The following is a 71,857-nucleotide window of genomic DNA, read 5'->3' on the forward strand; positions in this document are numbered from 1 at the left end:
GGCTGAGGCAGGTGGATCACTTGAGCTCAGGAGTTCGAGACCAGCCTGGGCAACATTATGAAACTCCATCTCTACAAAAAATTCAAAAATTAGCTGGGTGTGTTGGCATATGCTTGTAGTTCCAGCTACTGGAGAGGCTGAGGCAGGAGGATCGCTGGAGCCCAAGAGGGAGAGGTTGCAGCGAGCCGAGATTGTACCAGTATACCCCAGCCTGGGCAACAGAGCCAGGTCCTGTCTCAAAAAAAAACATGAAAAAAATACGTATATATATCCTTCGTAAGTAGTAGTTGTCATGATCATGCTTTTCCCACACACAGGAAGCTGCTGGGAAGGGCATTCCTGGCAGAAGGATCAGTGTGGGCAAATGCTGGGAGCTAGGAGTGAGAAGTGGAAGGGAGTTCTCGCTTTGGAAAGTGCTGGAAAGTGACTGGGTCCACAGTAAGCCCCCACATTTGAGCTCATACATCTTCTTTCTGCCTACAGCTTCTCATGCAAATCATATGCAAATCTCTCCCCTCCCATCAGCCCCGCAGCACTCAGAGGAGTGGGAAATATTCTCGATTGGGCCCTTCCCTTCATTAATTTCCAGGTCGTAGTACATTACTCACAGATAATTAAGAGTGAGCTATTAAGACAACATTTAATATTCAAGTGCAGCGAGGAGGAGAGAACTGTAAGTCACAGAATCCAATACAACAAGAGATTGAGGTTTAGCGATGATATATATATAGATAGATATGCATTTTTTTTTTTTTTTTTGCCTTCCAGATGCTCAGGACTATTTTTCGCTGAAATGTGGACCTGAGAACGTCATGTATTGATAGAACACGAATACACGTTAAATCACCAGCAAACCCATTTGCAGGCCCCAGGAGATACGGCTGGACGACAACTACACCCAGAAGTGTAACCGTCCCATGGAGCATGTCCAGAGTGAGGAGGCGGCCTGCCTGTGCCTTGGCTGGCTGGGTACTGGTGTGGGGGAGGTTGGGCAGAGGCAGAGACAAAGAAGGCAACGTGGAAATGTGATGGTTCCTGTCCACACCTGAGGTGGGAGGTGGGGTGGGGGATGGAACAGCTGGATTCTGGTCATCCCCAAACTCCCGTTCATTCTGGCTGGAGGTTAAGGCAGCCTGGACTATCCTGAAACCCTTCCTGTATGACCTTGAAAATAAGGACTCGGCCAGGTGCGGTGGCTCACGTCTGTAATTTCAGCACTTCGGGAGGCCCAGGTGGGCAGATCACCTGAGAGTGAGAGTTGGAGACCAGCCTGGCCAACGTGGTGAAACCCCATCTGTACTAAAACTACCAAAATTAGCTGGGCACGGTGGCACACACCTGAATTCCAGCTACTTGGGAGGCTGAGACAGGAGAATTGCTTGAACCCAGGAGGTGGAGGTTGCAATGAACTGAGATCGAGCCATTGCACTCCAGCCTGGGTGACAAGAGGGAAACTTCCTCTAAAAAAGAAAAAAAAGAAGAAAGAAAGAAGAAAGAAAGAAAGAAAGAAAAGGAAAGAAAGAAAGAAAGAAAGAGAAAGGAAGGAAGGAAGGAAGGAAGGAAGGAAGGAAGGAAAGAAGGAAGGAAGGAAGGACTCTGTGTGTCTCAGCTTCACTGATCTTCAGAAAAAGAGCTCAGTAAATATGGAGTGATGGAGTCGAACCTCTCTGAGCATCTTGGGGGCCTCAGTTTCCAAAGCCATAAAATGGACTCTCCGTGGAATAATCATGAAGGGCCAGCGCCCAGCTTCCTCTGCCTAGAGGGAGCAAGTACATGGGATGTGGGAGCGTCACCTAGATGCCAGCAGCCATTTGTCACAGAGGCTGCTTTGTGTGTGTGTGGCTGGCAGACCTGGGTCACATCTTCGGGCTGCAGCTCACTGGCTGTGTGTCCCGTCCTTTCAATCACACTTGGGATCCACCTCCTGATCTGCAAAGCGGGGATAGGGTTGTCTCCAGGCCATTCACACTTAATGCACGGACAGGGCTTCCCACATCCTGAGCACTCGGTCGGTAAGTGGTACCTGTGGCTGGTATATGTGGTTCTGTTGTTTTGACAGTGGCTTTGGCTGTGGGCTGATTGAGTGGCTGTGGGCTGATTGAGTGGCCCATGGGATGGTCTGGGGACGGAGGTGGGCCTGCAGGCAGAGGTGTGGAGCAGGAAGGAAAGCCTACTCTTCACCAGGCATGAGCTGGGCACGCCCATGCTATGTTAACTGGATGGTCTAACACTCAAAACCAACCTGCAAGGCCTCATCATGTTGCTTCGTTTTACAGGTGAGCCTGGGGAGGCCCAGAGATGTCAAGGCACTTGCCCGAAGGCACCCAGCAGAGCCTGGCTCTCCTGGAATCTCTGTCTCCAAGGCCTGTGCTGTGAAGTCTTGCTTGAGACTCATGGGAATGCCAGCTGGAGAGGCAGGAATACGGTGGCAGCTAGCTAAGGCTGAGAGTTAGATTGGCCTGAGTTTGAGTTCCACCTTAGCCCTGTGTGATCCTGGGGATGTCATTCCTCACCCCATCACCTGGGCCTCTCATCTTGAAGTGGGAATAATGGAATCAGCACCAACCTGCACGGGCCATTCTGCAAGGCAAACAGTTCGGTGTCCCCTAGGCTGTTGCTGGGCCCATAGGAGTTGGTCAAAATACATCTTACCATTGGGGATTACCCAGTGAATCAATCTCCAGTGAATTAGTGTCCATCTGTGCCCATGTCACAGATGAGAAAACAGGTTCGCAGAAGAAAAGCAACCTCCAAGGTCATAAATAAAGAATTGTCTGAATCCAAAGTGAGCCTTACTACATCCCAGCCATAATTGTATTAGTTGGTAATATAATAATAACAAAAATAATATTCTTATTAATTTATTCTCCTACTGACCCTTCCCTAGCACACCCAGAATTTGTGGATGTTGTGCCTCCAGGATCTCTCCAGGGGAGGAAGCCCAGAAAGGGACTGTGTCCAAGGTCACATAAGAGCCAGACATAGTGAGAAAGAGGTGATAGCTCTGAAATATACCAGGGACCATATTTATGATTTCCTCTGAATTCTGGGTCTGGCGAGGTAATCGCTTCCCTTAATTCATTAATTCATCAGAAACTCACAGGTCACCTACCCATCTCCTGCATGTTGGATACTGAGGCAGCTGAGATAAGTTTGCCAGAGCCCTTGCACTCTGGGAGTGCACCATCTATTAGGGAACCCAGATTCATACACTAGTGTGGCTGTGGGCTTAACACCCACAGGGCCCAGACTCTCACACATGGCAAGCGTGTTACATCTTACACAGCCTGTGTGTTTCCTTTGTCTCATTTGAACATCTGACATGCAGTGCCTTGGAGCTGGCCTTACGATGTACATTTTGCAGATGAGGAGATTGAGTTTAACTCAGAGAGGACACAGCCTTGCCTAAGACCATGCAGTGAACCAGTGGCAAAGGCTGCATGCATTACAATAGCAGCTACTTACTCTTAATAAGTTAACAGGGAGTTTTATCTCCTAATTCATCGAATGCTCACAGTGACTGTAGGAGGCAGGGGCTGTCATGATCCTTATTTTACAGATGCGGAGATGACAGATTAAAAGAAGGTGTCATTGCTTGAGGTCACATCGTCATCCACACAGCCTGGATCTCCAGGCGGGACTGTTTGACCCTGAAGCCAGACTCTTCTCTGCTAGACCCTCTCCTGGGGGAAAGTCAAGGTCTTCTGTGAGCTTTGTGAACACCGGGAACATGCCTGTCTCCTTCCTTGTTGTAGCCTGGCTTCAGAAAGGCTTATTGAATGAATGGAAGAATAAAGGAAAGATGTTAGGTTTCCCCATTCACCTGTCAACCTATGGACTGAAGGTGCGTGTCCTCCTAAATTAATATGTTGAAGCCCTAATCTTCTGTGTAGCTATATTTAAAGGTGGGATCTCTAAGGAAGTAGTTAAAGTTAAATTAGGTCATCGGAGTGGGGCCCTGATCTGATAGGATTAGTGTCCTTATAGAAAGAGACACCAGAACTCTTCCTCTCTCTGTGTCTCTGGGCACACAAAGAGGAAAGGTCATGTGAGTACACCGTGAGAAGGCAGTTGTCTTCAAGCCAGGAAGAGAGTCCTCACCAGAAACCGATCATCTGGAATCTTGATCTTGACTTCTACCCTCAAGAACTGTGAGAAAATAACTTTCTGTTGTTTAAACCACTCAGTCTTAGGTATTTTATTATGTCAGCCTGTATTAGTCAGTTGGGGTGCTATAAAAATGATTATACACTGGGTGGCTTAAACAATAGAAATCTATTTCTCATAGTCTGAAATCAAGGTGCCAGCATGGTTGAGTTCTGGTGGGGGCCCTCTATCTGGTTTGCAGATGGCTGTTTTCTTGCCAAGTTCTTGCATGGCAGAGAGCAGAGAGAGAGAAAGCAAGTACTCTCCTGTCTCCTCTTATAAGGGCACTAATCCCATAATGAGGGTTCCATCCTCATGACTTAATTACTTCCCCAACTCCCCACCTTCTAAAGGCTTCCCACTGGGGAGTGGGGTTTCAACATATGAATTTTGTGGGACACACAAATATGTAGTGCATAATACAGCCTGAGTAAGTTAATACACCTTCTACTCCCCTTCTCCCTTCCTTCCTTCCATCCACCCATCCATCCATTCATCCATCCATCCCCCCATCCATCCACATCAATCCATCACTCAACTCTTCCTCCCTCCCTTTTTTCCTTCCTTTTTGCCGTCCTTCCTCGCTTTCTTCCTCCTACCCATCCTTTCATCTATCCATCTATCCATCCATCCACATCCACCCATCATCATTCAGTCCTTCTTCCCTCTGTCTCTCCCTTCCTCCATTCCATACTTTCATCTTTCAATCCTTTCATCCATCTATCCATCCATTAATTAATTCTCCCTCCCTACCCTCATCTACCTGTCCGTCTAGTACACACTTCCTCCCATCCATCCATCATCCATCCATTATTCAACTCTTCCTCTCTTTCTCCCTCCCTCTCTTCCCCGCTCCCTTCTCCTTCCTTCCTTCCTCCTACCCATCCTTTCATCCTTTCATCTGTCCATCCATCCATCCATATCCATCCATCATCATTTATCCCTTCTTTCCTCCCTCCCTCTCTCCCTCCCTTCCTCCATTCCATCCTTTCATCCTTCAATCATTTAATCCATCTATCCATTCACATTTTAATCCTCCTTCCCCTCATCCATCTGTCCCTCTAGTATACCGTTCCTCCTAGCCATCCTTCCTTCCTCCTGTCCATCCATCCATCCATCCATCCATCCATCCATCCATCCATCCTTCAACTCTTTCTCCCTCTCTCCCTCCCTCTTTTCCCCACTCCCTTCTCCTTCCTTCCTCTCTTCCTTCCTTTCTCCTACCCATCCTTTCATCCTTTCATCTATCCATCCACCCATCCATATCCATCCATCATCATTCAACTCTTCTTGCCTCCCTCTCTCTCTCCCTCTCTTCTTCCCTTCCATCCTTCCATGCTTCAATCCTTTCATCCATCTATCCATCTATTGGCTAATCCTCCCTGCCTCCCCTCATCTACCCGTTCTTCTACTACACCCTTCCTCCTACCCACCATCCTCCATCCCACCCATACACTGTAGCTAGAATCACTGCCACCCTCACCCTCAGACTGCACTCTGTGCCAAAGTATTACCCAAAGGGCACCAAAGTCTGCTCTTGGGACTCAGCCCGGGGCTCAGTGGGATTCCTCTGTGTATTTTCCATCCATGGCACCTTATGAAGGTGGTCTGTCTCACTCAACTGTCACACAGGAAAACCTTGTTAAGTCACACTATCCCAAACTAACCCCCCAAATCTGGTTTAAAAGAATTCCAACCAGCCATCTGTTTGCACAATGAGGTAACAAACAGAAAATTAATTTTATGTACACAGATAGAAATGATGAAATCCCAACAGCTGCCCAGATATTTCATGCTGCAGAGGCCAGAGAAGGAGGCCTTCTCAAAGGAAGGTTGGCCTGGAGAAGCCAGGTACCTGGTGGAAGGTTGAGAAAACTCCCAACAGCCTTCCCCACCTGCTCCACCTCGGCCCCGCCCAGGCTGGCTCTGTGCAAATCACCCAGAAGCCTCATTTGCATTCACGACAGCTCATTTCCATACCCTCCAGCTCTGGGTGGCGCGGCTGCCACTGGGCTTGGGGGACGGCAGTCCCTTTTGTTTTCCCATGCCATCTAGGGAGTTGCTCCTTCATCCTTCGAATATGGAAAAAAAAAAAGAAAAGAAAAGAAAAGAAAGAAAGCAATTGAGAAAAAAGAAAATAAAAGATAGAAAGCAAGTGAGAAAAAAGAAAAGGAAAGGGGAAAAACCCTCAAGACAAAGAGACAGGCACCATCTGGGCAACAGGAAGGGAAGAAAATGCCACTGTCTGGAGTTTGGACCCTGGGGAAGCAGGCGACAGAGGGACGGGGCCTCGGGGCTGGCTGGAGTAGAGGATCTTGGAATTGTCAGAACTGGCTCAAGTCCCAGCCTCGTCGTTTACTTGACTTTGGGATCTCGGGCAGGTGACTGGGAGGCTCATGCCTCTGTTTCCCCATCTGGGACATGGCACTCTCATACCAGTGGCCTGAGGCTGTTTGGAGAACTCACAGGAGTCTGTGTGGACATTCCCTGGCATGCAGTGGCCCCTCAGTGCCTGCTCCCCTGATCATTCCTGCTGCAGACCTCAGATGGCAAAGGGACTGCCACGTCTGAGCTGCTGGCACTCCCTGGCACGCCCCCTTCTGCAGGACCAGCTGTATCCACCCTGACTCTGCCCTGCCCCTTTCCCTCCCTGGGCCTCAGTTTCCCCAAGGTGGTGGAATTCTAGCTCCAAAGGCTGGTGCCCTTTAGTCCTCCCCTCTTACTCCTGTGTTTAGCAAATTGCCACAAAGCCAAGGTATAGTGATGATAATGATAATGAGGATGATGATAATAACATGATCATGTTTTTTAATTTTTATTTTTTGTGGGTACACAGTAGGTATGTATACTTATGGAGTACATGAGCTATTTTGACACAGGCATGCAATGCCTAATGATCACATCAGGGTAAATGGAGTATCCATCCCCTCAAGCATTTATCCTTTATGTTACAAACTATGCAATTATACTTTTATTTATTTATTTATTTATTTATTTTTTTGAGACGGAGTCTCGCTCTGTCACCTGGGCTGGAGTGCAGTGGCCTGATCTCAGCTCACTGCAAGCTCCGCCTCCCAAGTTTATGCCATTCTCCTGCCTCAGCCTCCCGAGTAGCTGGGACTACAGGCTCCCGCCACCTCGCCCAGCTAGTTTTTTGTATTTTTTAGTAGAGACGGGGTTTCACCATGTTAGCCAGGATGGTCTCGATCTCCTGATCTCGTGATCTGCCCGTCTCGGCCTCCCAAAGTGCTGGGATTACAGGCATGAGCCACCGCGCCTGGCCTACTTTTAGTTAAAGTGTACAATTAAATTATTACTGACTATAGTCACCCAGTTGTGCTAGCAAATACTAGGTCTATTTATTCTTTCTAACTACTTTTCTGTACTCGTTAACAATTCCCTATTCCCCCACACCCCTCAATTACCCTTCCCAGCCTCTGGTAACCAACCTTCTACTCTCTGTCTCCATGGGTTCAATTGTTTTCATTTTTGGCTGGCTCAAATAAGTGAGACACAGGAAGTTTATCTTTCTGGGCCTTGCTTATTTCACTTAACATAATGACCCTCAGTTCCATCTATGTTGCTGTTAATGCCTGGGTCTCATTCTTTTTTATGGCTGAATAGTACTTTATCATGTATAAGTACCATATTTCTGTATTCATTCACCTGTTGATGGACACTTAGGTTGCTGCCAGATCTTGGCTATTGAGAATAGAGCTGCAATAAACATGAGAGTGCATGTATCTCTTGGATAGACTGATTTCCAGTCTTTTGAGTGATAGTATGAATATTCACAGAGTATGTAAGGGAGAACCTTGCACTGGGCTAAGCCCTGAATCCCTCCTTTCTCATTTTGTTCTTACAACCACCCTGTGGCTCATGTTTTAGTGTGATCTCCACTTTACAATCAGGCACAGAGAGGCTCAAATCCAGGCCTTTGCCTCTGCTTTCTGCAGGCTTTGGAGAGGCAAAGCTCTCATGTCCTAGAGAACTTTGCCCGTGGCCCCTGCCTATTTGCCTCCCCACCAGGGAGGACTCAAGCCCTACCCATGCCTATAGAGCAGCCCCCAGACCCCCTAAAGCAGTGCATTAGTGGGAGGGGGCAGCTCTCTGGCAGGGCCAAGGACCAAGGGCCAGGGCACTAGTCCCTGCCATATCTCAGCAGGGATGTGTCTTGCCTAGCAGTCTTGGTTCAGGCAGGGTAGGCCTGGGCTTGGTGGGTAAGAAGTCGAGGTGCTTTAGAGGTGGGAGAAGGACATAAATGTTTGGTCCTGCACCTTGTTCCTGACACTTTGACCCTTCAATCCCTGGTCCTGACCTCTCCCCTGAGTCCCTGGGTCTGTATACTCCCCCTTTCTCACTATGCTCCTAAATTTCTCACATGCTCCAGGTTCCTGGATGAGTGAATGTGGTGCAAAGGCCCTGTGGTCCACGCAGCCTGGGGTCCTTCTCCCTTCTATTCTCACATGTTGGTTGCTCTGTGTGTGTGTGTGTCTGTCCTGCAATCAGGAAAAACATGCTTCAGTGCCTGTTTGCTTGTGTTCATGTGTGTGCAAGGGCCCTTGTGTCTTCACGGTGCTGAAGAACATGAATGCTGCTGCCAGCCTGCCGTGGGTTCAAATTCCAGCTCTGTTAGTTACCAGATATGTGACTTCAGGCAAATCACGTAACCTCTCAGCTTCAGCTCAGACAACCTCTCTGAGTGTCATCCATAACATGAGGATGATAACAGCACTTAGCCTTGTAAGAACTGAATGAATAACACAGACAAACTGTTGAGAAGAGCATTTGGCCCACGGTAAACTTTTATAAGGGATAGCACTGGTGAGAATGGTTTGTGGGTGTGGGAGTGTGTACATGTAAGTGTGTGTTTCTATGAGTGGATGTGGCAAGTTGGGTCTAGAATCTTATGTGAGCAGATTCATCTATTACACTTGTGTTTTATATACCTGTGTGAACTGCATGTGAGCTGTACGTGTGTGATGAGTAGATCAGACCTGGTAGACAAGAGACTCTTGTAAGGAGTGGATCTGTGCTTGCTTAAACAGTTCATATCATTGTTCATTCACTTGATTAACAATTCTACTCTTTGTGTAGAAGAGTTTGTAGGAAAATATAACTTGCTGTTTCTGCGGAAGTAGTAGGATCTGCCTGAATACCCACTAGAAAGAGGGACTTCTCTTTCCCCTTCCAGCTTGGAATCAGGGACACTGCCCCCTAGGCAGGAACTAGGGAATGCTCACGTGCCCAGGGTGGGCTGGTAAGGCCTTTTGCTTGGGCTGGTAACTCCCCTGCTATCTGCAAGGCTGGCTTCAGGAGCCTTTCCCTGGGTGCACTGGGGAACCACCTCCCTCTGGTGTACTAAGAAGGCCAGGGGAGGTGTTGGCCCCAGTCCTTCCCCCTGAGTGTTTTTATTCTGTCCTGAGGTTCACATTTCAGTTTTAAATTTAGCCACATGCGAAGCCTTGCGTAACTCTGGCCGATTCGTCTTTCCAACTCTGGCTCCTGTGTGGCAACTGGGGCCCTCTCTAGCCTTTTTTTTTGAAAGGGAGAGAATCCAAATGATCAGGAGAGGAAACAGAGGGGCCAAGAGACCCTAAAAGTCCCCCTCAGTCTCCCCCTGAGACACATCCCATTTCTCAATCATTTCTCTCTTTTCGAGAGCCTCTATGGCACCTGGCCACTTCCCTCCTTTTTTTGGTCACGTGAAGCCAGGATATTTAACTGGAAGTCTTAAGATGCAGGTTTGAGACCTGACTCACCTCGGGGTCTCTACATGACCTGGGGCAAGACGCTTCAGCTCCAGGGACCTCAATTTGCCTACTTATCCATGGAGGCTTCAGTTCCTCCCCCACTCCCCCCTGGTTGCCCCTGAGGGCACCTAATGGATTCAATAGATGCGAGAGTGTTTGCGATCTGTGATTCACTTACGTCTTGTCTTGAGTCTCCCAGAAGCCCTGGCTCTAGAAATCTTTGTTGATTAATTTGTTGCTGGGAAGGGGAGTATGAGGTATGTTCAGGGAGCTCTGAAGGGGGCTTAACTTTTGTTCCCTCAGAGCCTGGCAGGCACATAGAAGGTGCCAAGCAGTTGGTGGCTGAATGGATGACACCCTCCTGGGGTGATCATTTTTGGAATGTGGCCCACCCAAGGTCACACAGCCGGTGAGGACCAGCTGGTAGCTATTCTCTCTGCTGTGAGGGCATGGACCCTGGCGGGTGACACCAGTCGCCATTGTGCATGTACTGTGTGTGCGTGTCCAGGAGGCAGGGGGTGGGAGATTAGCACTAAGGGGGCACATGGCCACTAGAGAAGGCTGCCTGGTCCCCACTGGGAGGCCAGACATTGCAGCCATTGGGCCAGCTTGTCTCGGGAGGGGCAAGAACCTGACACCCCCAAACACTTGGTCCTGTCACTCCTGGGGGATTTGGTGAGCTGGTGGGTAACTTGGTCGGGTACATGCTGTGCTGGGTGGCTGGGAGGTGGGGAAGTTGGTACATTCCTTGTGAGTCCAGCATTGCAGGACGGTAGGACATGGCGCATAGTAGGTGTTTCATAAATATTTTTGTAAGAATAAATAATCAAAAAAGTCTTGATCTCATTGCCTAAAACCTCAACCAGACTTCTGTAACTCAATATATATGTTCCTCCCATGATCTCAAAACCTAAATTCAGAAACCTGGGAGTCATGCTTGCTTTCCCACAATGGTTCATCTCCACAACCCACCCATTTCCAAGACCTGAAAATTCTCCCTCCAAAATGTACCCCGGCATCTCTCACTTGGATGCCTGCGGCTGCCTCTGCATGAATCTCATTTCTTCTTCTCTCACTCCCACCACCTCCTTCTCCACCAGGTGATCTTGGCAAAGTGTGAGTGGTTCTGCCCGTCCTCTGTCTAAAACCTGTGGCTTTTGGCTGGGTGCGGTCGCTCACACCTGTAATCCCAGCACTTTGGGAAGCCGAGGCGGGCGGGTCCTCTGAGGTCAGGAGTTCGAGACCAGCCTGGCCAACATGGTGAAACCTTGTCTCTATTAAAAATACCAAAAGATTCTGGGCATGGTGGCACATGGTAGTAATCCCAGCTACTTGGGAGGCTGAGGTAGGAAAATTGCTTGAACCTGGGAAGTGGAGGTTGCATTGAGCCGAGATCGCACAACTGCACTCCAGCCTGGGCAACAGGATGAGACTCCCTCTCAAAAAACAAAAAACAAAACAAAACCAAAACCTGTGGCTTTTGAGATAAAATTCACACTCTGCCTGGGTGCCTCCCTCTTCTCCTTACTCATGAGGCCTCAGCCACTGCTCTCAGTTGCGCTCCTGAACCATGCCAAGCATGGCCAGGTTCCCACTTCAGACCCATCTTCATGTTCTTAGGACTGCTTTTTCTTGTCTGGTAGGCTCCTCATATTTGAAGCTTTGTTCTTATCTTCCTTTTTTTTTTTGCAGTCATTATTCTTGATGTTAAGTTATAGGGACATGTCTGGGACAGGATTGCAATGAAGAAGGTAGAGGATGGTTGGAATGATTTGGGAGGCGTGGAGAGGGGTACTTCACCAGGATGGGCTGTTTGTCATGTAGTCACCCACTGAACTATACTCCCTCTTTCTTTCCACCATCCATCCATCCATCCATCCATCCATCCATCCATCCATCCATCCATCCATCTACCCATCCATCCAGCCTACCCTCTCACTCATCCATCTATTCAACTACTAATCTCTATATCCATTCATCCATTCATCCACCCACCCAGTCATATACCCATTTTTCCATCCACCCACCCACTCACCCATCTATCCATCCATCCATCCGTCCATTCATCCATCCACTTATCTATCATCCATTCATCCATCTATCTATCCATCCATCAATCTATCCACTTATCTATCATCCATCCATCGATTCATTCACCTATGCATCCATCCTTTCCCCTACCCACCCATCCATCCATCCTTTCATTCGTCAATCCATTTACCCATCCACCCACTTATTCACCCATCCATCAACTCACTCATCTACACACTCACCCATACACCTATCTATCTATCCATCCATCCATCCATCCATCCATCCATCCATCCATCCATCCCTTCATCCAATCTTTATTGAGCTCTTTTTACTTGATCTGGCCAAAGTATGTAATCTTGCTGTACCTCAGTTATCTTTTCTTTAGAATGAGGCAACCCTACTTACCTTATGGGACTGCTGTGAGGGTCACAGGAGATGATGTGTGCACAGTTTCTAAGAGCGTGCCTGGCATGGAGGAAAGGCTCAGCTAACATTTCTCTCAGAAGCAACTGGATTTGGGACACAGACACATGCCTGCTCCTCTAGCCTTTGTACTCTTTAAGCTTCCACCTCCTCTTCCCCCAGCGAGTTGCTTCCTAGAGGGCTCAGTCACATCACACCACTCTGTGGAAGAAGGAGAGGAGCTGCTGCCCAGATGACCTACAACCCAAGGGAGGAGGTGGGCATTGGACAGCCTGTCCCCTTGCCCTGTGAAGGACAGGGGAGAAAATCATGAGGGACCAGGATGTGTATGTAAATGTAAATGTAGGCACTTCTCTCTTTTTCTCTGGAGATCTACCTGCTTCTCTTTCTTTTCTTCTCTCCCCCTCATCCCCATCTCTCTCCCCTTCCCTTTCATTCCCTTCTCTTCAATTCACTTCTTTCTCTCCCCAACTCTCACTCTTTATCTTGTTTTCCTCTCTCTTTTCTTGTATTTATCTCACTGCCTCCTCTTCCTTCTCTTCCTTTTCTCCTTCTCCTTCCCCTCTTTCTTTCCTTTCTCTTGCTTTTCCCCCTCCTCCTTCTTCTCCTTCTTGTTTGCTCAGCACTAGATGGAGGACGTGATTCTGCAGTCTTGGTTGGTCCTGGCTTCCCAGAAAATAACATCATTACCCCACATTCTTAGAATCTTAGAGTGCCCGTATATGGCATGTGAGCTGCAGAGGGCCTCTGAAACAGAGAAGAATGGAATCAGAGGACCACAGTGTCAGGAATTCTGAGAGCTAAGCTCTCTAGAACTTTAAAATGAAGGCTTATCGAATCTTGGAAAACAATAGAATGTCTGGAGAGTAGGAGTTCAGAATCACAGACTTCCTTGGAGCTGGCTCTGCAAGTTTTCAATATCCCATTCTTAGATTGCCACCACCTTCATTTAACAACTCTTTACTGTTGCAAAGCACCTGCTTTGTGCCAGGGACTGTTTTAGGCTACTTGGGATAAACCCAGGAACTAAGTAGGCAAAAATTCCCTCTTTCTGGACTTTGCCCCAGGGAGGAGGCAGGGCCTGAGACTAACACGTAATGAACTGATGAGACAGGTGAGAGGTGAGGTGCTATGGATGTTTTGGCATAAATAAGTACTGCCTATGTTCTTTACTTAACATTTTTTTTTCAAGTAGACTCACTTTAAAACACACAAATATATTTTTAAACGGAAGCTATATATTGCTGAAAATAATGAGAAACCAATATCGGTGTCCGCCAGCAGAAAGTGTCTTAAAAAATGAATATAATGGGCCAGGCGCGGTGGCTCATGCCTATAATCCCAGCACTTTGGGAGGCCGAAGCAGGTGGATCACTTGAGGTCAGGAGTTCAAGACCAGCCTGGTGACATGGTGAAACCCCATCTCTACTAAAAATACAAAAATTAGTTGGATGTGGTGGCGGGCTCCTGTAATACCGGCCACTTGGGAGGCTGAGGCAGGGGAATCGTTCGAACCTGGGAGGCAGAGGTTTCAGTGAGTCACGATCATGCCATGTACACCAGCTTGGGTGACAGGGACCTCATCTCAAAAAAAAAAAAAAAATGAGGACAATGGGTGTATGCCTGTAGTCCCAGCTACTCTGGGAGGATTGCTTGGGCCCAGGAATTCGAGGCCAGCCCAAGTAACATAGCAAGACACCATCCCTAATTTAAAAACCAACCAAAAAAGGGCTGGGTGCAGTGGCTCATACCTGTAACCCCAGCATTTTGGGAGGCTGAGGCTAGTGGATCGCTTGAGGCCTGGAGTTAGAGACCAGACTGACCAACATGGCAAAACCCCATCTCTACTAAAAATACAACAATTAGCTGGGCATGGTGGCTCCTGCCTGTAATCCCAGCTTCTTGGGAGGCTGAGGCAGGAGAATCACATGAACCCGGGAGGCAGAGGTTGCAGTGAGCTGAGATCATGCCATTGCACTCCAGCCTGGGCAACAGAACAAGACTCCGTCTCAAAAAAAAAAACCCTAAAATAAATAAATAAATACAAACAACCAAACAACCCCCCCCCCGCAAAAAAAAGAAAGCAGCAGCACAGTGGAAATAAAATGCTGTAATGAGAAACCTGGCTTGATGCTGTTCCTTGTCTCTTTGGGAGCATGAGGACTGCATGCCCCACTCTTTGTTGTGAAGAATTGGCAAGTGTTGGAGCCACCAAAGACAGGTAGGCTATAAAGAAGATAAAAAAAAAAAAAAAGAAATGATTTAAATATCCTCCATGTACCACTGAAATCCTCGGGCCTGGCCTCAGCCTGCCGCTCCAGGGCCCAAGCAGGGAGGGCCTGTGTGACGTTGGGGCAAATCACCTTACCTCTTTAAGCCTCAGTTTCTCCATCTGGAAATAAGGGGATGATGAAGGGACCTTTCTCCTGGCACTCTTGTAGGGATTGATGAAAGTAAGTGCTTCAGGTGAACTGAAGGATTTGCAGGGTTAGAAATTTCTCCCTCCCACTTCCTTCCAAGCCTACAAGGACAATCATTCCAGGCTGCTGGGGGAGGGTCCCTAGGCCCAGCCTAGCACCTCCCTGGCCACCTACACCTTCACACCTTCTTCTCCACCTCCTTCACCTGGCCCCGGTGGGAGCTGGAAGGGTCGCCTCATCTAGGCTGAGCCCTTTGGAGCAATTTATGGGCCTATAGTCCCATCCTTCCTAGTTTCTCCCAGCTGGGAGACTCTCATCTGCCCGCCAACCCCCAACACCTCTGTGTTTCATGCCCATCGAGATTTAGGGTTCCACCATTTTCCTGAAGGCAAATTGGGCCGAGGGGAATTTTAATGCAGCTTTATCGGCTATATCACGCTCACTTTACTTGGCAGGGAAATTGCCGGTGGGGGGTTGGACAAATGCTTGGAACAGGCAATAAACTCCCAACATCTTTATTCCCTGCAAGAAGGGGCTGCGGGCCCTGAAGACCCCGGGGAAGCCTTGAGTTCAGATGGCTTGAAACTCCCTATCATCCACATCTAAACCTTCCAAAGGATCCAGAACTTCTCCAGGTAGAAAACTCATTCATTCATTCAGTTATTCATTTATGTAACTCATTCATTCATTCATTCATTCATTCATTCATTTGTATGTTCCTTCAACAGGTATTTAACCAGTGCCTGCCCTAGGCCAAGCCCTGGGGGTCTAGTTATAAAAAGAACATTGCTCCTGCCCTCTTGGAGCTCACATTCCTAAGGGCAACAGGATTCCCTTGTCTCAGGAAGCCCAGGAGGCTGTGAGAGCTGGAAGAAGCGGTTGGCCCCACCAGGGAAGTCCCAGAAGGCTGCCTGGTGTTGGTGGTGGATCATGGTGGTGGGCATGTAAGTGAGCAGCTGAAGGCCAAGAAGGAGCATCTAAGTCCAGGAAGGCTTCCTGGTGGTGGTGATGATGCTGGTGGTGGTGGGGAATATAAGCTGAGTGACTGAAGGACAAGAAGGAACACCCAAGGCTTTGGATGACGGTAAGAACTGTGTTCTAAGGGTGGTGGGGAGTCATTAAGGAAGTGGAAAGGAAGTCAGCTGTGAGGAGGGAGGGGTCAGAGTGGACACAGGGAGGTAAGTGAGGAGGCCGCTGCCCTGTCCAGGAGACAAGAGAGGACTGGGAATGGAGTGAAGTGGTCACACTTGGAAAATTTAAGGGGTGGTATCCACAGGACCTGGACTGGGGCAGAGGGTTTGTGGCTTGGTGGGTGTCAGTAGGGTGGGGGTCCTGGACCTCAGACCATCGGGGATGGTAAAGAACAGTTGTGCTGGGCACACTCTTACTGCATTTGTTTTTCTTTGGCTACCCTGAGTCAGAGGTGAAAAATCTCTTGTATATCAGATAGGTGGCCTTGGTGTGCCCTGGGGTGGACCCCAGCTCCCAGTGAGATGGGTTCCCTTGCAGCAAAAGCCCCACCCTCCCACTCCAGGCAGAGGGCTGGGGGCATGGGAGTCCATGACCTGGGGTGGGGCAGCAGAGCCCTTGGGGGCAGAGGTGAGGGAGGGGTGACCTGTCTTCTGTCTGTCAGCCCAGCCCTCTGGTTTGATCTGGGGCCCTCTGTGTGTTCTTTTGTATAAGGAAGGCCTTGAGTTTCTCTCTGCAATGCTCACTCCCTCCTTCCCGCCCTCCTTCCGTCCATCCACTCAATCCTGATTTTTGGAGAGCCCACTATGTTACAGGCACGGTTTTAGGCACTGGGGATACAGCACAGGATGAATCAGGCGAAAATCCCGGCCCTGACCTCATGGAGCTTACACTAGAGCAGAAGGATGACAAAGGATGAACAGAGCAGACTAAAATATATAATATGCCAGAATAACAGTTAAAATAAGGAAGAGGCAGCAAAAGAGAGCATTGGGGTAGTCAGTGCCCCCACTGAACTGAGATCCTGAATTACTTCATACCATTTCCACACCTGCCCTGTACTTTACGGATACACTACCTACGCGTGTATCCATAAAAGGTATACGGTGTGGCTTGGCGTGTTTTAAAACTTTCTATAAATGCAAGCATCCCATATGCATATTCTGTGATTGCTTTTTTGGCTCGACATCCTATTTTGAGACTGATCCTTGTTGATACGTGACGCTCCAGTTGACACACTGTCACCGCGATAGACTATTCCGCAGTATGAATATGTCACTACTCATTGAGTCATCTTTCCGGTGATGGACACTTAGGTTGTTTCCAATTTTTTTTTTCTCTTACCACCCAAGCTGTAGGAACTTTCTTGTACCAGTCGACACCCCTGGACTCCAGTGTTTTCTAAAAGAAAAGCACCTGGTGACGGAAAGCCAATAATATCTGTCAAATTGCCCAACATGGTCTACAATGACAATGATGATGATGATGAAAAAAAAAAAGCTCCCGGGGACTGAGGGCTTCCTTCATGTAGGATAATTCCAGTCACATTAGCTCACCACCTCCTTTCCATCCTCACGCGCTAAAAGGTAGACTCCAGGGTTGTTCTCATGTAGCAGACATAGGCCCGGAGAACAGCGAGGTTAAACAGGTTCCCTAAGGCCACTCGACTAGGAAGGGACAGCCGGAATGCCAACCTGGACCCTCTGAGTGTAGCCACTGCACTGCCTGGTCTCCCTCCACAGCTCTGCTCCATCAGCGTGGTCTCATTATACCCCTTAAACACCCTCAGCATGGTCCTGCCTCTCAGCATTCGCACCAGCTGTTCCCTCTGTCCAGAATGCTTTTCCAGTCTCATCTCCAAGGCTGCCTCTCAGACCCTTCCTGGTTCCTTTCCTCTTTTCTTTTCTTTTCTTTTCTCTTTCTTTTTTTTTTTTTTTTTTTTTTTTTTTTTTTTTTGAGATAGGGTCTTGCTCTGTCTCTCAGTGTAGTGGTGATCACAGCTCAATACAGCTTCGACCTCCCTGGGCTCAAGCGATTGTCCCATCTCAGCTCCTGAATAGCCAGGACTGCAGGCATGCACCACCATGCTTGGCCAATTTTTTGATTTTTTGTAGAGACCGGGTTTCACCATGTTGCCCAGGCTGGTCTTCAACGCCTAGGCTCAAGTGATCCACCCGCCTCAGCCTCCCAAAGTGCTGGGATGACAGGTGTGAGCCACTGTGTCCCACCTCTGGGCAGTTTCTTGATCTCGTTTATGTCTGTAACCTAGCCTAGCATGGCACAGGCTATTGTAGATACTCAGTAAGTGATGCTTTGACAGAGTATTTGCACCAGGCCAGGCTCTGGGCTGAGTGCTTTGTAGATACAAGCTCATTTCACCTTCACAATGATCCCTTGAAGTGGGGAGATGGCTTTCATTATACCCCAAGGAGGAAGAGGAGGAAGAGGTGCGGCAGAGGCATTAAGTAACTTGCCCAGCGTACGCAACAAGGGAAAGCAGAGGCTGGATTTGGAGCCAGGACTTGAGCATCGCAGAACTCACACATCAGAGTTTGGTGATGACGCCTTTATTTCACAAGAGGGGAAACTGAGGCTCAGAGAGGGACCAGGACTTGCCCAGGATCACCCAGCGAGTTGGTAGCAGATAAGGTCAAGCTCTTGTAATCTCCTGGACTCCCCAGGCCACTGTGACCTTGGCCACGCTGGCTTGGTATCCACGGCCCCATCAGAAGGAGGGTGACATGTGCCGCATCTCTCTGTCCACATTAGGGGCCGGTGGCCAAGGATGTGGCTGAGAAGGTAAAGTGAGAAGCGTGGATCAGAGATGTGTCTGTCACTGTGACGGGACGCTCAAGGCAGATCCATTATTCAGGTCATCAGGCTGGAGCCACCAGGCAGGCGAGGGAGGCCTGCTGCAGCCGGACGGTCAGCTGGCAGGGCCGAGGGGGGGCTGCAGGTCCCCGGGAGCTGTCACCGCTGACTGATGGATGGGGACAGCTTCCAGTCGCCGGCCATCCCCGCCACGAGCCCCGTGGCCATCTCTGCGGCCGCCCACGCTGGCCTCCCGCCCGGCGCCTTGCTTTGAACGTCCACAAGGCCTTTTGTTCCCGCAGCAGGAGCTGGGCAGGCAGCGTTGAGGGGCCCCTTACAGAGGAAGGAGCCGCCTGCTGGGGCTTCCCCCTGCCCTCCACCCCTGCTGTGTTCCTCTAATTACCTGTGGGCAGGAGGGGGCCGGCTGAGGGGTCCAGCTGAGCCCTGAGGAATCTGCTGGGGGAGGGGGTGGTGACCGTGGCGAGGCCAGAGAGCCCTCAAATTCCAACCCGAAGAGACGATGGGGACACGCTCCTCCCGATCACAGATTGGAAACTGAGGCCCAGAGAGGGCAACTGCCTTGCTTGAGGTCACACAGCGAGTTAGAAGTAGGGCTTGGTCTGGACCCAGGGGCGTTTTGACTCCCCAAGGTAAGAAGTGGGAAGAGAACTGGTGCTTAATAATTTTGAACACCTACTTGACACCTGCTGTCTTATTGAATCAGGTCCTTCACTTCCCAGCTCTGGGTCCTCAGGCAGGTCAATTTCCTCTCTCAGCCCTGGTTTCTTCATCTGTGCAACACGCTTATTTACCAAGGACCTCTTCTATTCAAGACCATGAAGAGACATAAATTAGACATAGTCCCTAGCCTCAAGGAGCCCACCAATAGAGGGAGTCTGCAGATGGCTTGGCACATGTGGTAAGTGCTGAGGTGCACGGGCAGAGATGGCTGTGGAGCCTCAGAGGGGACAGGAGGGGCCCACGGAGGGCACAGTGCCTGAGGATTTTATCCAGGGAGCAATGGGGAGCTGTGCATGACTTTGAAGAGCTGCAGATGATCTCCTGGCTGTGAGGAGCCATTGGAGGAGCTGAGGCAGAGGCAGGGGGTAGCCAGGAGTCTACTGCAAAGGTTCAGGCGAGAGGTGATGAGGGCTAGGTCAAGCAGCAGTCCCTGAACCTTCACACAGGCTGGACTTTGAGCCAGTGGGCCTTGGACTCTTGGTGTAGCTGCTTTTTGGCGGTTCCTTAAAATGCTAAACATAGATTTGCCATATGACCCAGCAATACCACTCCTGGGAATATGCCCAAAGGAATTGTAAACAGAGGCTTGAACAGATACTTGTACACCCATGCTTGTAGCTGCATTATTCATAGTAGGCAAGCTGTGGAAACAGCCCAGGTGCCTATCTACGGATAAATGGATAAACAAAATGTGGCATATCCATACAATGGAATCTTGTTCAGCCATATAAAGGAATGAAGTTCTGATACATGCTACAACATGAATGTACCTTGAAAACATTATGCTAAGTGAAATAAGCCAGACACAGAAGGACAAATATTGCATGATTCCACTCATGTGAAATATCTACAATAGGCAAATTCATACAGACAGAAAGTGGTTAATAGGGGGCAGGGGGAGGGGGAAATAGGAGAGTTACTGCTTAACAGGTACAGAGTTTCTTTTTGGGGTGATAAAAAAGTTTTAGAAATAGATAGTTGTGGCTGGGCACGGTGGCTCATGCCTGTAATCCCTGTACTTCGGGAGGCAGAGGCAGGTGGATCACATGAGCCCAGGAGTTCGAGATCAGCCTGGGCAACATGGCAAAACCCTGTCTCTAAAAAAAAAATACAAAAATTAGCTGGGCATGGTGGTGTGTGCCTGTATCCCAGCTACTTGGTAAGCTGACGTGGGAGTATTGCTTTAGCCTGGGAGGCGGAGGTTGCACTGAGCTGAGATCACGCCACTGCACTCTAGCCTGGCTAACAGAGTGAGACCCTGTGTCCAAAAAAAAAAAAAAAAAAGAGATTGTGGTGATGGTTGTATGACATTATGAATATGAATGTTCTTAATGCCACTGAATTGTTCATTGTATAATGCATTGAAATTGATTTAATGCATTGCATTTAAATAGGTGAGTTGTGTGCTATGTGAATCATATCTCAATGAAGCTAAATTTAAAAAACAGGGCCGGGCATTACGACTCAATCCTGTAATACCAGCACTTTGGGAGGCCAAGGCAGGTGAATCGCTTGAGCTCATGAGTTCGAGACTAGCCTGAGCAACATGGCAAAACCCCATCTCTACAAAAAATACAAAAATTAGCCAGATTTGGTGGCACACACCTGTAGTCCCAGCTACTTGGGAGGCTGAGGCAAGAGGATTGCTTGAACCTGGGAGGTGGAGGTTGCAGTGAGCCCAGTGAGCCTGGGCGATAGAGCCAGACCTTGTCTCAAAAGAAGAAAAACAAAAACAAAACAAAACAAAACACCGAATGAGTGGAGTTCATGGGTCAGAGTCCTGAGGCCCTCAGTAAAATCGGAAGAAGGGAAAGTCACCTTAGGGGAGATGAAGGCCACGGTGCATCTGATTTTGCAAATCATGACTGGCTGCCCATGTCCCTTCCCTGTGAACATTTTCCCTTTTGGGAGATTTGAGCCCCACTCCTAGGCTGACTAGCTGTGTGCCCTTTGGTGAGCTGCACAACCTCTCTGAGCCTCAGTTGTCTCATCTATATATCAATCTATTTGCTTCAGGCTAACCATTTGCTGGGCACAGGTTGCTGGGACATTTGCTCTGAATCTTTCTTTCAGTCCTCGCCCTATTTGAAAGGAGAACACAGGGGCCCAGGGAGGGTGGGAGCCTTGCCAGAAGCTCCTAGAGAGAGTGGCTGAGACAACCTGAGAGCCTGACCTGAGGCTGGCCCAGGGTTTGCCTCAGCCCTCATCTCCCATTGGCCCTGAGAACTCCTTGCCCAGCCCCGCTCCCCTCCCCTTTGCGTCCGTTTGGGGCTGGTCACGGATTTTGTTCCTTCTGCAAATGATCTCCATGTGTCAGGGATTGGGTTTCCCCTCGTCTGGCCTTGTCCCTCTTGGGACCCCAGGCCCCCCACGGGCTGAGGCAGCCGGACGGGGCCTCCCCAGCAGCTCCATGGCTCATTCTGACCCTGCGATGGGGCCCAGGCAGGATGGGGCCTGGGCATCTGGTTTAACCATCAGAGCTGGGGCTTGTTTCGGTTTTAATGACCCATGGATCCCTCGGGAGAGGGAGAGGGAGCTGACTGGCAAACGGGGTGCAGAGACGCAGCAGGGCCGATGGGAGAGCGGAACTGAACAAACAAATACCGGAGCGTTAATGGGGGACTCTGCGGCCGAGAAATCACACTCACACCCATGCATGTGTGTAAGCACACACACGCACACACGCTGATGGCAAAGCCACCTTTCACACACCTACTTGCAGACATTCCCGCCCCCTTTGCTCCAGCCATCTAAACGTCATGCTGGTCTCCGCACATTCTCAGTGCCGTTCACCCCTCGGCCTTTGCCTAGGCCAGCTCCTCCACCTGGAATGCCATCCCTGCAAATGCCAGTCCTGAGGTTTGCAATGCCCGTGCTTCAGGAACCCTTCCCTGATCCCACCTCCCGACCAGCGGAGGCGGGGCCCCTCGCCCTGAGGCCTGTGGCTGGGGGAGAAGCTGCAGACAAGCTTCTGTTCGGCTGTGCGGGTGCCCTGCGGTCTTGGGCAAGTCCCTTCCCCTCCTCGGAGCCTGAGTTTCCAGTGCTCCACCTGGAAAAAAGCAACTCTACACCTCCTGCCTTCCTGGGTTCTCGCAACCGCCTTACTGTGATTGTCCCCATTTCGAGGCTGAGAAAAGAGAGGTTCAGAGAGGTTTAGTAAGTAGTCCAAGGTCACCCAGCTGGTTAGTAGACTGGGTGAAACCCCAGTACCTATGCCTTCCCCCACTTCCATTGCTGAGAACGGTCAGGTCAGCCCAGGAGTCAGACAGACCTGTGCCGACTGCCCCTCGGGCAGAGTCAACTGGGCCCTCATCGCAGAGTCAACTGGGCCCACGTTGTTTCTCGGCTCCCTCTTCATTGCTATTCTGACAGGGGCATGTGATTTACAAGAGCTAGTTTGCTCCCGGGCCGGCCAGGAGGCCGTGAGTACTTGCCAAGCCCTCTCCGGGCCTCAGCCTCCTCATCTGCAGGTGGAGAACAGTGTTCCTGCTCTCTTGACCCTGCCTGCCATGCTGGGTGGAAGCTGGGGTGGGAATAGGTGCTTTCAGTTCTCAGCAGAGGAAACTGAGGCTCAGGAAGGCCAGGGCAGGGCTGGGATTCAAACCCATGCTTTGGACTTCATGCCTGGCTTTGCCCATTGACCCCAGACTGCCTACTGCCTCTAACTGGCAGGTGCAAACCAAGCCTGGGGGGTGCCATCCACCTCGTTAACCCCCTTACTGATCCGGGCTTTGCATGGTTTATCAGAAGAAGCATGAGGGCTGGGAGGGTTTGGAGAGGTGGTCTGGGGAGGGAAAGACTCACTGGGGACCTGGGGCTCCATGAATCTTTCTGCGCAGCTCCCAAGTTCATTTCATCTGTCAAATGGGCATACTATTAGTGCCTGCTTTTGTAGGTGTTGGTGAGGATAAAGAGGAGTTAGTGGTAAAATACGCCCAGTGCTGAGAATGGTGCCTGGCCTATCCACGCTCCATGTAAGTGCTGACTCGTTGCCAGCATCAACTGTTAGCCTTATTTATTAATCATTGGCTTGGAAGGGCGTCTGTTAGGTACCGGGGTTGCCTTTTTGGCAAAGACTTAGTTCATTGTTACAAGGACTTGGGGTTGAGTCAGGGTAGGGCAATGGCCTTGGCCTCCCCACGCCTCAGTTCCTGCATCTGTGAAATGAAGATGATATCCCCAGTCTCCCTCACCCATCTTTTGCAAACGTAGTCTCGAGCTGTTCCAAGCTGCCGCATGCCAGGTCTGTTCAGAGGCCCACACAGGTTTCTTAGCTCATCTCTGACAGCGAGTCTCCACCCCAGGGCCCAGGGAGGCCCAGCAGGCCCAGGAGGCCAGCTTTTCCAGGGTGGGGGGTGGGTACTATTAGACTTCAATGCCTGGTTTCTCTACCTGCAGGGCTGGCTATGGCCAGGCTGATCCTCCATCTAGACTGAAAATACCCGTGCAAATCCCTCTTGTAAAATCCTCAGTCCCCTCCCATGGGGCCTCCTGGGGACATGCCAGAGGCTAAAATAAGACCTGAAGTCAGCAGAGGCCTGTCCCTGGCTGCCACCTGATTCTACCAGTCCCTCAGGGACTTGGTTCTCCTGGCACAGACGGATTCTGAAATGACTGTCAACAGGCAAGTGCAAGGCTGAGCTATCTCCAATCCCCGAGGAGTTTTAGGATGCAGATTCCCTGGCCTGACTCCGTGAGGTAGAGCCAGTGGTTTGCGGTGGGGCCCAGGGAATCTGTGTTTTACAAAGTTCCTAGGGGGTTGTGCTGACAGCTAGTGTTGGATGTCCATGTTCCATTGCCCTTCATATTGACTTATGCTTGCTTATGCATGCTTCTGTCTTCCTTTCAGTGGTGCTGGGAGCCTCTGAGGGCAGGGCTGGGTTTTCTATCTGTCTGAGCAAATGCTGGGTGAAATGATGAATGAATGAATGAATGAATGAATGAATGAATGAATGAATGGACAAACGAATGAGTGGATAACCGGCTCCCTGGAGAATTTTGGACCTTCCTTGCCACTAATGGGGGTGAGAGCTTTGGGGCTGATATTCCCCTGGATACCTGAGCTCAGTTTAGAGGCAGGAAGAGGCATTTTTTCAGATTTCTTGGAGCCCCCTCCTCCAGGCAGTCTTCCCTGATGTCTTCCCCATTTGCTGTGTCCCACATCCCCTACTTCCTCACCCATCTCATGCCCTTCCCTTGTTTGTTTCCCTCTCCCCAGGACCCACCTTATGCCTGACTCAGACTGCTATCAGTAACTGCTGAATGACCAAGCAGATGAATGGATGAAGTATCCATAAGACCAAATCTCTCCCTGGCTTTGCCTTCCAATGAAAGGAAGTCTTGGAAGAAGATGCCCCTCTCTTGCCACACACACTCTGCCTCCCCCACCTTTGTTTTCAATCCAGTACTGCTGCGTTTTTCAAGTTCTCTCCATTTTCTCTGGCCACCAAGCCTTTGCATGTGCTGTTCCTTCTACCTGAAACTCCCTCTGCCCTTGCTAATTCCTCCTTCTCCACGTCTTTGCTTCAATATTTTGGCTGTGAGTTGCCCTGATTGCTCCCCAAAGCCCCATGTTCTCGCCTAAGCCACCACCTTCCTTCCTACTTGAAGTGTGAGCTCCTTGATGCAGAGGCCGTATCAACTTCATTTCTGCTTCTCCAGCACCCAAGCCGGGAACGTTTGTTGAATGAATACATAACCTGTTAAAAAGCCTCAGCTGTGCTTTCTAAAAATATTGGTTCTAAATCCCAGTGTGGCTGGGGGACCCAGGCTGAGGATCCCGGAGACGGGTGAGGCGTGGAGGATGCAAATGTGTCTCTAGGGCGGGGCCTTTGACAGGTCGTGCCAGGCCTGGAAATGCTGGCCCATCGCCCAAGACCAGAGACCACTTTTCCACTGAGCAGTGGCTCTCTGGCCTGAGGCTGCACTGACATTCCCAGCGCCAAGCTGTCCATCTCTCCCAGAGTTCAGAGCGGAACTGAACTGGCTGGAAGTCAGGTAGTGAGGGGTGGAAAAGCAGAGGACGAGCCTGCTCTATGAAGCTCCAAAGGGAGGCTGGAGAGAGAGAGAGTTCTGGGCTGGGCCCCCACCTGCCCTTGAAACCTGGAGGAGCAGCACCCAGGAAAAGCTCTTGGTAACTTCTCAGGCCCATGTGAATGTCAGGGGTTATGATTATCATCAGGTGACCAGTTCTCACGGCCTGACCATCTTTCTGAATGATGACGATGATGGTGGTATCTCCATTGATTGACAGCTCATGAGTGTCTAGTCTAGGGCTGAATGTTGGGGAGATGCAGAAAAAGAATAACACACTGACCACACTGATTGAGCATCTTGAACGTGCTGGGCACTCTTAATTGCACTTTCTATATGACCTCATTTAAACCTCTTGAGAACCCAGTATACTGATGAGGCAACTGAGGCCAAGAGAGACTAAGAGAGTCTCTTAAGGTCACAGAGCTGGGAACAGACAGAGGTGGGATTTGTCTCAGGGCCTCTGTGCCTCTAACCACGATAATATGTGTTGTCTAGGTTGGTCACAGCCCCTGCATCGAGGGGGCCGGGCACTCCCACACTAAACTCTTAAGATCCTGCAGCTCTTTCATTCCAACAGGTGCATGTACGCCTTCATGTCTTCTCTCACACTTATTCAATCAACAAACATTTGTTTAGTACCTACTATAAGCCAGGACTGTTCTTGGCATTGGGGTATGGACAAAAGCAGCCCAAGCAGAGAAGATGACTTTTGAGGTTAGTTATACTCTGGTACGTGCCTGACGGCAAAGACCAGGTAAATGCACTCACCGTGTGTGTGTGTGTGTGAGTGTGTGTGTGTGTACTTGTGCAAAATCAGGGAAGGCTTCCTGGAGGAAGGGAAGTTGAAATAGGGACCTGAAGGAGGAATGGGAGAGAAAGGGAGCTGGTGAGGGTGCAGCGGCAGGGGGACAGGAGAAGCTTCCATGGGCCGGATGATTGGGTTCGTCCCACCCCCAGGTCTTCGCTTGGTTTGTTCCTCTGTCTGTGACACTTTTCCCTCTTCTTGGTATCACTCCTGCTTCCTTTCCAAGTCTCAGCTGAGACATTGCCTCCTCCAGGAAGCCTTCCTGATGGTCCCTCAACTGGGTCAGAGACATCCTCTAGGTCCCTACAACTCCCTGTGCCACCTGAATTGCTTACTAGGCTGTGAGTTCCCAGAGGGCATGGTCGGGTCTGGCTCCTGTCAGTGCAAAGGGGGTGCCCAGTGAGTAAGTGAATAAATGAGGGAGTGGGTGAAGCTGCTCCCCACCCTGCTGTGCTGAGGGTGAAGGCTACAGACCCTGGTGCCTGCCCAAGGGATCCACAGATGCAACTCCCTTCTGCCCCCAAATGGCCCCACCCAGGGAATTCCCTCAGACCCAGCTGATGATCCCATGTGGACCCACATAGGACCAGGCAGGGGAATCGATCCCATCTTTCAGGGCCAGGCTGCATCCAGTGTGCCAACTGCTTTTGATCTGATCTTCTCTTTGGCTGTTTAAAACTTCTGCCAGGATACGCACATATGTTCCCACAAAGACACACCCAGACACAGACACGTGCACAGGTAAACACACCCACAGACATGGACACACACACAGGCACATGCACCCACAGACGCGGACACACACACAGGCACACGCACCCACAGACGCGGACACACACACAGGCACACGCACCCACAGACGCGGACACACACACAGGCACACGCACCCACAGACGCGGACACACACACAGGCACACGCACCCACAGACGCGGACACACACACAGGCACACGCACCCACAGACGCGGACACACACACAGGCACACGCACCCACAGACGCGGACACGTGCACAGGTACCCCTACCACAGACGCGGACACGCGCACAGGTACCCCTACCACAGACGCGGACACGCGCACAGGTACCCCTACCACAGACGCGGACACGTGCACAGGCACACAACCCCATACAGACGTGGACACACATGAACACATATTCAGACAAATACACATGACACACACCCAGAGACACACATGTGGCCATGCACACTGACACATATGGATGTATATATATGGAAACACACAGACACGCACAGACACACATGGGCACACACACAGCACACACACACAAATACACACATTTATGAGCTCTCAAGCAGGAGGGCCACCAATATGTCTTCCCCAAGGTTATTGTGAGGATTAAATGAGCCAAAGTGGTGAAAGTCCAGCTTCACGCAGGCTCTGAGTAGGTGCTCAAGGCCGGTGTCATGGGCATGGGACCCCTGCAGTCATGCAGGACCTTGAGCCCAGAAGGGCCCACGCTTGGTTTAATGCTCTCCTGTCACCATGTTGAAATTCTTAATATTTGAACAAGAGGCTCCGCATTGTTATTGTGCAAGTCCTGTGAGTTAGGAGTTGGCGTTGTGTGTGTTCCTAGTTTAACTGGCAGCCTGGAAACACCGAGGGAGAGTCCATATGAACCCTGGCTTTTGTAGGGTTGTTTGAAAGGCAATGAGGCCAGCCAGGAAGGGTGCAGAACGCCAGGCTTGGAGGCTGGGGCTGGGAAGCCCTGGCAGCCTAGACATTGCAGATGGGTTTGTAGCAAGCACCTTGTAGATTCAGAGCAACAAAAAGGTGAGTTCATGAGCAAAGAGGGTGGGATCCCACCCTGGATCCCAGTCCTGGCTTTGCCAGCGCCCCTGATGAGTGGCTGCACCTTGCTGTGCCTCAGTTGTCCCCATCTCTGCAGCAGGCACTACCAGTGGATGGACCGGTCTGGACACTAGGGTCCCATTCCTGCTCTGGCTGTCCACCTCCTCAACCCAGAGACTGAGACCTGATGACATCTACTTCATTAATCCACTCTCAGCATCTTCTCCCCAGTTCAGCTGAGCAGAGATCAGCTGGTTGGCTGGAAGGTTGGTTATCTGGTGCGGAGCAGGTGGAGGGGCCGCACTCAGGGCCGACCGGCCGCCTGGTTTGTATTTTTAACACCCGGCTCTTGGGCGGTGACAAGGTGTCTGCTAAGTGAGGTAATAGGCAATTGAGTGGGTTCCGCTTTGCCGAGGGCCATCATAAATCATGTCTGTCAGGGGCCTGTGTCATAGTCCAGGGCAGCGCTGCGTGTCGGCAATTAGTCAGCCTGTGCCCGGTGGCTGGACTGCAGCCCTCTAGTCCAGCAGCACGGCCCTGGCAGGGCCTGAGGGGGGCTTTGGCCTCCACCCCTCCTCTCTGTCCTCCTTCTCCAGCTCAGCCTCAGACAGATAAGGAGGGACTGACAAGGAGCAGGAGTAGTCCTGGGGCTGCTCAGGAGGCTTTGGGTGGCCTTGGCAAGTGGCTTTCTGTCTCTGGGCCTCAGTTTCCTCATCTGCAGAGTGGGTACAATAATGACTGCTTGAGGACTAATGAGTGAAAGTGACAAGGAGAGCACACATCTTAAGGTAAGGAAGCATTGGCGAGTGATAGTGATGATTGATGATGTTACTAAACGCTCTGATGGCGCCTGTGTGGTGCCAGCACTGATTATTCTAAGTGCTTTGCATGTATTCACTCGCAGAGTCTCCATGCCTATTCCTCTTCAAACCATCCTTCCCTACTTCCAATGCTTGCTTTACGGAGGGGACCCATGGTAAGGGCTCAGATTCAAGCATATTTCTAGGTGGTGTCACCATAGGTGATTTTTATCTTATTATTTTTACATCATTTTGTTCTTCTAAATTTGTCTTTCACCAGGTGTAATACCAAGGCTGGAGTAGAGAAACTCCCTAAGCAGGGAGGCTTAGGCTTGAGGTCTACACGGAATAGCGCTCCTGGGCCTGGGTACTCTAAGGAAGATGGGAGGCAAAGACCCCAAGTCCTTTGTTAAATACATATGCTGGCCCAGAGGAGGAAAAATGCCACATGGAGTCACACACACACACACACACACAGGCATGCATACTCACATATACACACACTCACATACACACACTAAAATACACACTAACATACACACATATACACACATTCATATATACGCACACTCACATACACACATGCATACTCACATCTACATACACACTCATATCTACACACATACACACTAAAATACACACTGAAATATATGCAAACATACATATACATACAAACATGCATATATACGTATATTTACATATACACGCATGCAGTCACATATACACACACTCACATGTATACACACTCACATACACACACTAAAATACACATTCAAATATACACACACTAACATATACACACATTCATATACACACAGTAACGTATACACACATGCACACTCGCACATATACATACACACACATTCACATGTACACATATATTCACATATACACACACCCCACAGGCACACTCCCTTCCAGGCCAACTTACAAGAGCTTAGAAACAGAGACCCCCCATACCTCCCATTTTGCAAATGATTCTTAACACCTACTGCGTGACTGGCATGGGAATACAGAATCATCCAGATACAGAGAAATCCCTGCCTCAGGCACATGGACCCTCTGAAAACCCGCATCATTGCAAACAGAGTCTTATGCCCACAGCCCCCCAAAAAAACACATGCAGGAGTTCCCTTTCCCCTCCACGCCACCCTCTCTGGTTCCGAAGCTTTCATGCCTGCTGCCTGGGGTGGTGGGAAGTGGGTGGGGGTTCAGATAGCACTGATGGCGGCAGTGTCCTCCAGGGCCCCCAGGCCTCCTCATGATCCCCAGATGGGAATCCTTTGGTTGCCAGCAGCCCTGTCCCCTGTCTTCCCTCCACCCACTCCCCACCCTGCTCGCCTGATCAACCTTTGTGATGGGGGATGGGAGCAGGGGGGAGGCCCCAGGAGAAGATTCTTCAAAGGAAGTCCCTGGCCCCCCTCCGCCCTGCTGCGTTCAGAGCCTCTGGAGTGGCTCCCCCTGGGGGGCCTGGCCTGGTTGGAATAGGGGCCTGAGCAGGCCTCCAGGTGGCTTAGAGGGATGAAGGATGCTCCAGTTGCGGGGGACACGTGGACCCCAGCAGGACAGCATTTCCTAAATATTTTCTGTCCCTTTGAAGACCAAGCAACAAAGTCCAGCCTCCAGGCTCATGCAGGGCCCACCAGGTGCACAGTCCTCTGTCCGGGCTGAGTACACCCACGGGCAGCTCTGGGGAGGGGGGTGGGGGTAGAGGGCCGTGGAGACCGCCATCTGCACGGCTTTCTTGGCTGCCTCCCCTCCCTGGGGGTTGAGAGGGGCCGGGATCGATGCCGGGCCCAGCTGCCCAACGGCGCCCCCATCCCGAGCTGGCCTGGCCTGGGTCTAATTGATTACACTGGGGCATCTGCGAGGGCCCAGGTGGCAAGGCCCAGGCAGCCTCTGGCTCCCCTAAGGCACGGCCTGGCTGGGGACAGGGGTGTGGGAAAGAAAGAAGGCACAGGGCAGGGTGTCTGTGAGTCCCAATTAAGCCACGAGTGGCACAGCCTGGGCTGCCCCTAATTTGGTTTGGGATAATGAGCCAGGGAAATTGGCTCCTGTCTGACTGGAGGTTAAGCCCCATCTGGGCTGGGTCCTGGGAATAGTCTCTTCAGTCCCTGCCCTATGGATGAGGAGAGGGGGTGGAGCCGGCTTCTCTGGTGGGCACAGCTCTCTACAGTGTGCAGACACTTTCTCCTGTGTGCTACTGATGGCATATTTTTTGGGGGGGTTGGGCGGTTACTATTACTGCTCCATTTTACAGATGGGCAAATTGAGGCCCAGAGAGGGGAAATGAAGCCTCCCAGTTCATTCCCGGCTGGATCCAAGACTTGAACCCAGATTTTCTCCTTTTTCTCCCTGAATTTTTTTTTTTTTTCTGGATTGCCTGGTTTATCAAATAAAGACAAAGGAGGCCAGATTCACGCCTGTAATCCCAGCACTTTGGGAGGCTGAGGCGGGTGGATCATGAGGTCAGGAGATGGAGATCATCCTGGCTAACATGGTGAAACCCCATCTCTATTAAGAAAATACAAAAAATTAGCCAAGCTTGGTGGCGGGTGCCTGTAGTCCCAGCTACTCGGGAGGCTGAGGCAGGAGAATTGCTTGAACCCAGGAGGCAGAGGTTGCAGTGAGCTGAGATCATGCCACTGCACTCCAGCCTGGGCGACAGAGTGAGACTCTGTCTCAAAAAAAAAAAAAAAAAAAAAAAAAAAAAAAAGACACAGGATTTCCAGTTAAATTTGAATTTCGGATAAACAATACACAAAATTAGTATGTTTGTCTCATGAAATATTTGAGATATCCTCATACTAAGAAAAACTGATTTGTTCTGTATGTTACCTGGTAACACTAGCCATTATTCTTTAGGGCCTTGGTGGAATCTGGGGGTAGAGGAAACAAACTTTGCAGTCAGTCAGATGGGTTCAAACTGGTTTTGCCAATTTCCTCCCATGTGGTTGCAGTAGACAGAGTAATGCCCCATCTCCCACCTGCAAGATGTCCACGTCCTAATCCCTGGAACCTGTAATATGTTATGTTATGTGGCCAAAGAGACTTTCAAGTTAAGGATCTTGAAATAGAGAAATTATCCTGGATTATCTGAGTAGGTTAATGTCATCACAAGGGTCCTTATAAGAGGAAGGCAGGAAGGTCAGAGTCAGAAAAGGAGATGTGATGGTGGAAGTGGGAGGGAGTGATATGCTTTGAAGATGGAAGAGGGAGCCATGAACCAAGGAATGCTGGTGGAAGCTGCTTTCCTAGAAACTGGAAAAGACAAGGAAATGGATCCTGTCCTAGAGCCTCCAGAAGGAACGCAGCCCTGCCAGCATCTTGATTTTAGTCTCTGTGTTAGTCTGTTCTTACACTGCTATAAAGAAGTGCCTGAAGGCCAGGTGCGGTAGCTCACACCTGTAATCCCAGCACTTTTTGAGGCAGAGGCAGGTGGATCCCCTGAGGTCTGGAGTTCGAGACCAACCTGGCCAACATGGTGGAACCCTGTCTCTACTAAAAATACAAAAATTAGCTGGGTGTGGTGATGCATGCCTGTAATCCCAGTTACTCGGGAGGCTGAGGAATCGCTTGAACCCAGGAGGTATAGGTTGCAGTGAGTCAAGATTGCACTACTGCACTCCAGCCTAGGTGACAGAGTGAGACTTCATCCCCAAAAACAAAACAAAAGAAAACAAAACAAAAGCCCGAAATGCCTGAGACCGGGTAATTTATAAAGAAAAGAGGTTTAATTGGCTCGTGGTTCCAGAGGCTGTATAGGAAGCATGGCAGCTTCTGCTTCTTGGGAGGTCTCAGGAAACTTACAATCATGGCAGAAAGTGAAGGGGAAACAGGCATGTCTAACAAGGCTGGAGCAGGAAGAAGAGAGAGAGTGGAGAGGTACCATACACTTTTAAACAACCAGATCTTGTGAGAACTCACTATCACCAGAACAGCGCTAGGGGGATGGTGCTAAACCATTAGAAACTGCCTGCCTGAGCCAATCACTCCTCACCAGGCCCCACCTCCAGCACTGGGGATTATAATTCACTGTGAGATTTGGTGGGGACACAAAACGAAACCATAGCAGCCCTGCAGGGCTCATTTTGGAATTCTGATCTCCTGAACTATAAAGTACTTTGTGGTGTCTCATGCCACTACATTTGTGATTTGTTACAGCAGCAATAAGAAACTAATACAGTGGACTTGGGTGAGTTGCTTAAGCTCCAGGTCTCCAGTTTTTCATCTGTAAAATGGGGATGGTCCTTTCTGCACGGGGTGGATGTGAGGTTTCTCCCGGGCAAAGCAGTCAGTTGTTTCCCTTGCCTGTTGTGGGTGTAAAACCTCACCAGTATCCTGAAAGCCCAGCTGCAGCCTCCTTCCTTGCTTAGCTTCAGATATCTGGAGGGAGCCAAGGAGCAGACCTCCCTTTCCAGGGGATGAGATGAACTCTGATTCCACAAACCAGGGCACAGAGCATCTCCAAAAGCTGCTCTTCAGAGACCAGAGATCATGGGACCAGAGTCTTGACGGACTGCTCAACTCTGCCATTTCTCAGCTGTGAGGTCTTGGATAAAGAAGTCACATTTCTGCCTTAGTTTCCTCAGTGGGGCTCAGGGTGCCTCCACCTCTCAGGGCCCTTTTGAGGAAGAAATCAAATGCAATCCCAGGCCCATACGTGGGAGGCGCCAGCGAGCAATCGACGAGCACTACAATGCGGTCCCATTTAACTGATGAGGAAACCAGCGTTGGACGGGACTGACTGAGTATCACACAGTGTGTGATTGTGGATGGCAGGCCCTGGATTGGACCCTGAACTTCCTGATACAGCCCTGTCTGTTCTTGTAGGACCTGCCTCTCCCCTTTGTTGTTGGTTGGGGGGCCCTGAGGGGTCTTTTAAACCTCAGGGAACAAGTTTGTCAAAAGCAAAAAGAAGGAGTACCCCCTAAATTAGACTGAAGGGCACAGCTCTGAGATGTGCCTCTGATTGGGGGTGTACCAGATGGTGAGTCTGTGGGCACCCAAGTGACTGTGCACCCTGTCATGAGGTTCAGGAGGTGGCCTTTCATTCTCGCGAGGAACAGCTGTGCTCCTAACGTGCCCCGTGTCCTCTTGGGGAGTGAATTTAGAGCCAGAAATCCGCACAGCCTGCTACACTCCTGCCTAGACTAGACTTTCTTCTGGGGTTCAGCCTCTCCCTCCCTTCCCTGCTGGATTCCAGAGCCCTCCCTCCTTCTCTGGAATACAGATCTCAGAGGCCTTCCCCTCACCTTCATATCCTGGTTCACAAATGGGAAAACAGGCTAGGAGTGGTGAAGAGACTTTCCCAGGGCCACTTGGCTAAAAGGTGTTGGGAAAAGAATGATACCCAGGACTTCTGGGCGCGCCCCCACATTGACTCTCCCCTACCAGGAAGAAGGTAGAGTCAGGTGATAGCAAACAAGGCCTCTGATGCCATGCTGTCTGGTTCAAACCACATCCCTGTTTTGCACTAGCTGTGTGACCTCAGGCAAGTCACCTAACCTCTCTGAGTCTCTGTTACCTCATCTGCAAAATGGAGTTGGTGATAACAATTGGACCTACTTTGAGGACTGTCAGAGGAATTAAATGAACTATCTAATAGATGTGAAGTGCTTGGAATGAGGCCTGATAGGTAAGAAACTCCCCTTTGAGCACTGATGTTCTTATATTGATTTCAGGGCAAGAGACATATACTATTGGTGAGACGAGGGTGACTGTTCATTGGCATATTAGACATGGCAGTAAGTAACGTCAAACCCCAGTGAGAAATATATTCCTGTTTTACATTCCCATTCAGTCCTTTGAGTCATTGTCTAGGAGAAGGCGAAATTCTCAGTTGGGTGCTATCTTGGCTCTCACACTAGGTCATTTTCCTTTTTAACCAAGAGGGGTCAAGCTGCAGGCTGGGATGTGGCAGGCAAAGATGGCTGGCTAGAACCTCCTAACACATCTTCGGCGAGCTCGTTTCTTTCGGGGTTCCTTATATTTTGTCACAACTGACACTGATTTCCCACATCATATGCTGCTGATACTAAACGTTCTTTCAAAACAAATTGACTTGAGGACCAAGGCCATGTCGTGGAGGAAGGACACGTGCCCACGGCCTGAATGTCCCTGTGCAGCCAAAGGTGGGCTTTTCAGTCTTGTATCACCATGTGATATGAGTCAGAAGACTGGAGAGGGACTCTGGGCACGGTGACTCACGCCTGTAATCCCAGCCCTTTGGGAGGCTGAGGCAGGAAGTTCACTTGAGGACAGGAGTTCAGGACCAGCCTGGGCAACATAGCAAGACTCCATTCCTACAAAAATAACAATGAAAAAATTAGTTGGGTGAGGTGGTGCACACCTGCAGTCCTAACTACTGGAAGGCTGAGGCTGAAGGATCACTCGAGCCCAGGAGTTGGAGGCTGCAGTGAGCTATGATCATGATGCTACTGAACTGCAGCCTGGGCAACAAAGCAAGACCCTGTATTAAAAAAAAAAAAAAAAAAAAAAGAGAGAACATTTGAAAGGGAATTGCCAAAGATACTTACAAAATTGGAATAAAAAATCTTTTTTGGGCTGGGAGCAGTGGCACACGCCTGTAATCCCGGCACTTTGGGAAGCAGAGGCAGGTGGATCATGAGGGTCAGGAGATTGAGATCATCCTGGCCAATGTGGTGAAACCCCTGTCTCTACTAAAAACACAAAAAAATAGCCAGGCGTGGTGGCGGGCGCCTGGAGTCCCAGCTACTCAGGAGGTTGAGGCAGGAGAATCACGAACCCAGGAGGCGGAGGTTGCAGTGAGCAGAGATCTCGCCACTGTACTCCAGCCTGGGCGCTAGGGCAAGACTCTGTCTCAAAAAAAAAAAAAAAAAAAAGTTTTTTTGGTATAATTTCTGTCTTTCTGGGATTCTGTGTGCCTATATATGTGACATGGGTGATTGTTTTATGAGCTAACCCATTTTCAAGAGCTCATTGCTGGGTTCTGGAAACACCAGAGGAGTGACTTGGTTTCTCCAAAGGAGCCTCCAAAAAAGGAAAATTATTCCTAATTTTGCAGCAGTGAGGCCTCCTTGTCCCTCACCTCCAGCTCCATAGAAAATGGCCTTTAACCATCCCTCCAATGTCTTGGGAACTGTATCATACTTTCATTTCTTAAGACTAAGAAACTTCTTAACTTTCTCCTCTCTAGTCTCAATAAACCCAGTCCCACTGCTTACCCACCTTTCCTGCTAGTGAAAGTCCATTTTGGCCCAATTATTTCTGGAGGGCAGTTTATAAATAGACACCCAAAGCGTTATTTATAAGCATCTATTTATCTCTCTGCACAGCCATTCAGCTTCTAGGGTTCCATCTTTAAGGAATAAATGATCACGCATCACATAAAGATTCAGTGGTAAAAGTACATTCATCACAGCAAACATCTAGAAGTAACCCAGCTGCCCAATCATAAGAGATTGGTAAAATGAAGAACCCTACATGCCCACAATGCAAGATGATATGGTCAGCCCATTAGCAGAATGTAGTAAAAGAATGTCAGTGTCAGCTCATCAGGGGCAAGGGTTTTGTTCATCCATTTGCTTTTTTACTGCTATATCCTCAGAATCTAGAACGGTGACTGGCACAGAGTAGGTGCTCAATACAAAATCGTTGGTCGATGAATGAATGAATGAATCCTTAACAGCAGGGAAAGATCATTTTGCTATAGTCAAATTATCTGTGTTATCCTATTTTGTGTAAATATGCACAATGTATATATAGAGACAAAGTTTAAAGGTAATAAAATGATAAGCTTGGTGATTTCCAGGCTTGCTGGTTTTACACAATTTTCCTTCATGATGTTTCAGTTATTGGTCTTTCCCCAAATTTATTCAATAAATGAATTCAATAAGTTGAAATAAGAAAACAATGCAAGTGATTTCTTTTGGAAATTGTGAAATTGCTTGTGAGATGGTGACGATGCAGCCCTCGGAGCCCTTTTGATGAAAACGTCTCCAGTGCATAGATTCAAAATTCTCAAAACTCTCAGATCACAGTTCCTGAGAACATGTGGTTCAAAGTTCCAGGGGCCACACACAGGTCTCTGCTGTCTGGCTCTGGTCTATGCCCTGACAGTCTGTTCAAAGCTCCATGACCAAGATGTCAAATCTGGAATTTTAATCCATGACAAAGCAGGACATTTTCTCATGTTTCACTGTGGAAATCCTGGACTCTGCGCACCAAGGGGCCTGCCCTCCCCCAGTCATCCATTCTGGATGGGACATGGAGGATCCAGGTGGATTGGCTTGGCCTGGTCTGCGACCCACCTTTGATCCTCCAAAAACTGGGGTTGAGGCTAAGACCCCGATGTCCTGGAGGGTCCTCTAGGATCCACAGAAGAAGATGCCCAGGGGGTAGGCTGGGGGTGGGGTTAAGTCTGATAATGGCTGAAAAAGATTTGTAAACAAACAAACAAACAAATAAACAAGGAGAAACGCTATCCAATGTTGGTTAAAGGAATTCCAGACATCAGGGCATAAAGGGGAAGGAAGGTAGGGAGGTTTGGGCTTGCGGGGCTGAGGGAGAGAGATATGTATCCCCTGATCTGGCCCCATGTGAAGAAGACTTTCTTCATTTGTGGGTAAATCAGCCACGCCAAACACTCTAGAAATTGCAAAGAAATGGGAAAAATGCTTGTTGTTGTCTTTTCATTAAATTCTTTTTCTATCATTTGTCTCCCATCTTGGGATGTGAATACACGAAGGTAGAAAACGGTGATGCCTCATTGCACCCGTGACCCATGTTTGACTCAACTGCATGCGGGTCTCATTGTGGGGCCTTCCTAGGAAATTTGCAAGGGTCATTTGGATCACACACACTGACTTTAGAAACCAGCCTCCCCCTTAAAGGACAGGGGCCCCAGGAAACTTCCTGGCCTCTCCACGCCCACATCATGGCCTTGTGACAAGTCTCTGGGCCGACCCTCAATTAGCTTGTGGGTCCTTGACCATAGAGAGCCACATAATTTATGATAGCGCAGCAGGTTGAATTTAGGTCCAAGTGCCCTGTTAGAACGTTAAGAGTATGACTCAGGGTTCGAGTGGTAGATTCGAGGGAGTCGGATGACTGTCTCTGTGCATGTGGCTGGGTCCAGGAATGCCCAGCTGCACTCAGTAAGAACCACGGATGTACCTGGTTAGCCCTGGAGATGTGAGGCTGCTGGCTACTCAGGGGGTTGGGAACCCATGGGGGGACAGCAGGTTACTAGCCCCTGAAATCCTGAAACTGCTCCCTCGCTCAACAGATGTGCTTGGGATGACACCCACCTTTCCCCACCAGAGTTCAAGTGGGAGCCTTTGACCCTCCCTCCCACACTGGCCTGGGCCCCCTTCCTCCCCACTGGGGTTGGGGGCAGGAGGCGACACTGAAACTTGCTTGTTATACACAGTTGGGGAGCCTGTGTCATCACTTGGGTGATATCCACTGTATGATGGAGAAAAATGACTCCTGGTTTCTCTTTAGGAACCAGGAAATCCATCCTTAACACATTAAACATCTCGCCCTCAGGGAAGATGCAACCCCACTCTGTTTCCTAGACGCTCTATTCATTTCGTATCCTGTTATTCCCTTTCCTTCCATCCTGCTGGTTCAGTCATGGGGATTCCAATGGTATTCTTATTTTATCTTATTATCTGTGGCAATGTTGGTCGAGGAAAATCCTGGAGAATTCCAGTGATAAGACAGGTGAGAAAGGTTGACCTGGCTGGGGTGGGATGGGGGGTGGGAACCCTCCTGCTCGGCTCCCTCCTCGTCATACTCCATGGAGATGCTTAAGGAGGCTTCATGGAACCCCCAGGGTTCCACGGCAGACAGTTTGAAAACCACTGGTGGGAACTCTGACTCCCCTTCTGGGATTCAGCCTGGTCCGAGGGCTCGCTCTGACCCCGGCTTGCCATGTGGACCCGTTTCTTTCCTCTCTGGTCCTCAGTTTCTTCACTTACTACAGACTTGCAGAGTTCAGAGGGGCCAAGATGAAAAAACTCAAGTTTTTCCTCCAACAGCGAGGAAAACAGGAGGCCCAGAAAGGAGTCTCTGCTTAGCCCAGGGCACACAACCTCATCCTTCGGCAGCAAACGTCCCCGCTGGGGAGGTCAGGGCTGCTCCCCACATCAAGGGGAGATCCCTGTCTGTCCCAGGTGGGTGCCTTCCACACTGACCTCACCGGCAGGACTGGAGCAGGCCAGACGTCGGCACGCACACCAGCCCCACTCCCCTGAAGCCACAGGGACGCTTTTCTTTCCCTGCTGGAAGGAGCAGCCCTCTTGGGGTATTTATTTTATTTCTATAAAAGTGCGAAGCAGCTCTCCAGGGCCCTGCTGATGACTTGTCTGGCCGGAATGCCTTCCCTGCTATTTCAGGATTAAGACAGTAAATTCCTTCTCCAGGGTGTAATGGTGTAAACACCGGGCTCTCAGGGGAAGGTGGAACGGCCACTGGGTCCTACCCTGTGTCTGTGGCTCAGGCAGGGCCTGGGGAAGGGGCCGGGGGCCTTGAGATGACCCCTACCCCCTCCCTGCCAGGGTCCGAGTGACCTGGGTACCTTCTCCCCACCGGGGCTGGCGCCAGGAGCAGCTTTGTTTTACTGGTGCCAATGAAGGATTGGGAGCCCTCTTCGGGGAGTGGCGAGTGTTCTTCCCTCTCTGAACCTGGGTATCCCCCTTCTCTAAAACATGAGTAATCACATGTGCTCGGCACTGCCCCAGGCCCGTGGTAGGTGCTCCGTCCATCACAGCTCCAGTGATTTCTCTTATTATCATCATAAAGTGTGGTTGAACAGAACACACTCCCTGCCTCCCAAGAAGCTGAGAAGGAATTGGGGAGAGAGAGGAGGGCAGGACCAGCAGTGAGAGACATGAGTGCTAAACCCACTGGTGGTAACAGGGAGGGAGGGTGGGCTGGGTGGAAAAGCAGGAGGGAAAGAAGGGTGCTCCAGGCAGAGGGAATGGCACAGGCAAAGGAAGGGAATGGAAGGGAAGCAGATCACCACGTGATCAAGCGTAGAAGGAAGTTTAGCGAGGCTGGGTGGCCGTGCCTGGGGGCAATGGCGAGAGGAAAGCCCAGGGCGTCCTTGGTGACCCAGTGAAACACACCCCTGTGGGTCATGGCAAGGAGTGTTCAGTTTCCCCAAAGATTTACACTGGGAGCACTGCAGGATACCTTAAACCTAGACGACAATTGCCAATGTATGGCAAACTTGCTGGTATCGATGATTGACAGAGGGCTGTTGTTTGGGAACATCGAGGCTGGAGCAAGGGCCTGTGACACCAGGCGTGACCGAGTGGGGCATTCCACCAGCCCCCATGGCTGGAGGTAGAGGAGGCCAAGGGGAGGCTGAAGAAACAGCAGGTCAAGTGATGCAGTGATGTTAAATGGAGAGCTGAGAGCAGCTCCTAATTTCAGACTCCATGGTTAATGTGCCAGTTAAGTAGCTGTAATCAGTAGCAGCTGTGAAGGGGACCTGCAGGCTCCACTGCACGTCACCAGGAACCATGGATCCGGCTCAGGGAGTTGACTGGCAATGGGATTTCCCATTGCTGGGGTGGGTGAGCCAGCAGAAACAAGGTGCAGCCCTGGGCATGGCCTGCGGAGGTCTAGGATTGGAGGGTGGGGCAGCCCCAAAGCAGCAGAAACTGGCCCAGGGAAGCTGCCCAGGAGCCTTAGTGGTGAGGGTCCCCTTGTGTGCACGGGGATTTTCACTTTCTACAGTGCCAAGTATACACTTTATACAGTCCTCTAGCATAACGTGGTGCTGGTGGTGGTTCTGGGTTCTGAAGCCCTGCTGGATCCAAATCTCCCCACTTCTTGAAAGCTAGTGAATCTTGGAAAAGTCCTCATTTCATCTGAGGGTATTCTGTGAAATAGGTTTGCCATGTTCCTACCACCGAGTATTATATTGGGAAAGGCACATGATAGGATTGTAGGCAAAGCGCCCTCAGGGCTGTGTACACAGTAGCTGCCCAAGAAGTGTCAGCTGCACAGTAACAAGAGGACGACGGTCCTAAGGCACTGGCACAGTCTTTGCTCAATGTTTGGTCTGGGCAGGTGGCGGCTCTGAGGTTAAGACACAGAGGTTGGGGTGTGGGACCCATTGATGGATTCATCCCATCGACATTCATGGGGACAGATGAGGATCAGATCCTGCATCTGGTGGGGACACAGGCAAGACAAGATTCCATCATGGGGACCGATGAATATCAGATCCTGCATCTGGTGGGGACACAGGCAAGACAAGGCTCTGGCCCCACTCCCAACCTGGGTCCCTTCTTCTCTGCTGTCTCTGAGGCTCCCCACTACATTCCTCCATCCCCTATCAGGGACCTCCTCTTTGTCCTGTTTCCCTGTTGCTCTTTTTCAGGTAACCCTGTGAGCTCCTCTTTTTTTTGTCTTGTAGGCTGGGGGTCCCATGGCTCAGTTCAGACTGTTTATTGTTTCCCTCTCCTGGGACATTTCACCCACTCTCAGGGTTTGGTATCTGGCATCTACTAACACTTCTCCAATCTCCATTTCCAGCCCAGACTCATTCATTCATTCACTCACTCTTCCACCCACAGATAATTGTTGCTGAGATATTGTCACTGTAATATAAGCTGCATTAAGCAGGAACATTTTCTGTTCTGCTCACCACCCTCTGTCCTGTCCCTGGAACAGGGCTGGCAGATGCAGGCCCTCAACCACCCTTGCTCAATGAATGATGACTTGGGGGACTCACAGGGGAGGACTCAGTCTCTTAAACCTTGACAGATACAACCCGCATGCCTCAGAGAGAGGAGGCCTAAGAGGAGCCTAATCTGACCCCAAAACCATCTCCAGGAGGGTTGGATCACTCAGCTCATGCCTCTCACCCCCATCTGGCAGATGATGAAACTGAAGCCCTGAGCAACAAGGTCAGCTGCCCAAAGTCACAAGGTGATACGGTGGCCGCGCTGGCACCTAGCTTACAGAACAAGGCTCTTGCCTTGTGTCCTGCAGGCCAGCAGGTTCTGGGAGGCCCCAAAGGTGTCCGGCAGCAGCCAGCTGTGGCGTATTTCTGTCACATTACATAATGAATTCACATGTCATTTGCTGCAATAAAGGAAAGTATTCTTAGTGTTCGCAGCGTTCGGTGGGGCTGAGGCAAGGGTGCAGCATATTCTCAATGAATCACCGGCAAAGGCCGAGTGAGGGAATCTCAATTCTTCCCTGACAACGTCAGCCCCAATTAAGCGCAATCACCGAGGTTTTATTATTATTATTATTCAGACAGGGTCTTGCTGTGTTGCCCTGATGAGAGTGCAGTGGTGTAATCACAGATCTCTGTACCCTTGACCTGGTGGGCTCAAGTTATCCTCCCACCTCAAGCCCTCAAGTAGTTGGGAATACAGGTACGCACCACCACACCCGGCAAATTTTTGTAGAGACGGAGTCTCGCTATGTTGCCCAGGCTGGTCTCAAACTCCTGGGCTCAAGAGATCTGCTCACCTTGGCCTCCCAAAGCATTGGGATTACAGGTGTGAGTCACCGTGCCTGGCCACTGAGGTTATATTTAGAAGCGAAGCTGGTGAGTATGTATGTGTGCAAGGGCGAGTAGGGCTGAGTATGAGCACATGGGTGCCTGGGGCGCTTACACGTGTACGTGTGTGCGTGTGCGTGTGGACCTGGGAGGGGTGAGAGTGGGCTTATGCAAGCGTGCATGTTTGTGTGCGTGTGCATGCATGCGCCACTCATCCATTAGGACCTAATGGTATAATGTGTGCACCCCCTGGGCAGTCAGCCCCGTGAGGACAGGGCTCCTTCTCTGTGGAATTTGCCCCTGTTTCTCCGGTGCCCAGTCTAGGGTCTGGCATACAGTGGGTGCTTAAAAATTATCTGTTAAATGAATCAACAAATCCCCCAGCCCTTCCTCCAACGTAACCTCAGATCCTCCTCAGATCTGACCACTTCTCTGCACCCAGCTTTCACTACTCCAGATAAAGTCACTGTCCTCCCTCTTTCCCCTTTTTCCTTCCCTTCCTCCACTATGACCCCTTTAGTCCTGGGTTCAAGCAGTGGCCAGAGGGGTCTTCTTAAAACTAAAAAAAAAGGCCGGGCGCGGTGGCTCAAGCCTGTAATCCCAGCACTTTGGCAGGCCGAGACGGGTGGATCACGAGGTCGGGAGATCGAGGCCATCCTGGCTAACACGGTGAAACCCCGTCTCTACTAAAAATTACACAAAACTAGCCGGGCGAGGTGGCGGGCGCCTGTAGTCCCAGCTACTGGGGAGGCTGAGGCAGGAGAATGGCGTAAACCTAGGAGGCGGAGCTTGCAGTGAGCTGAGATCCGGCCACTGCACTCCAGCCTGGGCGGCAGAGCGAGACTCCGTCTCAAAAAAAAAACTAAAAAAAAAAAAAAGGAAGTCGCTCTCTTGATTAAGAAACAAAACAATACAAAGCAAAATTAAAATAATCCAATGACTCCCTATGGCTCTCAGAACAAAACCCAAACTCTTCCCCAGGATGTCCAAGGTGCTGCTTCATCTCCCACTCCCATTTCCCCCTTCAGTTCTTCCAAGGGGTGGCCCTTTCCTGCCCCAGGGCTGGCCTTTGCATCTGCTGTCCCATCTGCTCTCAACACAGCTGGCACTTCCTCTACCCTCAGGCTCAGTTTACATATGACACCTCATCCAGGAAGCCTTCCCTGTCTACACTGTCTAATCTCCCCAACCCTCATCTTACTCCCGTCCTTCAATCTTCTCTAACACAACTTTGGGACCTCAGGACTTGTATCATAACCTGTGAAGATCTCATGTGTCTATTTCTCTGTTAGTCCTTAAGTTCCAGAGGACAGGGCTGCTTCTGTTTGATTGCACAGAGTATTATAAGCAGCCAGCCCAGCACTGGGCACAGGGCAGGCACCTACTAAATGTTAGCAGATGACTGGTGAATGAGTGTGTATGGAGCACCCTCCAAGGGGCAGGTAAGACCTGCAAACCACCAATCTATTGAGATTAAAAAAAACAAAAACAAAAACAAAACACACACACATTTCTCAGACTGCCTGTATTCCTTCTCAGTGCTTTCCTTATGCACGCACCTCCTCTGTACTGTTTTTTACTTAATGTGCATTTAGAGGGACTTGCTTTTATTTCAACAGGCAACTTTCCATCACTATTTTGAATTGGAAACTGCCCATAAATGAAATGTAACTATTGAATAAGAAATGCAAGTGTCAGCCAGGCACCTTGGCTCGTGCCTGTAGCACTTTGGGAGGCTGAGGTGGGAAGACTGCTTAAGGCCAGGAGTTAGAGACCAACCTGGGCAACATAATAAGACCCCGTCTCTACAAAAAACAAAGTTAGCCGGGTGTGATGGCATGCACCTGTATTCCCAGCTACTCGGGAGGCCAGGGCGGGATGATCACTTGAGCTCAGGAGTTGGAGGCTGCAGTGAGCTACGATCGCACCGCTGTACTCCAGCCTGGGAGACAAAGTAAGACCCTGTTTCTAAAAAAACAGGAAAAGAGATGCAAGTGTAGTGTGCTAGAGTGGCCTGCTCTGAGCCTCCTGGCCTGGGTTTGGTGGCCTCTCTGTTAGATGTCTAAGACCCAGCAGCACCCAGTTGAGGCTTTCTCCTTGCTTTAATCGTGACAGCGGAAAGAATGACCAGGCTGTTTTGCTCTGATGTTCAATGTATTTGTCTCCCTGTCTGTGATCAGCCCCCAGCCCACTCTGTAGCATCTGCTTTCCTGCCTTGAATTTCCAGTGCCGGGGAATGAGCTAAGCACCTTCCCAGTCTCTCCTGGTTGCCCTTTGACACCCCCTGGCATCCCTGCCCCACATTCCAGGAGGCAACTCTGGGTCCAGGGGGTCCAGTGAGGGGCCATTGGCTTCTATTTTGGGGACCTCAGTTTTCTCATCTGGCAAATGGGAATGCCAGTCTGGGCACCAGTGCCTGTCTCTCAGGCAGCTGTGAGGATGAACCGGGAGCCCAGAGGGTGAAGCCCTCATGCCTTGGGAAGGCGTCTTGGCTGCAGTCATTCCTGAGCTTCCAGCCACCTCCTGGGACAGTTTGGAATTTTTATTTTTTTGGTTTTTGTCTGCAAGGGGGAAGCGTGGGCCTCTGCATTATTTTCATTCCAAGGGGCCGGAAAGGGGGGTCTGCACAGGTGTTTTCTGGAGGGAGGAGGGGGAGCTGGGAACCCTGGGGCAGCTGTTATTGGCAGGAGGCCAGATGTGCCTGCTTTTCAGAAGGACAGAGTGAAAGCAAAATGCCGTATGACGGAGCACCTACTGTCTACCTGTTTGTGTACCAGCTGCCGTGCATGCCCTAACTCATGAACTCCTTCCATTTTAAAGATGGGGGAACTGAGACTCGGAGAGAAAAGACATTTGCTCAAGGTCACTCAGCTGGGAGGTGGCAAAACCAGGTCTATGTGGCTCCAAAGTTATGATTTTAACCTCCAGTGCCTGGCCCATCCAGGGAGCTGGGTTCCAGTTCCGGCTGTGCGGGAATGTGACCTCTGGGAGCCTCAATTTCCTCATCTAGAAAACTGAAGAACAGAATCTGGCGTGGAGACTTGAGGTGAGTCTTTTAAGCCTTCGTTCAAACAACGGTACCAACAGGAATAACAATACCCTTTCCATATGGAGAATTCTCCCTGGCTTACAGAGGGCTTCGGGGACACAGGGGAAGCCCAGAGCGACAAGGTGACTTGTCCAGGGTCACACAGCATTTCTAGACCCCACAATGCTGCAGAAGCTGTTTTTGTCATTGTCCCCTTGCTCCTTAGACCTGTTCCAGAGAATCTCACTCTGACCCACAGAGGTCTGCACCCCTGACCTCAGCAGGACCGGCTGAGCAGGGAGAGTAACTAATTTCTCAGCACCCAGGAACTCAGGGAACACACATTTCTGAGCCCCCTGCCTGCTGCACGGTGAGGAGATCCCAGATGGCTGTGAGAGGCTGAAGATGTCATGTCCCATTGAAGGGGAAGAAACGTTCTTTTTCTTGCACATTGCAAGGTTCTTCTGGAGCACCTGCCACCTCTTTGCTACTTCTAGCTGCTCCTTCTGCCTGGAACACTCGCCCACCACTCGTTGCCTGGTGCTTCAGTTGCCTCCAGAAAGCCTTCCTGGACCACAACCTAAATCGAGGTCCCACCCCTGCGCTGGCCTCCCTGACTCTCTCATGTTTGCTTTTCTTCCGGATCCTCTATCTGGGTTTTGAGGCACTCAGTAAATAGCTTGACAGACTAAATGCCTCCTCCAGTGACCATGAGGCTAGGGTTCAACCCAGAAGGAGGACAGAGGTCGTGAGCTCCGCACGTATCTCTGGATGATACCAGGCAGGAGGCCCAGAAGGTCACCGTTCAGGGGGTCCCTCATCCCTGCGGTGTCCCAACCAGGGAGCAGACTGAATTCTCTCCTCAAGTCTCCAGGCCAGATTTCGTTATTCCAGTTTTCTAGACGAGGAAACTGGAGCTCCCAGAGGTCAAATTCCTATGCAGCCAGAAGTGGCAGAATCGAGACTGGAATCCAACTCCATGGACGGGCCGGACCCTGGAGGCTTCTGCCACCCGCTGCCTGCCAAGGTTTGCAGGGAGTGAGCAGCGCTTTGCAGGGAGCAGGGATGATCTGTGCCTGAGGCCCAGAGAGATTAAGCCACTTGCCCAAGGCCACACGTGGGGCGGCTCGGAGCCACTCCTAGAGCCCGCTGGGCTCCCACCCCGGGGTGGGATGGTGGTGCGGGGGGGCGGTGCTGGGACTGAGCCGGCGGCTGAGATCCCGCCCCTCTCCTTGGGACCATCCCGGGGTCGCGGCGCCCGTGACATTGGCTGGGACGTCCAGGCCCGTATTTCAGCCGCCACCGCCACGGCGCCCGCCGTGGGTGCGCGCGCAGTTAATTAACGGGACTTGGAAAGTTCATCAATAATAGATCTGGCGGCGGCGGCTGATTGCTGGCGCGCGGCGGGCGGCGAGTGCCAGTAAATCAGCCTGACGGGTGCTGACCACGCCGCCGGCCGCTGTGCGATGAGAGCGCCGCCCTCGGAAGTCAGGGGGTCTCCAGGACCGTGGAGCAGGCCTGGGGCAAGGCGGCGGGGACGGGGACCCTCCGGTCTCCAGGGGTCTCTCTCAGCCCCTCTGGCTTTCTCCTGCTTCCTTATCTCCATCTCCCGGTTCTCCATCTCGTCTCTCCTTTTTCCTCTCTCCTGGTCTCAGCAATGCGAGCTCCACGTACCCCCCCTCCCAGCCCAAGTGTGGCCACACACAGCCCTCAACACATACACACCGCCTTCCCCACACCCCTCCATGACAGTCCTCTGGTTTTCCTGTAGGTGAGATCATGCCAGGCCTCTTCCCATGGCCATGTGTGTGCCAGGTACACTTGCCATGAACACACAGATTTATTTATGAAACATGCACCCACGTGTCTACAAGTGTGAGATCTCCACCTGCCTCCCGGTTAGCTATGCGAATCAACTGGGGGAGAAGGTGCATCTGACAGAGGAAGCAGGATGTGCAAAGGCCCTGTGGTGGGAGGGAGCTAGTGTGCTCAGGGACTGAAAGAGACAATGTGGCTGCTTTGGCCACATTCCCTGGCTTTCCCCAGGAAGACCCCAGGTAATGGACACTTTTGAAACCTAATGCAGGCTGTGATTTGGTCTCTGTCACAACCTCGCCAAGCAGATGCTCCTCAGGTCCGAGTCTTTCAGCCAGCCTCCGCTCTGACTTTAACCATGAAGTCAGTATCTATATCCCTCCTGATTTGATTCTTTTTCCCCTGCCCCGCAGAGGGGCTCAGGTCTCTCTGGCCAAGCCCAGGGACCTCACTCAGCTTTGGCGTGAGCTGGGCAGAGAAGCCCAGACTAGGGTGGGGAGGCCTGCCATAAATCTTCAGTGAGGTGTGGCTGGCAGTTCTCTGCCTGCTCTCAGAGGCTGTAAAATTTTACTAGAGCGAGAGCTGCTGCCCACTGGGGAGGCCATACAAGATTAGAACCCGCTAGGCTGGCAGCTGTTAGCACCTCCATCACCTGCCAGGCTGCACCCCCTCTGCCCCAGGGCTCATCTGCCCTGCCTGCCTCCCCAAGAGACTCGGGACTGGCTACCACCTGCCCAGGGCAGAGCTCTTTACAGCCTGGGAAGTAATTCCCACCAGGCTGGGAGGAATCTTCCAGATCTCCCAGGGAGCTGGCAGAGCTGTTACCGTGCTCACTTGACAAACGAGGAAACGGTCAGAGACGGTAAACCTCTCTGGTGCACAGCGGATTAAGTTAAGATGGTGAACTTGAATCTAGGACCCCCGAGTCTTACGGCAAAAAAGTACTTTTTCACTCTTGGTTTCTCTCCTTTCAAATTCTGTCCACTCATCAACCCATTGTTCTTTCCAACTATCCATCCATCCACTCCCCTGTCCCTCCATCCATTTATCCATCCACCCCCTCACCTATGCATTCAATAACCATTTTGAAGCATAGACTATATACAAGGCACAGAGGTAGAGAATGCACAGCCCTGTCGTCAAGGAAAGAAAAAATCCCCAGGGACAAGGTCAGAAAACATCCCCAAAGCACCCATGGGGTGTCTCAACGTGCTGGGTGCTGATAGTGAGAGCCTAAACATGACGGTGGCAGCAGCCATCATCTTTCATGGCTACAAATCTCCCCTCCGTGTGGCAGAAGTGGTGAGAAGTATCCTCCGGTCCTCCCACAAAAGTCCATCGAGAGCCTACCATGTGGCAGGCCTTACACAGTTGATCTAATTTACTGATCGGCTCAGTCTTTCGAGGTCGGAATATTTTGACTCTGGCTGTGAAATAGGGAACTGAGGCTGGGGGGATGGGGTGGTTGTGGGGTGCAGTGGGAGCCAGGTGGGGTGTGCTGAGCTTTGTCCCAAGGCGGCTAAGGAGTGGGGGCTTCTGGGGAGGGCTTGCGGTGGGCACTGGGCAGGTTCAGCCTGGCTGCGGCCTGCACAGGAAACATCTTTGCCTGGCAAACAGGATGGTCGTTTGCTGCCTAGGCCTTGGGGTGCACGGTTGGGGGAGGGAGAGGGACCTAGAATAGCTACTGTCCTCCCCATGCCCCCTGCTCCTAGCCTGGCCCCTGCCAGCCTTTCTGCAGTCCCCAACTCCCTCCAGTGCCCACAGCAGGGAACCTTCACCATTCTCTACCGCTGTGCCTTTGAGCCTCCCACAGTCGTGAGCTCACAGAAAGGAAATGGAGGCTCAGAGAGGAACGGCCGCTGACCCTGCCTGTCTCAGCTGGCGCCTGGTGACCCCTGACTTAAACCCACTTCCAGCTCCACACTCAGGGTTCCCTCGGGATCTGGGGTGGGGAGAAAGAGAAGCTGCATTTGGGGGTCCACCATCTGGCGAAGCGAGCATCTGAGCAGATCCAAGTCCCCTTTTCTTGGGGCTCCCAACCCTTGTCACTGCACCCCATTTCTCCAGGACTCTCAGACAACTTCAGCCACGGGGGAGCAGCCGGTGGCAGACTCTTCCCAGGGTACTTCAAAAGCTCTTCCTGAAGGCAGGCAGCTCTGATGTGGGATTTCTGGCATGGTGACACAACACGGGGTGCATTCATGATCCTCCTTGCACCCTAAGGTCAGCTGAGCTCTCTCAGGCTCTCACAAACTTGAAGTTTAACCCATCCCAACGGTTTCTCCCTCTTGCGCCATGCAGATTGCCAGTTCAAAGAAAAGCGGGACACCAGCAGCTCTGCCAGGGCTTGGGATTGGGGAACACACTGGACTCTACCCAGTCTGCCCCGGGGAAACCCAGCCCTGCCTGCTGGGTGATCTCGGGTCACCCACACCCTCTCTGGGCCTCACGACTCACATAATGGAGAAGACACCATGGGGATTCTTGCTCTTGAATTTTCTGCTTTGATGATTTTTAAGATCCCATTACCTTCAGGTTCTGCAAAGTTTATTTCACAAATATTTTGATTTTAAGATGCTGTGAATCTCCAACTCCAGAATTAAAAGGTCTTTCTGGAATTTTCTCAACCATATGCACACCTGAGTGTTCTCAGGTGAGATGCAGTGCAGGAGGGGTTAATCTCGGGTGAGACACAGGGTGGGTTAAGGCTCTGAGAAGTCCAGTGATTCCCTCCAAGGTCATGCTTCAGAGGTGTCACCCTTGCTTAGGACTTGCTCCTGTATCCCCAAAGTTGTTTACACTGTGGCTTGCCAGGCAGCAGAGCTCCCATGAGAAAAGTATGCCTCTGCTGACATGCTTGAGGTAGAACCAAATTCTTTTTTTTCTTCCTTCCTTCCCTCCCTTCCCCCTTCCTCCCTCCCTCCCCCCCGTCCCTCCCTCCCTCCCTCCCTCCCTCCCTCCCTCCCTTCCTTCCTTCCTTCTTTCCTTCCTCCCTCCCTCCCTTCCTTCCTCCCTTCTTTCCTTCCTTCCTTTCTTTCCTTCCTTCTTCCCTCCCTTCCTCCCTTCCTTCTTTCCTCCCCTCCTTTCCTGCTTCACATTTATTTTCTCAGTCCTTCCCTCTTTTATCCAATCATTTATTCATTCAACAAACACAACGCATAAATCATCTCTTATATGATTTGTGGGCTTCCCTTGTTCCTTTTTGAACAAGGAAGGGAGGCCTCCTCTATGGCGTTCAGGCTGTATGAACTTGGGCAAGTCACTGCACCATTCCAGGCCTTAGTTTCCCCATATAACAAATGGGATAATGGTGCCCACCTTCCTTCCTTTTCTGCCTGCTGGAGAAAGGTTCCCTTCAGGAGAAGACGTGGGCTGGAATGAGACTCCAGGACTACTATTTTGGTGGGGAGACAAGGCATCAAGTGGGGACGGGGAGTGTCCTGGGAGACCCAGGAGGGGTCTGAGGGCCCAGGAGGCACCCTGGGCCTTGGGTCCCAGCCTCAAAGTCCCCTGTGGGAGTGAATGCAGGAGCCGCTGGGCCGCAGACACGGAGAAGCCGGGCATGAAATCTAGGCGCATGCAGAACTGCAAAGCATGGGCTGGGTGGACGCGGACCGTCCTTTGATGTGCTTTTGGGGTGTGTAATTAACTGTAACTGAAATATTATTTGATCTTTTATGTGGAAAATCAAATTGTGTTGTGTCAGACATGAATAAATACACACCAGCCGGTTTCTGCAGCCGCAGTAGCCCCTCCCCCGCCCCACCCCCACTCCCTGCCCCTCCCCCTTCACCGGTGGAAATATAATTCTCGCCTTTTAAACTTTTCCCTTTGTCTGGCTGTGAAAGGCCCCATTGTCCTGGGGGAAGGGGCCGGAGGGGGCTGGGGCCCGGGTTGAGGGGCCGAGGAGGGGGTGTCGCGCCCACAGACAGGGCTGGGGCTTAGGAACTTAGCCTTTGGGAACTCCACGCCCCTTTTCCTGGCCACTGGCCTGGGGCAAAGCGCTTCAGCTGTCTAAGCCTCAGTTTCCACACCTGGGTTCCGTGTGACACGCACTGCCCACCCCAGGCACCCAGGCCTCCATTCCCACTGGGGGAGGTGCACTTGCAGGTGACGGGCCATCATAGCTCGGATGGTGGAATTTGAGGTACTGGCAGTTACTTTTCCATGGGGGTGACAGCCTCTATGGAGACCCTAAAACCACTCCGAGAGCTCCCTCCTGGGTTCTGAGATCTTCCTGCAGGGAAACCAGGAAGGATGGGGAATGCAGGGTGCAGGGGCTGGGGGCTGGGGAGGAAGAGCATCGCCTAATAATTATGAACACACTTTGGAACCAGGCAGGCTTGGGTGTAAGTTATGCCGCCGCTGCTCGTCAGCTCTGAGACCTCCCTGAGCCTCAGTTCCTCACCTGTAAAATGGGGATGACCTCCTTCATTGGGTTGGAAAGCACCTCAGTCTTCGCATTCTCTATCCCATCCACCTAAGAGGCCCTTCTCTTGCCTCTCTCCTCCTAGCCGTGTCTCATTTGTGTGGGTTCAGCTTAGACATCACTTTATTTTTAGGATAAACTTTTGCTGACCCATCTGAACTTGCCTCCTTGGGGCGTTTTCTTGCTCCCCTCCCACTCCCCTCCTTACGACCCCATGTGCTCACTCTGTATCTGCCTTACCCTCCACACTGTGAGCTGGAGAAGGTCCCAGACCCACCTCTCACGTGTCCCAGATGGAACAGCATCTGGCACAGAGTAGGCACTCAGGAAGCGTTAGTTGCAATTACACCCTGCAAACTCTGGCTCCCTCAGGTGCCTCCCCTACCCTAGGCTGTGTCCAGAACCCCCCTGAAGATCCTTTACCAGTTCCCATAGGGAAACCTGGTGTTGGGAGCAGGGGGATCAGAGACAGTCCAGGGAAAACATTAGGAGCTGGGGCTGGGCCTAATCAAACATCCGGGAATTATAAAAATAAACAAAACAACAAAAAAAGAGCACGAGAGAAGCCACAGTTATTGTCTGAACCTGTAATGCTTAGGCGAGATGATTTTTCAGAGTGGGCCAGCCCATTGCCAGCTCACCTGCCCCAGGGTGGGTGCAAGCTTTCATTGTTTTCCCAGGTGGAAAAGCAGAGATCCGAGCCAGAAGGAGACCCCCAACTCCAAGGCTGTCACTGTACCACTGGTGAAACCACGGGCAGCAAGGAGACAGCTTCCAGAAGTTACACAGGGCGGGACAGAGCCCAGGACACTTTCTGTTTCCTGACTCCTAAACCAGTGCTCCTTCCTCTGAGGTCAACACCAACAAAATGCTAAGAGCATTTGTTGAACTCATGCTGGGTGCAGGCGGAGCTTTCCATGCACATGCACACATACACACACACACACACACACACACACACACACACACACACCCCATGCTGGGTGCAGGCTGAGCTTTCCATAGACAGACACACACACATACACACACACCCTTGATGCTGGGTGTAGGCTGAGATTTACACACACACACACACACACACACACACACACACACACACACACATTTTGAGATGTAGTCTTGGTCTGTTGCTCTGTCGCCCAGGCTGGAGTGCAATGGCACGATTTTGGCTCACTGCAACCTCTGCCTCCTGGGTTCAAGTGATTCTCCAGTCTCAGCCTCTCGAGTAGCTGGGACCATAGGCACCCACCACCATGCCCAGAAAATTTTTGTATTTTTAGTAGAGACGGGGTTTCACCATGTTGGCCAGGCTGGTCTCAAACTCCTGACCTCAAGCCATCTGCTCACCTTGGCCTCCCAAAGTGCTGGAATTATAGCTGTGAGCCACTGTGCCGGGCCTCCATGCAAATATTTTTATCTTCCCCAAGTTATAGGGGCCACATGATGGCTTTCCTGGGCTCCTTTCTGCATTAAAATATTAAAAATTATATTTCATGACTATGTGGGTACAAAGATGAAAACATTAATTTTTGTATATGAAAACATTTTCATCAAAAACATCTTTATTCTTCTGATTCTTAAATAAATTAAAACATTTTTAAAGCTCCTAAAAGTATGGTTGGGCCTTAGGGACAGTGCTTACTGTGCATGATGGAGAAATAGGCTCTTTATACAGGGGAAACTGAGGCACAATGACACACCTGAGATTCAATGTGGTAAGGCCACTCACTCACGGACACACAACCCATTAGCAAAGAAGTTGAAAAAAATCCAGGCCCATAGTGTGTGTATATTGCTTCCAAGGTCCCCTCAGGAAAATGGGGGGACCCCTGCTGTGCTCCAGGGCTTGCACCTGTCCCCAAGCCTCCTCTCCCCCAGTGTTCTTCTGGGGCCCGGTTGCAGCCGTGCTGGTTGATGTCTCCTGTCTGTGAGACCACGGTGGCCCACAAGGCGAGACATTCCCAGCCTGTGGCCTCCCAGAAGCCAGCTTGAGGGCCTCTTACTCTTGGTATCTGTGTTTTTGTGGCCTCTTGCTGATTATCCAGTGGGGGGCTTGGGTCAAAAGTCATTGTTGGGTGTCTGAGCACAGGGACCCCTTAGATCACCCCCTCCCTGCCTTGGCCACTGCAGGTCAGGACCTTAGGTCTTCCCAAGGACTGGATCACCTGCTGTTGACACAGAGGACATTAAACAGCACAAATCAGGCAGCGAGAAAGTGGTTCTCTTCTAGCTCTCTATCAACCTTCTTCTTCTTCTTTTTTTTTTAGATGGAGTCTCGCTCTGTCATCCAGGCTGGAGTGCAGTGGCGCGATCTCGGCTCACTGCAAGCTCCGCCTCCCGGATTCACGCCATTCTCCTGCCTTAGCCTCCCCAGCAGCTGGGAGTACAGGCTCACGCTGCCATGCCAGGTTAATTTTTTTTGTATTTTTAGTAGAGACAGGGGTTTCACCATGTTAGCCAGGATGGTCTCGATCTCCCGACTTCGTGATCCACCCGCCTCGGCCTACATCAACCTTCTTATAACGTGGGAGAAAGTCTCAGTTGTGTGCTAATGTATCTTCAACACTTCTCCAAAGCTTGCTAATCTGCCTTTGTAAAACCTGGTGGTGGGTGGGGAGGGCAGCAGAGGCTGTCTCTAAGCTGGCCATGTTGTTTTGTCTTCATTTTTATGGTTCTTTTATATCTATGGCATGCAGAGCTAGTTTCCCATTGAAGGTGATGTTAAAAAGTTTTTAAAATAAATGTCCTTATTTATTTACTCAATAAATAAGTTTTTTAAGTAAAAGAAGGAGGTCACTTTAGGGAACAATACTAAGTAGATGATCACAGAGAGGAAGTGTGACCAGGACAGAAATCATGCTGAGGGCATCTGAACCAGGGAAGTTTGGACAAGCTGTTAGAAGCGACCAACACATCTGTGTTGCTTTGACTTTGGGGCTCAGACAGGGGCAGCGACTTGCCTGGGATCACACGGCAAGACTGAAATTCAGGTCTTTGTGACTTCAGAACCTATGATTTATTCCAGGGGTCGTTAATGTTTTGGAGTGGGTTGAGGTGAAAGTTAAGGCCTTCTTGGTAGACTATTTCCTCAGCAAAGCTTATGCTTATGCGAATACAATTTTGCCTACAATTTCAGAGGTTTGGTGGTTTAGGCTCACCAATTCTAAGTGTCCTATTCTGCGGACACTCTGCCACCATGTCCTCATGAATCCCCATCCTTAGATGATGACAGATGTTTTCCCTGGCTGTGACTCCATCCTTCTCCTGAATACATTCACAGTGTCCCAGCAGTCCAACTGGCCCCTTCTGTAAGGACCACCATGGACGCAGGAGAGGCTGGAGGTGGTTAGGAGACACATGTCCCGGTCACATGGCCCCAGAGGGCGTGCAGGGAGACAGGCTCCCTCATGGAAAGGAAGACTGTTGTCATAGCCAGAGCTGTTCAGTAGGGCTGCCTGGGCAGGGAGTGACCTCTCCATCACTGGAAATGTGCAAACAGGGGCTGTGGGGCATTATGGTTGGAATTCCCACCCTGGGAGACAGACTGTCTCTAAGACCTCTCTTTCCCAGCATGTCCAGGGGGTTGGTGATTAATTCAATAATCTCCAGCCTAAGGCAGGAGTAGGTAGCTACCTCCCTGCTTTACTGCCTTTACTTCCTCACCTGGCTTGATTTTTCTTTTTTTCTTTTTTCTTTTTCTTTTCTTTCTTTCTTTTCTTTTTTTTTTCTTTTTTTTGTTTTGTTTTGTTTTGTTTTGAGATGGAGTCTCACACTGTTGCCCAGGCTGGAATGTAATGGCGTTATCTCGGCTCACTGCAACCTCTGCTTCCCAGGTTCCGGCAATTCTCCTGCCTCAGCCTCCTGAGTAGCTGGGATTACAGGCACCTGCCACCACAACCAGCTACTTTTTTGTGTTTTTAGTAGAGACAGGATTTTGCTATGTTGGCCTGGCTGGTCTTGAACTCCTGACCTTGTGATCTGCCTGCCTTGGCCTCCCAAAGTGCTGGGATTACAGGCATGAGCCACCGTGCCCAGCCTTGATTTTTCTAGCATTCTAGCACTTTTTAGCACTCATTACTATGCCTATTTCATATGCTGTTCCAGTTATCTGTTGCTGTGTAACAAACTACCCCATAACTTACTGGCTTAAAACAGCAACAATCATTTATTTGGCTTGCTAATCTATAATTTGAATAGGGCTCAGCACGGACAGCTCCTCTGTTCCAAGCAGTGTGGGCGGGGGCTTGACTAGAGACTGGAAGATCCCCTTTCAAGATGGCTCACTTCCATGATTGACACGTTGAATGCTGGCTAGCATTCAACTGTTCTCCTCCATGTGGGCCTCTCTATGAGCTGCTTGGGCTTCCTCAGAGCATGGAGGCTGGTTTCCAAGAGTGAGTCTCCTGAGAGCATATGGTGGAAGTTCATGACATTGTTATGATCCAGCCTTGGAAGTAAAATACCCATAGTTTGTCAGGCAGTCATAAACGCTTGCCCAGTTTCAAAAGAATGGGGATAAGGGGTCCACCTCTTGAACACAAGGCAGAAGATATTGTTGTAACCAGCTTTATAAAATACAATCTGCATGCATCTATTCGCTTCTCTGTTTACTGTCTGCCTCATTAGTTCTGGGACTTTGTCTTACTCACTGCTATATCCCTGGATTCTGGAACAGAGCCTGTCAAATAGGTGCTCAATAAATGTTTGCTGATAACCTAGATGGAGAGATGAGTGAAAAAACAGACAGAAATATAAAAAAGACAGAGAAGTGCAGAAAGACGGGGAAAGAGACAGAGACATGAAAAGGGGAAACAGAGAGAGATAGACTTGGTGAGATATGGTCAGGGCCTGGCTGAGGATACCTAGTCTAATGGCAAGAAGGCCTAGGGGGAGGTGGGGTGCCTGCCGGGCCTACTGTGGGGAGGCAGGAGTGGGGCAGCTCCTGGGGACTGTAGCCTGTGAGCTGAGGTGGTGCCAGCCCAGGGAGGCGGGTCACAGTCAAGGCAAGTGAAGGCCACGTCCAGCAGGAGCCTGGGACCACAGCCAGCTGGGGTCTGGTCTGGCGGCGGTGGCTGGTATAGGCAGCTTCCCCTCTGAGCAATTTCCCTACGGCCAGAGCAGCCGCAACCAAGAGTAATGAAACAGAGGAATGTCGGTGACATTTTTCTAAAGAGGAAAAATGTGAAGTTTCCAGTCAAGCTGAAAGACTTATTGGGTTCGCAGTGAGGCTAGAGCTCACTTTTGAGAACAAACTGCTAGACAAGGGGCACAATCGAGTCCCCGGCAATGTTCACTCCCGGCCCGGCGCGACGCCTGCCGACACTGTTTTGACTACATTGTTCACATTGATTTTCCTCCAATTCCTCAGCAAATGCAGACTCAAGATATCTTCAGGGATCGAATCAGGGAGGCCAAGTAAGCTCTTCATAGAGAAGTGCCAAGCAAGTTGGGTGCCTGGGGGCTGTTGGTCTAGGGCACTGGCTGGGCAGGGACACTGTCTGGGCACTGTGGGGATAAGCTATAAAGTTGATACCCATCCCTGACACAATTTGCCCAGCACTTTTCATTTTTCCATTGATAAAGTTTGTCTGTCTGTCTGTCTTGCTCTCTCTCGCCTACACAGTCTTATTTCTGACCCTTCTAGCAAACCCATCAGGCTCAGAGGGCTAAGGGACTTGCCCGAGCTGACACGATCTGCCAGTGGCTGGCCCAACGCCGCCCAGGTCTTCTGGTTCTTGGGCCACTGTGTCTTCTGAATGGCAGCAGTCTCTGTGTAAATGAGGGCATCCCGGCTAGTTTTCTGGGCTTCAACAGCTGCTTAGGGGACCTGCCTTTCACACCTCCTGACCTCTTTTCTGCTGCAAATGTCAATTCTCTGGTCCTTCATTTACTGGGTCATCTGACCAATGTGATTTTCAACTTTTTCGTTTTTCTATTGGAACACTGGCTATGTGTTTAGCTGCACTTGATATCTAGAACTCACCACGTCCCAAACCGAGTTCACCGTCACCCACTTGGCTCTCTTCTGGGGTTGTCTCACAAATAGTAGGGCCACCTCAGTCTTTCCTGGAGGCCCCCTCGACTTGTCTCTCCCTCACCCACAGTCAAGACCACCTCAAAGCCTTAAGATTCTTCCACCTAAATCTCTTTGGAATCCGTCCTGCCCCTCCCCACCCTACTGTCAATACTCCATGAAGGCCACCATCTTCTCTCCCCTCAGTGACTGCAATGGCTTCCCTAAGTCCGTTCTTGCTCGTGCAACCTATCTACCACCCAGTAGCCAGAGGTACCTCTTCAAAATGCAGATTTCACCGTGCTTAAAGTCCTTCCACGGGTTCTTCGGCCCCAGCTTCTCACTAAAGCTCATGAAGAGCTACACCCTCCTAGACCCCGCCCACAAATAGCCCCATCCTGCCCTCCAGGCCCCGCCTACCCCCAGCCCCGCCCACCTCCGGATATCTCACCTCTCTCAAGACCATTTGGTCTCCTCGGATGTTCCCTTCTCATACGTCAAACCTGCAACCCCCTGCCATTTCTGCCTGGAAAGCCACAATACATTGAAATGATCTGCTTTCCCGTTGCTCTCCTGCCCCAGGCTGTGACTCCTCGGAGACAGAGTCTGGGCTTCACTCACTTTTGCATTTCCAGCATCCATCAGAGATCTTAACACATCCTGGAGGCTGGTTGCATGCTCATTGAATGAGTGAATGACTTCATCATCCTGGTCAATCAAGTCCTAAGAAGAGGTGGTCTGAAGCACCGGGGCTTGACAAGGCACTTGGTGAGTTCCAGGGGCCTGGACATTCAGCACAGGGGTATCATGCAGTCCGGCTGTGGGGAGGTGGTCTTCAGGGCTGGGGGTAAAACGGGCTTGCCATCTGGGAGCTGTGAGGACATGGTTGTTCAGGGAAGATTGTCAGGCTAAGGTGGTTTGAGTCTTGTTTAGGGGAAAGGGAAGGGAGTCTTACCTGGGAAAGGCCTGTTTTGAAAGGTGCAGTGGTTTGTGCAAAGGCACTGAGGATGCAGGGAGGGAGACATCAAACACCAAGGCTTGTCTGAAGTCACAACTGGTGCAATGTCAGTAAGACTGTCAAAGCTGAAAGAACCTGCAGAAACATTCTATCTAGCAGGCCGAGTGCAGTGGCTCATACCTGTAATCCCAACACTTTGGGAAGCTGAGGCAGGCGGATCACTTGAGGTCAGGAGTTTGAGACCAGCCTGGCCAACATGGTGAGACTTCATTTCTACTCAAAATATAAAAATTAGCTGGGCGTGGTGGTGTGCACGTGTAACTCCAGCTACTCAGGAGGCTGAGGCACAAGAACGACTTGAACCTGGGAGGTGGAGGTTATGGTGAGCCAAGTTTGTGCCACTGCACCCAAGCCTGGGTGATGCAGTGAGACTCTGGTTCAAAAAAAGAAAAAGAAACTTGGTCTCTAATCCTCCACTGACGGGTGGAAAACTGAGGCCCATGGTAGGGGAACTTGCTTAGTCACACAGCAGAGCTGGGCTTGAAAGCCAGGAGTTCCAACTCTGAGTCCAGCTCTGTTTATTCAGGAATAGGCTTGCGATTCATTCTCAGGGGAAACTGGGAGATTCCTGGCCTAGAAGAAACCATGTGGAGGCCAAGGAATGGAGTTGCCAATTCTCAGACCCGTTCAGATCATCTCCATTTTGCTTAAAGGGCAGTGGGTGTTGTAGACACACAGATTGCAGTTTCCCCAAAGGAAACAAGCTGTCGTCTACAGAGAAAAAGACCTGGGGCTGAATGCTTGGGGACCTGAAGCAGAGAGGGGGGAACAAAGAGAAGTGAACCTTACAAAACTCTATGTCATTTTTCTTGCCAGCAGCTGCCCGTGTCCTGTGGGCCAGCCCTGCTGTCGATGGCCAGGGCAACTGGAGATCTCCGGCTTGGAAAATTGCTTTCTTTCTGATCCTGTTCCAGCCCTGTCCTGAAGGGCTGGATGAGGCTTCTGTCTAGACCCTTCATCAGCTGAGGCTCAGACGTGATCATCATAACAATACATAATAATCTCTACCATCAATTGAACATTGCTTCTAAGCCAGGCATTGTGCATTGTGCGTTGTGAGACTTCTTTTAATCTTCAGGAGTTAGGGATCTGTGATTCTCTCCATTTCACAGATGAGGAAGTGGAGGTTCAGTTGTCTGGATTCAAATCCAGGTGCTCTGGCTTTGAAGATCTCAGGGATTAAATTCTGAGTGTCATGGATCTTCTGGAGACTGAGGCTCAATGTTCTCACTGCCGGTGCATGCTAGACACTAGCTGGCCCCCAGCTTCCATTGCAGTGTGTATGGGCATCTCAGTTCTGTGGTCTAAGGATACTGACAAGGCATAGTATCTTCCCCCAGATGCTTGGTCTATTGGGAAGGCCAGGCTTCCCATAATATACCTTATAGAATATCCCAAAGGATGCCTTCCTGGGCTCTTATTAGATTTGAAACTCATGAATGCTGGGACTGCATCTCTAGCACAGTGCCTGGCACTCATAAGTCCTCCATCAACTCTTGGTTAATATCATAACACACACACAGACACATACACACAGACACAGACACACACACACACACACACAAGTAAGCCAGGATATGTAATTAAGTAAACCAGGATATGTAATAAGTAGATTATAATCAGGAAAGTGCTTTGAAAGGGCTACTATTTTGTGTTTACACAAGTGAGCCATGTTCATTATGGAAATACTAGAAAATTAGGGCAAGAATTACACACTCACCCTCCCTACTCCACCATAGCCACTATTACTATTTTGGTAAATAACCTTTCAATTCTTCTAAGCTATATGCAGAGTTGTCAAATTCCCCCGACTCCAGAAGCCACCATACCTATCAAATTTTGAGTGGCTATAGTAATCCATTTCACAGTCTGGGCAACTGTGTATGGCAACCCTGGATGTGTATATGTCTGTCAATATTTATTCTTTACAAAAATGACACCACACTACACATACCGTTGGAAAAATTGTATTTCTTACTGAAAAATACTGTCATCATCTTTTATGTTAATACAAATCTTATTTTATAATGTTTAAAATAAATTACTAGGCTGTTTTTAATTTTATTCTTTCCAATATCATGATGAACATTCTTTTTGGGCATTTGTCCTTTATATTTTTGAGATAAATTATATATATACTTCAAGCAAGAGAGCTGATGTTTAAGGCATTTGATACAAGCTGCCAAATGCTTCTCTAGGAAAGTTCTAGCCGTGTGTTGTTCCACCATTAATGCAGGAAAGAAAAGGTAAATTTGATTTAAAAAAACAAAAACAAAAAACGCTGGGAGCAGGAAAAGGAGAGGGTGTCATGAGGATATTTGACCTGCTAGGGCTCTGTGGAGTGGGCTTCCTCTTTAAGAGGTTGAGAGAAAAACCGTCTGTTGGTGACTGTGCGGCCTCCTGGTCTGTTGTAATAAAGCCACAGCATCCCAACTTCTACCTTCTACTCTGGCTTGAATCTCTATTTGACTTTGAGCAAGTCATTTTCCTCTCTGCCACCAAGTTTCTCTTCCTGCAAACTTGCAAGACTGGGCTAAAGCTGGCAAATAAGATCACCTCATGATTGATTGGTAGTGCCTGTCTTAGAGGTCTGTGTTGAGATTGTCAAGCTGTCTGAACTCAGCAGGAAAGAGTGCTGTGATAAATTAATTACGTCTGCCACAGGTGTGGGAAGTAGGATGGTGGTACTTTTGCCATGTATTTGTTATTCCAGGACTAGACACTCTTAGAGGATCCTCAAGCTCTGGAAAGGCAGAGAGTTTTTCCAGATGCTTTGTTCCTCACAGATGTCTAGATTTGGGGGGAAGCTTCACTGAGTTAGCCAAGTGCTCCCATCTTGGTCTATCATTCTGAGTGTATTACAATGGAGCTAAGAGGCAAATGACATCCAATTTCTGTTTCTAGACCTTAATCTGCATCTCATGACATCGTCTTCAGCCTGCAGCGAGAGGATTGGGGATTTCCTGCAATTTCAGTATTCCATTCAGTTTTTATCATTTTAAGGTTCATGCGTTTCTAATTGTTATGAATACCATGGCAAAATTAATAGTTCTATGGTTGGTTTATTACATTTAGTAAAATTATGTGCATGCAGTGTTTGCCAAGAGAAGACGCGGCAGGCTCCTTAATCATGTAAAGATGATAATTTAGTTGTTACACTTGTTGAAATGATGGGATTAATTTTTAAAAAGTTTGCAAACTGGAAGAGAAATGTAAAACATTAATTTAGTTAGACAAGCAAGCTGACAACTGACAAATCCTTTCAGCCAAACCTGGTAATGGAGATGCTACGGACCCAGTGGGAAGGAGACTCATCAAGGAGGCATAGGCACTTTCAGGGAATTGGGAGCTTGATGATGGAATGTGCTGTGTGACTTTTGGGGACACACTTTCCCTCTCTGGGCCTTCACTTTTCTTCTACCAAACAGGACCAGATGAGTAGTTTTCAAGCCATGATCTGCAGAGCCCTAGGGGTTCAGAAAATATCATGAGGGCTAAAAGAGAGGCAGGTGGGGTAAGGTTTCGGTGGAGTGGGCATCAGTTTTGGGAACCTACCAAGATTCCCTTTTTGGGTGCTATCACCCTGATTTTACCTTAGGGAATCTCTCTTTCCTTGTCATTAGTCCATGTGGTTCTGGAGGGATTATTTCACTTCTGACTCCAGAGGGTGCCAGAGGACTCAGGAGTGGCCAGTGAGATCAGTGCATTGCCCTGGTAACTGTGATTGGTTTGGAGCAATCACATGACTCAAGCCTGGGCAGTCAGAGCTGATGAACCTTTTCCCTAGCACCATTGCTGGAACTGTCTAGAATGAGACTCTTTCCTTTGGGGGTGGCTGAGCAAGGAGGATGGGAGGCTACAGCTTTGGAGGCCATCTGGGTCACGATTTGGGAAGAGAATGTCTGAGAATGAAGCCAGTGCAAAGGTGAGGAGAGCCAAGATACAAGGCAGATTCCCAATGCATTGTTTCAACTCCTCAATCCAGCTCTACCTGATGTCTTGAGCTTTCTTGTTATATGAGGCCATAAATTCCTTTTTTTTTTTTTTTTTGCTTCAGCAACTTCCAGTTGAATTTCTGTAACTTTTGACGCAAAGAATCTCATCTCTTGCCGTTTTCTCATCAGACTTCAAATGGATCCAATCTATATTTATCCATTTTATACTTTGGAATTCCATTTCAAAATTTGGTTTGAACACAGGATTCTGTCATTAAAAAGTAGGATTAGGACTAGATGATTTCAAACGGGCTTGCTTTGCTGTGATATGTAGCTAATGACATAGGAGCGTGCGTGTGTGTGTGCGTGTGTGTGCATGTGTCCACAGTTATATGAATTAGGTGCTGACACACACAGAGCAGGGAGGGCTGACTCCAGGTCAGTTTTACTAAGAAGGACCATTTGAAGTGCATCCTGAAGGATTAATAGGAGTTTTCCATGGAGAAAGAGAAAGTGAATGGGATTCCAGGCAGAGGGAACAGCATGTGCAGATGGCCTCAAGGTAGAAAGACTAGAAGACTAGATTACCTGGTGTGGCTAAAGTAGGCAGCCTGTGGGTGGTGAGAGGGTGGAGGCTTGAGGAAAGGACATGGAAAAGCAGAAGAGGCCCACTGTGGAGAGCCTTGAATGTCAGAGTGAGGAGTTGGATCATAGCTGGCAGCCGCTGGGCAGCCGTGATAAATTCTTGAGCAAGAGAGGAGCAGGGCCCATGGAGGGCTGTTTGCTGGGAATAGGAGAGACTATGGGAGGGAAATCAGTCTCTCTGGGTGGCGGTGCTTGAGACTTCTGGTTCTTCTGTATGAGGCAGGAGGTGAGGAGGATCAGACGTTCAGCTCTGGAAGGATCCCAGCTCTCCATAGCCTGCATTCCAGAGCTGGCTAGGCCTCGCCATTCTCAGCACTGGAATCTGAGCACTCCATTGAGGAGGGGGCCTGGGAGGCCGCTTCGTGGCAATTAGGAGGATGGGGAAGGAATTCCTGACTCTGCTGGCTCCATTTAACTGGATGTGATTTATGGGGATGTTGCAGTAGTTCCCAGGGGGAACCAATCCTTTCCCACCACAGTGGGGACTTTGAGTCTAAAGATATTATGAAAATTCCTATGAGTTCCGAGGGCCCTGTTTTCCTCTCCCTTGATGGCCCCTTTCCCCAAATCCACCATATGGGCTATGATACATTATACTTCAGGGGCTTTTACTCATGCCATTCCATCTTCTGGATCACCCTTCCCAGAGTTTTCATGCCCCAGGGTAATAGTAACAATAATAGCCGGAGAACCAGCAGCAGCAGCTATGGCCGTGAACGTGTACTGCATGCCCACTATGCGCAGGTACAGTGCTAAATGCTTACGTGCATTTTCTCATTAAATTCTCCCAGCAATCCCACAAGGTAGAGACTTTTATTATCTTCAATTTACAGGGGAGGAGGTACAGAGAAATGAAGTCATCTGTGTAAGGAGTATAGCTGTGAAGAAGAGGAGGTGGGATTTGAACCTAGGGCTGTGTGGGAAGGAACAGGCCTTGGATTTGGGAAGGCCTGGCTGGAATCCGTGGCCAGAAATGTGGCAAAGAGGAAGAGTAAGAAGGGATAGATGAGACAGAGAGGTGAGAGGAGAGGATTAGGAGGAGGAAGAGAGAGAAATAGAGTTACATCTTGGCATCCTTGATTGAAAGAGTCTTAGAGGAAGAAACAGAACTATTTGTAAAATATCCATGAGGCTCTAGGTAAGAAGCAAAAGAAAAAGGTGCAGGCTGACAAGTAAAGACAGGGAGTATCTGTGTTAAGAGGAAGATGAGTGGGAAAGAGATGGGGGTATAGCAAGCCGGGGCTCCTGGGCCCACAGTCTGAGGGGAGGTGGTGGTGGGGGAAAGGGTGCCTGATACTCAGGGCTTTCCAGGGAGAAGCGGAGTGGCCAGCCCTAGCTCTTTGGCTTTCTGTGCCTTCTGATGTATATTCTCAACCAAGGAGAGGGGTTCCAGGATGACAAGTACACAGGTGTCTTTTCCATGCTCACCTTGACCAAAATGCAGCTTTTAATGCAGTAAGGTTGCAAGGCAGGGAAACTGGATTGTTAGGGGAAAATGACTATATTTTAAAAAATATTAATTTGCAGGGCACCATGAGGGGTGTGGTCTGGACACCAGAGAGCGCCAATCATAGCCTCCTTTCAACTCTGTTCACATGTCACTTGTTCCTTTGAGACGGAGTCTCGCTCTGTTGCCCAGGGTGGAGTGCAGTGGCACCATCTCAGCTTACTACAACCTCAGCCTCCAGGTTCAAGTGATTCTCCTGCCTCAGCCTCCTGAGTAGCTTAGACTACAGGTGCACACCACCATACCTGGCTAATTTTAGTATTTTTTTTTATAGAGACAGGGTTTTGCCATGTTGGCCGGTCTGGCTTCAAAATCCTGACCTCAAGTGATCCACCCCCCTCAGCTTCCCAAAGTGCTGGGATTACAGGGATGAGCCACCGTGCCCAGCACGGAGCCCTCCCCACTGCCCTGGACCTTTGTGGGTCCCTGTCTCTGGGTGCAGCTTGGGATCTGAGAATTTGACTGTCACTGATGCCTCCAGGTAACCTCTGCAGCATTTGGCTTCAGACCCAGCTTGACCAGTGGGCTGTGGAGGCTGCAAGCTACAGATAAGATGGGAGAGGAGGATAAGGAAGAATGGCATGCAATTCAAAGACTCTATGACTGAGCAATGCGCTCCAGGCGAAGCACTGTCCAAAGTCAACATCTGAGGCCCTTCAGGCTTGGGAAGTGGGGGGACTGTGTGTCAAATGGTGCATTTGCTCACCCTTACCCCAGGTGAGCACAAACAGCAGGGTGGCTTGCAGTGAGCTCTGTGACTCAAGTAGTGGCACTAACCCCATTTTATAGATAAGGAAACCGAGACTCAGGGAGGACAGGTTGGAATCTGATCCTGGGTCGACCTCTAGAGCAAGCTTGCCCAACCCATGGCCCACAGGCTGTCCGTAGCCCAGGACGACTTTGAATGTGGCCAAGACACATTTGTAAACTTTCTTAAAACACTATGAGGTTTTCTCGAGACTTTTTTTTTTTTTTCCAGCTCATCAGCAATCCTGTCAGTGTGTTTTTTGTGTGGCCTGAGACAATTCTTCTTCCAATGTGGCTCAGGGAAGCCAAAATGTTGGACACCCCCGTGAGCTTGCCCTCTTGCTTCCCCTGAGGGCCCGAGAGCCCTGGGTCCATTTCCCATGGGGCGCATGGTTGTTTTGTTGGCTCAGAAAGAGCCCTCCCCACTGCCCCTGACCTTTTTGGGTCCCTGTCTCTGGGTGCAGCTTGGGATCTGAGAGTTTGACTGTCACCGATGCCTCCAGGTAACCTCTGCAGCGTTTGGCTCCAGACCCAGCTTGACCAGTGGGGCTGTGGAAGCTGCAAACTACAGATAAGATGGGAGAGGAGGATAAGGAAGGATGGCATGCAATTCAAAGGAACAGCAAACGGAATTACGTTCACCAAGGACACAGGCAAAAATAATAATGATAACGAGCAGGCATTGTCTGAACGCTGTGCCTGTGGCAGGCCTTATGTTGAGTGTGTTTCATGGATTATCTCACTGAATCCAGACGGCAGTCTTAGGAGGCAGGTACATTTATAATCCCCATTTTACAGATGGGGAAACTGAGGTTTGGGGAGATGAAGAGAAGGGCCTGGGATTCTGGCCTCACTTACACATCACCCTATGCTGTGCAAGATCCACCTCTGTGATGGGTTCAGGAGCACGCAGAGGCAGGGGCATGGCCAATGTGACTCCTTGAGCCATCTGTCCTGTCCACAGACTCTAGGCAGCATAGAACCAGAGCTGATTGGACCATCCAGTAACATGTGACCCTTCCCTTGCCTGAGAGATACATAGGCTTTAGGGAATCGGCATTGGTTCAGACAAAATAAACCAGCCAGGTGGGTCCTCTCCCCAAGGTGGGGCTTTCCTTCCAGATCGTGGCTAGTTTCCTTGGCAGCAACAACAACAGAGGACAGAGGTTATGTTCCTACTCTGGGCCTTTGCAGAGCCAGGCCCTTGCCTTATTATCTCATTGAATCCCACAACATCCCAGGGAGGTATGATCAATATTCCCATGTTGTGGAACAAAGAGACTAAGGCACAGAGAGCTTGAATGAACTGCCCAAAGACACGCGGCAGCAGGCAACAGGGCTGAAAGAGAAACGCAGGGCCCTTCCTCCCTCCAGTCCCTGTCTTCATCTGTTCTGAGGCCAGCATGGCAGGAGAACCGGAAGTGGTCGACCCACCTTCGTTCAGCCTCTTAGGGACATGCTGATCAGGGCCGTTGTTTCAGGCCTGACATGGACCATGACAGGAGCCACCACTTGAGGCGGCACTTACGTAACATGGCTTCACCCAGCCCGGCCCGAGTGGAAGGTGTTCAATTTATGCTGAAGCATGTTAGCCACCGTGTGTGTTTAATCCTGAGGCTGTGGTGACCGCAGCACTGGCCTGATTCATGTAGCTGTTTTATTTTTTAATATGAAAATCACTACCTGTTAATATTCTGGTCCTCCTAGTATTGACAGTGTTGGGCCATTTGATTGAGAAGCTTTGAGAGAAAAGGAGAATCTTGTTTTGTGGCCTCTGTCTGGCGGTTGTGGCCGAGGCTGCCTGGGGATGGCAGGAGATGCACACACAGGGAGTCCCGCAGCCTTCTGGAAGTGCATGCACCTGTATGTGCTTACTTGGTAGTACGTGTTCATGCCTACACATGCATGTGCACTTGCTTTTGGCATGCCCACATGTATTTACACATGCACACATGTGAAGGAGGGAAAGTACACAGTTACACATATGTTCATGCTTACACCTAGCCAGAGGCCATGTGCATACTTGTACACACATGTGTACATGCTGCAGTCATGCCCACATGTATCCACATGTGCACACACAAAGCCATACATATGTGCTCAGGGATGCACCCAGTCATACTCATGAGTGTAGGCATATACCCAACCTTAGTGCATGGGCACATTTGCACAAACACATGCAAGCACACCCAGTAGACATGCACGCCTATGCATACACATGCATGCCAAACTGCCAAACACACTGTACCTTCCTACATCCACACTGTAGGCATGCCCACACACTTGTGGATGCTTATGCATATATATGCACATACGCATATGCCTCTCTGATGTGTGTGCACACTCATGCACATCTCCCCCACACTAGCCCTTTTGCTTTTCCACAACTGGCCTGCAGGTGTGAGGAGGGCCTGAGTGAGGAGATACATGGGCCTGGGTTCAAATCCCAGCTCTGCCTCTCCCTAGTTATTTGGCTTCTGGTAGGCATTTTAATTCTCTGGGCCTTGGTTTTCCCACCCGTCCAAAGGGTGTCATGAGAGCCATCATCTCTCAGAGTGGCTGTGTGTTTAGGGAAGGCAGTGTCGATAAAGAACTAAGCACAAAGTGAGACTTAGGAAATGGTGGCTCTTGAAACCAATGACCAGATCACCAGGAGCCACGATGCTGAAAGGTGTCACTACTTCTCAGCTTTGCTGTTCAGGCCTTTTCTGATCAGGCACCTGCCGCTTCCTTTATGTCCCTGGGAACAGCCCATGTTCCAGTTATCTGGAACTATTTATGATCCCAAGTCCAGTATGCCTTTCAAGCCTCCAAGATTTTAACCATGCTGTTCTCACCACCTGGAATGAGCTTCCCCACCATTTCTCGAGAAAACTCCTACTATTCCTACAAAATCCAGTCTAGGATTTTGAAAGGATTCACCTTCTCAAGGAGGTCCTTCATGATCATCCTTCAACCGCAAGGCCCACCAACAGGCCCTGCCACATCTATTTGTTTGCCAGTCTCTCTCCATTAATCTTCAGTGGCTTGTGTGTAGTAATTACTCACTCCATTACACCCTTTAATAAGAGATTAGCCAACGAACCAACCGGCAGAGCCCAGCAAGTTGAAATCTCAAGCCTTCTGTTCTTAAGATGGTGCTCTTTTCCTGTCACCGAATTATAGGATGAGTGATAACTGCAAAGGCTGACATCAGCTGCTTCCTGCTGAACCCTGTGCTAAACAGTGCCATCACCCTCTCATTAAATGCCCCCACTGTTACCATGAGGTAGAAACTCTTATTATCCTGTTTTGTAGATAAGCAAGGCAAGGCATGGGGAAGTGAAGTGGAGGGCCCAGGGTCTCCCAAGGCAAGGATCTGTGCCTGATACCTGCTTGACTCCAGTGTTTGAGTCTCATTTGTATCCCATGGCCAATGAATAGACGGACTTGATGATAAATGGCTGGTGGAACGACTGACTGAATAAGTGATGTGTGGAATGAATGAATGAATTAAGCAAAGAACAGAAGATGCAGAAACCCACATGCAGGTTGCTCCACAGCAAGCCCCTTCAATGCCACCAACCCCAAGACAGATGCTGTAGTCCCGTCTCCAGCCATGTGGCTCTAGGGGCCCCGGGCAGCCTTGGCTTCCTGACGAGCCCCATTCATCCCCTGACTCACAACTCCCTTTGCTTGTCTAGATGCTGCTGAACTCTGGGTCAGAGCTACCTGCTGGATGTGGATGCTGGGTCCTCAGCCCTGGCAGGCACTCTTGCCTGGGGTTGCCAGGACACCAGCAAGCAGGGAATGAGCAGGTGTCACCCCAGGGCTCAGTCTTCCGGCAGCTGATGGGCAGAAATTTGTCCACAGTGAGTTAAGACCCTCTTGGCCACTGCTTGTGTGTTCTTCCCACTCTGAGGCTCAGGACAGCTGGGGCAATGAGACAAAAGTAGGGTAATGGCAGCTTCTGCCTGTGGACGGACGCCGGGCATAATTCACACGGTAAAGGTGTCAGGAGCGTATTTTGACTACAGTGTCATAAGCTCTGGGATTCGGGTCTGCAAGTACCATCCTGACAGATAAATTGGTCAGAAAATTGTCTGTGACAAAAGGGCCGATCTCCCCAACTGCTTTCCTCCTGGGACCCTGTGGCCCACAGGAGGGAGAGCTGGAAGTCCTCTGGCTTGCAATTGTCCAGCTTCCGAGAGGTCTAGCCCCTGGGCAGACCCGGCAAGGGGACTGGCTGCCTGCCCTGGTGCCTCCCCCAGCTCTGGACGCCCTTGCCAGCACCTAGCTCAAGGCCGGTGCAGGCTTTCCTGGTGTGTGCACAAAAGACGGGAGAGCAGGTGGACAAATGGGGTTGTACTGAGAGGCTGTGGCACTTGGGGACCTGGATGCTGTCTTGCTGTGTGTCCTTGGAACGTCTTTTTCCTCTCTGGGCCTCAGTCTTCCTTGTTTTAAAATGTGGAAGTTCATTATTTCTCTTTTTCCTTCCCTTTTTCCTTTTCTCTCTCCCATCCTTCCCTCCCTGTTCCTTTCCTTTTTCTGCCTGTCTTCGTCCCTCCCTCCTCTTCCCTCTACCTATAGACGTTCATGAAAGCTTGTAAGTGTTATGCACTATGCTGGGTGCTAAGAGTTAGGTAAGTCTTACAAGGGAAGGGTCCTAGCCCTCAAGGCAAATTTTCATTCATTCACACATTTATTCCTTCAACAAATATTTACTCAGCCCTGACCTTGTGCCTGACTCTGGTAAACAGTAGGGCACTGGGAAGGCAGGGCCGTTGCCCCCCCGGAGCTCACAGTTCAGTGGGAGACATTAATCAAATCAATCTACCAATGAAGTCATGATTATTAATTGTGTGTCAAAGAGCTATAAAGTGAAAAACTAAAAAGTCTGAGATACAAGAGAAAAGCAGGTAGCCCTATCTGGAGACGGAGGTCTTGCAGAGGAGGGTATATATATATATTTTTTGAGACAGAGTTTCACTCTTATTGCCCAGGCTGGAGAGCAATGGCACGATCTCAGCTCACCACAACCTCCGCCTCCTGGGTTCAAACGAGTCTCCTGCCTCAGCCTCCCGAGTAATTGGGATTACAGGCATGTGCCACCACACCCAGCTAATTTTGTAGTTTTAGTGGAGACGGGGTTTCTCCATTTTCGTCAGGCTGGTCTCGAACTCCCGACTTCGGGTGATCCGCCCGCCTCGGCCTCCCAAAGTGCTAGGATTACAAGTGTGAGCCACTGCGCCTGGCCGAGGGTACATTTAAGTTGAATGGAGGTGGGCAAATTGGGGTGAGGAGCATCCCAGTAGAAGATGGGTCATGCCAAGGTCCATGGTGGGATGGTCAAGACTCCAAAGGGGTGCCATGGTGATTCCAGAATTTCCGGGGGTAAGAGAGGCTCATTGTTGACCTCCTGGGCCACCTCAGTCTGGTCTGGATCTTGGCCCACCTGAGATTTTACACTTTGGCCATCAGGGCTTCAGTTTTTGCATCTGTACAATGGGTGACTTCTATTTGGGTGGTCCCTTTCACCTCTATTATTCTTTAGTTGCTGAGTAGAGCTAAAGTTTTCTCTCACGTTTGGCCTAAAGAGTCAGCAGAAGGAGGAGTTTTGACTCAGGTCTCGGCATCACACAAGCCCTAGTCTGAATTCTGGCTCTGCTGCTCTAGGGCTGGTTGACCAAGCTACTTTACCCCTCCAAGCCTCAGTTCACCTGGTCCGTGAAAGGGTACAGCTTACTAAATGTGAAAGGTCATCCTGAAGATTAAACCAGAGGACACAGCATTTGCCAAGGGGTGGTCTGAATTTCATCAGCAGAAGGAGCAAGACATGAGCAAACTTTCTACTTTCATGTATTTGTTCTAGTGTCTATTGGACACAGATAGAATGAGCACATTCTACCAGTACTTTCATGGATGTTGTTGCCTCAGATGACACTGAGATTTAAAAAGTGTCCCCGAAAGTTAAAAAATGATGGACAAATAGTGGGGGAAGGATTTATTTAAAGGGGCAGAAATGATGAGAGTGGATGAATGGCCAAAGTGTGTCAGGTTCCAGGGGAGATCATGTGAAGTACTTAGTATCATGCTAAGGGCTCAGCATAGCCTCCAGGATGGGTGGCTACAAAACAATGATGATGTTGATGATGGTGATGATGATGATGATGATGATGATGGTGATCATGACGGTGATGATGATAGTGATGATGATGATGATGTGTAATGATGATGATGATGATGGCAATGGTGATGGTGATGATGGTGATGGTGATGGTGATGATAATAGTGATGGTGATGATGATGGTAATGGTGCTGGTAAGGAGGAGAGGAGAATGAGGGTGATGATGGTAATGATGAGGAGGATGATGAAAATGGTGAGGATGATGGTGATGGTGATGATAATGAAGATGGTGCTGGTGACTTTTTGTTGCTGAGGGGACACCTCCTGTGTTATTGAGGAATGTCAGTTCTT

The 71,857-nt window shown here is 50.1% G+C and overlaps 1 long non-coding RNA gene across 1 annotated transcript; it reads left to right on the forward strand.

Annotated features, from left to right (window-relative positions):
• The first annotated feature begins 18,856 nt into the window (after nt 1–18,856).
• Nucleotides 18,857–25,009, forward strand: LOC144332233 (uncharacterized). Its single transcript, XR_013400134.1, has 3 exons — nt 18,857–19,206; nt 19,390–19,475; nt 24,516–25,009. It is a non-coding gene; the product is annotated as an uncharacterized LOC144332233 (long non-coding RNA).
• Nucleotides 25,010–71,857: the final 46,848 nt, after the last annotated feature.

Source organism: Macaca mulatta, chromosome 10 (assembly GCF_049350105.2).
Source record: "Macaca mulatta isolate MMU2019108-1 chromosome 10, T2T-MMU8v2.0, whole genome shotgun sequence".
NCBI classification, from domain to species: domain Eukaryota; kingdom Metazoa; phylum Chordata; class Mammalia; order Primates; family Cercopithecidae; genus Macaca; species Macaca mulatta.